Here is a 72089-nt window from a genome sequence, read left to right as displayed (position 1 = left end):
CTACAAATCCTAAAGATGGTGTGTATGTGTCTTTGTGTGTGTACACCTTTGTGTGTTTGTGTATAGTGTGTATGCCCACACGTGAGAATGTATATGTGAGGATTAAAATTCCAGAATGATCGTGGGACATGGGTATATAGTTATTTCCTCCAAAGCTGTTTGCCATTTTCAGGAGTAATGGAGAAGCTCTTTTTTATGAAAAGGAATATAAAGGCACTGAGCTGATGCAGTATTTGTAATATTAAATTGATCGAACATGGTATTTGCATGACATGGTTGCCAAGTTTTGAGCAGTTTTGTAATTTGACATGTAGGAAAGCATCATATTTATTCTCATGCTTTGTATTCATGCATACCAGCTTTAATCTGTCTGTCATTTAAAGCAATATGAAAAGGGTATTCAATAATTGGATGCCCTAAATTTCTGGATGAGAAAAGTGTTCAATTCTGGCCATGAGAGAAAAACTAACCAGCATCCCCCCACCCCTTTGCTTTAAAACTGGTCTTAAAAAGCAATAATGAAGCCAGACCTCACTAAAATTCATTTTTCTTTTCATATTGCTATGTCATGAGTGCTAATATGTTATTCTGACAAGTAGCAGGTCCACAAAATTTGTATCTAGATGCTATACACCTTGTTTTTGCTTCTTTTACTAGAATAGTGTCAACTCGGGGGGAAAGTTTATTCACAGGCAAATGGTGGGCACAAAGTAAAAATGGGTCCTTTAAAACTGCCAAGGGAACCTGTAATTTAGCACATGAGCAGTTTGCCCTATCATTATGTATTTTAGTCTTCTGAATATCTGAAACAGTATTCATCAAATGTGCTAGCCACTGGGGAATCAAAACTAGTAAAAGCCCTGATGGAAAGTATTCATTTTCGAGTAGCCATCCTTGTCCCACACCTGCACTTGGGGTGGCTGGAGAGCAGGGTAGGCTATGGGTTGGACACAAAAATAAAATGTGCTCCATGTTTTCTGGCCTCAGGAATCTGGTAGTGATATTTTTAGAAGGGCAATCTAAAGTGACCAGAGAGATGATGTGGGCTAATAGTTCTCCCATGCCAGTTCGTATATATTATGTCTCCCTGAAAAAGCCATGTTCTTTAATGAAATCCTATAGGGGCAGACCTATTAGTGTTGATTAGGTTGGAATACTTTGATTGTTTCCATGGAGATGTGACTCAATCAACTGTGGGTGAGACCTTTGATTGGATAATTTCCATGGAGGCGTTTCCCCACCCATTCAGGGTAGGTTTTAAATGAATCACTGGAGTCCTATAAAAGTGTCCCCAGACAGAAGGAGGTGCTGCAGCCAAGAGAGACACATTGAAGAGCGCACAGGAGCTGAGAGTGGAGCTGGAACACAATCTGGGATCAGCAGGCGCCAGCCACATGCCTTCCCAGCTAACAGAGGTTTTCCAGATGCCACTGGCCTTTCTCCAGTGGAGGTACCTTATTGTTGATACCTTACCCTGGACACTTTATGGCCTCAAGACTGTAACTTTGTAACCAAATAAAACTCCTTTATAAAAGCAATCCATTTCTGGTGTTTTACGTGACAGCAGCATTAGCAAACCAGAACACCCCCTGACTTACCTTAAGTTTTTTGTTTGGTTTTGAAGGAAACTGTGAACCCACATTAAACCTACGTTGGAGAAGAGAATTTATCAGCAAAGGAAAGCTTAGGAGGCCGCACAATTAATTGAAAAGCTTTCAAGGCAGACAAACTGGCCTTTGAGTACAGTCGATTTACCCAGAATCACTTATCACTTAAGGAATAGCATAGAATTTGAGAGCTGGGGTCCATTGATCCAGCCGACATGTTTCCATGACTCTCTGTCATCACAAAGCTGTTTAACTGTGGCCCCTACATCTCTGACTTTTGCTAGTTCCATTCCCCACCCCCATGCTGCCTTCTGGAAACACCGGGCCCCGGGCTGGGCGCTATGATCCCAAATGAACTCCTGTACCCTTCTGAAGATGGGACAGAGCCTGGAGGAAACACACCCCTGCCTCACCCACTGAGGGAAAGAGGCTTGTGAGAAAACCTGCCTCCAAAGCTCGGGGATGCCTCTGGCCCCACCCCCAAATAGCACACCAGTTTCCTACTACTCTCCACTACAACCAACATTTAGATTCTGTAGAGGTTAAGAGCTGTCCTGAAAGTATTCCTTTCTGCAGTGTTTATAGGTGTTCACTTCCCCCCCGGAGCTGATTAAGTACTGACAAGCCTTGGCTTTCTCATCCAGAAATTAGGGAAACAGGGTCTGTCAGTGGCAGGAGGCTGGGCTGAGTTTTACTTGGAGGACATGATGCAATTTCCCTGTCTCTAACCCCATGCTACCGACCCCAGACAACTGCATGCGAGCAGAATACAGTTCGAGCAGAATACAGTTCAGTGTCCACATATATATCCACACCCGCTTCTCTAAAGTGCAACAAGCAGCACTACATCAGTGTTGACTTGTCTCTGAAGACAAATCATTAAAAATTTTTTTCCAACTAAAGGATGGATTTAATTAAACCACGTATTGAAAAAAATAGCTTAAGTGTTAGAGATGATGACTATATCCAGTTTTAATTACAGGACCAATTTCCTGTATTTTCAGCATTCAGTGAGCTGCCAATTTTGATTTTGTGTTGCTCTTTACCCAAATGACTTTTTTTGTGTTTTTTTTGGTTTGGTTTTTTTTTGTTGTTGTTGTTTGGTTTGGTTTGGAAGAGGAGGAGGGGAAAAAGCAGCTCTACTGTGTGTTCCGGTTTGCTGATGCTGCCGGAATGCAAAACACCAGAAATGAATTGGCTTTTATAAAGGGGGTTTATTTGGTTACAGAGTTACAGTCTTAAGGCCATAAAGTGTCCAAGGTAATGCGTCGACAATCAGGTACCTTCACTGGAGGATGGCCAGTGGTGTCTGGTAAACCTCTGTTAGCTGGGAAGGGACGGGGCTAGTGTCTGCTTGCTCCCGGGTTGCATTTAAAAATGGTGTTCTCCAAAATGTCTGTCTCAGCTACAGCTGCGAGCTCCTTATGTCTGAGCTTAAATAAGGCCCTTGCTGAATGGGTGTGGCCACACCTCCATGGAAGTACTGAACCAAGAGTTTCCAACCTAATTCCACACTAATATGCCTGCCCCCACAAGATTGCATTAAAGAATACGGCTTTTTCTGGGAGACGTAATATATACAAACCAGCACAAACTGTGTTTGAAAATTATCCTCTGTTTCTGACTTTCCTATAAATGTTAACCACCATAAATATGTTATTATCATGCTTTGGTTTTATAGTGATTGTGAGGCATTCAATGCAAGTACACAATTATTTTCTCATTAAAAAAAACATTCCAGTTAATTGAATTTTCCCTCACCTTACTAACTAAAGTAACCAACCTTGTAAGCTAACTATTTAAAGTGTAAAACTCATTGGTGCTTAGTGCATACACATTATTGTGCATCCACCACCTCTCTGTTTCAAAACAATTTCATCACTCCAGAAGAATACCTCTGTCTGTTAAGGATTCACTCCCCATTCCCCACTCACTACAGCGCCTGTCAAACACTAATCCACTTTCTGTCTGTATGGATTTGCCTATTCTGGATACTGCATATAAGAGGAATCAATCATACAATGTGTGACCTTTTGTGTCTGGCTATGTTCACTTACTATAATGTTTTTGAGGCTTATCCAAATTGTAGTATGTATAAATACTTCATTCCTTTTTATGGCTAAATTTTATTCCATTTTGTGTGTGTGTGTGTGTGTGTGTGTGTGTGTGTGTGTGTGTCTGTGTGTGTGTACCACAATTTGTTTATCCGTTCATCCATTGCTTGCTTATTATGAATAAAGCTTCTAAACATTCATGCACAAGTTTCTGTGCGGGTATATATTTTCACTTCTCTTGGGTATGTATCTAGGAATGGAATGCTGGCTCATATGGTAATTCTATGTTTGCCTTTTTGAAGAACTGCCAAACCACTTTCCAAAGTGGCTGCACCATTTTACAATTCCCACCAGCAATGCACAAGGGCTTCTGATTTCTCCACTTCCTTGTCAACACTTGTTATTTTCCACTTATTTTATTATAGCCATCCTAGTGGGTATGAAGTAGTATCTCATTGTGGCTTTGATTTGCATTTCCTTAAGGACCAATGATGTCGAACATATTGTCATGTGTTTATTGGCCAATTATATACCTTCTTGGGAAGAAAGATCTATTCAAGTCCTTCATCATTTGTTTTTAAACTGGGTTGTCTTTTTGTTGCCAAGTTATAAAAAGTTTTTTATATATTCTGGATATTAAACCCCTATCAGATAATTGATTTGCAAGTATTTTCTCCATTCTATAGGCTGTCTTTTAACATCCTTGACAATCTCCTTAGAGGTGCAAAGGTTTTTAAATTTTTATGAAGTCTAATTTCTCTGGTTTTCTCTTATTGCTCTTGCTTTTGGTGTCAGATTTAAGAATCTATTGCTGGAGGTGGGGCAAGATGGCAGACTGGTGAGCTGTAAGTTTTAGTTACTCCTCCAGGAAAGTAGGTAAAAAGCCAGGAACTGCGTGGACTGGACACCACAGAGCAATCTGTCTTTGGGCATACTTCATACAACACTCATGAAAACGTGGAACTGCTGAGATCAGCGAAATCTGTAAGTTTTTGCGGCCAGGGGACCCGCGCCCCTCCCTGCCAGGCTCAGTCCCGGGGGAGGAGGGGCTGTCAGCTCCGGGAAGGAGAAGGGAGAACTGCAGTGGCTGCTCTTATCGGAAACTCATTCTACTGATTCAAACTCCAACCATAGATAGACTGAGACCAGACACCAGAGACTCTGAGAGCAGCCAGCCCAGCAGAGAGGAGACAGGCATAGAAAAAAAACAACACGAAAAACTCCAAAATAAAAGCAGAGGATTTTTGGAGTTCTGGTGAACACAGAAAGGGGAAGGGCGGAGCTCAGGCCTTGAGGCACATATGCAAATCCCGAAGCAAAGCTGATCTCTCTGCCCTGTGGACCTTTCCTTAATGGCCCTGGTTGCTTTGTCTATTAGCATTTCAATAACCCATTAGATCTCCGAGGAGGGCCATTTTTTTTTTTTTTTAAATCCTTTTTTCTTTTTCTAAAACAATTACTCTAAGAAGCCCAATACAGAAAGCTTCAAAGAATTGCAATTTGGGCACGTCAAGTCAAGAGCAGAACTAAGAGAGCTCTGAGACAAAAGGCAATAATCCAGTGGCTGAGAAAATTCACTAAACAACACAACTTCCCAAGAAAAGGGGGGTGTCCGCTCACAGCCACCATCCTGGTGGACAGGAAACACTCCTGCCCATCGCCAGCCCCATAGCCCAGAGCTGCCCCAGACAACCCAGTGTGACGGAAGTGCTTCAAATAACAGGCACACACCACAAAACTGGGCGTGGACATTAGCCTTCCCTGCAACTTCAGCTGAATGTCCCAGAGCTGGGAAGGTGGAGCAGTGTGAATTAACAAAGCCCCATTCAGCCATCATTTGAGCAGACTGGGAGCCTCCCTACACAGCCCAGCAGCCCAGAACTGCCCTGGGGGGACGGCACTCACCTGTGACATAGCACAGTCATCCCTCAACAGAGGACCCGGGGTGCACAGCCTGGAAGAGGGGCCCACTTGCAAGTCTCAGGAGCCATACACCAATACCAAAGACTTGTGGGTCAGTGGCAGAGACAAACTGTGGCAGGACTGAACTGAAGGATTAGACTATTGCAGCAGCTTTAAAACTCAAGGATCATCAGGGAGATTTGATTGTTAGGGCCACCCCCCCTCCCCGACTGCCCAGAAACACACCCCACATACAGGGCAGGCAACACCAACTACACACGCAAGCTTGGTACACCAATTGGGCCCCACAAGACTCACTCCCCCACTCACCAAAAAGGCTAAGCAGGGGAGAACTGGCTTGTGGAGAACAGGTGGCTCGTGGACGCCACCTGCTGGTTAGTTAGAGAAAGTGTACTCCACGAAGCTGTAGATCTGATAAATTAGAGATAAGGACTTCAATAGGTCTACAAACCCTAAAAGAACCCTATCAAGTTCAGCAAATGCCACGAGGCCAAAAACAACAGAAAATTATAAAGCATATGAAAAAACCAGACGATATGGATAACCCAAGCCCAAGCACCCAAATCAAAAGACCAGAAGAGACACAGCACCTAGAGCAGCTACTCAAAGAACTAAAGATGAACAATGAGACCATAGTACGGGATATGAAGGAAATCAAGAAGACCCTAGAAGAGCATAAAGAAGACATTGCAAGACTAAATAAAAAAATGGATGATCTTATGGAAATTAAAGAAACTGTTGACCAAATTAAAAAGATTCTGGACACTCATAGTATAAGACTAGAGGAAGTTGAACAACAAATCAGTGACCTGGAAGATGACAGAATGGAAAATGAAAGCATAAAAGAAAGAATGGGGAAAAAAATTGAAAAACTCGAAATGGACCTCAGGGATATGATAGATAATATGAAGCGTCCGAATATAAGACTCATTGGTGTCCCAGAAGGGGAAGAAAAGGGTAAAGGTCTAGGAAGAGTATTCAAAGAAATTGTTGGGGAAAACTTCCCAAATCTTCTAAACAACATAAATACACAAATCATAAATGCTCAGCGAACTCCAAATAGAATAAATCCAAAAAAACCCACTCCGAGACATATACTGATCACACTGTCAAACATAGAAGAGAAGGAGCAAGTTCTGAAAGCAGCAAGAGAAAAGCAATTCACCACATACAAAGGAAACAGCATAAGACTAAGTAGTGACTACTCAGCAGCCACCATGGAGGCAAGAAGGCAGTGGCACGATATATTTAAAATTCTGAGTGAGAGGAATTTCCAGCCAAGAATACTTTATCCAGCAAAGCTCTCCTTCAAATTTGAGGGAGAGCTTAAATTTTTCACAGACAAACAAATGCTGAGAGAATTTGCTAACAAGAGACCTGCCCTACTGGAGATACTAAAGGGAGCCCTACAGACAGAGAAACAAAGACAGGACAGAGAGACTTGGAGAAAGGTTCAGTACTAAAGAGATTCGGTTTGGGTACAATAAAGGATATTAATAGAGAGAGGGAAAAATATGGCAAACATAAACCAAAGGATAAGATGGCCGATTCAAGAAATGCCTTCACGGTTTTAACGTTGAATGTAAATGGATTAAACTCCCCAATTAAAAGATATAGATTCGCAGAATGGATCAAAAAAAATGAAGCATCAATATGTTGCATACAAGAGACTCATCTTAGACACAGGGACACAAAGAAACTGAAAGTGAAAGGATGGAAAAAAATATTTCATGCAAGCTACAGCCAAAAGAAAGCAGGTGTAGCAATATTAATCTCAGATAAAATAGACTTCAAATGCAGGGATGTTTTGAGAGACAAAGAAGGCCACTACATACTAATAAAAGGGGCAATTCAGCAAGAAGAAATAACAATTGTAAATGTCTATGCACCCAATCAAGGTGCCACAAAATACATGAGAGAAACACTGGCAAAACTAAAGGAAGCAATTGATGTTTCCACAATAATTGTGGGAGACTTCAACACATCACTCTCTCCTATAGATAGATCACCCAGACAGAAGACCAATAAGGAAATTGAAAACCTAAACAATCTGATAAATGAATTAGATTTAACAGATATATACAGGACATTACATCCCAAATCACCAGGATACACATACTTTTCTAGTGCTCACGGAACTTTCTCCAGAATAGATCATATGCTGGGACATAAAACAAGCCTCAATAAATTTAAAAAGATTGAAATTATTCAAAGCACATTCTCTGACCACAATGGAATACAATTAGAAGTCAATAACCATCAGAGACTTAGAAAATTCACAAATACCTGGAGGTTAAACAACACACTCCTAAACAATCAGTGGGTTAAAGAAGAAATAGCAAGAGAAATTGCTAAATATATAGAGACGAATGAAAATGAGAACACAACATACCAAAACCTATGGGATGCAGCAAAAGCAGTGCTAAGGGGGAAATTTATAGCACTAAACGCATATATTAAAAAGGAAGAAAGAGCCAAAATCAAAGAACTAATGGATCAACTGAAGAAGCTAGAAAATGAACAGCAAACCAATCCTAAACCAAGTAGAAGAAAAGAAATAACAAGGATTAAAGCAGAAATAAATGACATAGAGAACAAAAAAACAATAGAGAGGATAAATATCACCAAAAGTTGGTTCTTTGAGAAGATCAACAAGATTGACAAGCCCCTAGCTAGACTGACAAAATCAAAAAGAGAGAAGACCCATATAAACAAAATAATGAATGAAAAAGGAGACATAACTGCAGATCCTGAAGAAATTAAAAAAATTATAAGAGGATATGAACAACTGTATGGCAACAAACTGGATAATGTAGAAGAAATGGACAATTTCCTGGAAACATATGAACAACCTAGACTGAAGAGAGAAGAAATAGAAGACCTCAACCAACCCATCACAAGCAAAGAAAAAAAAAAAAATAATAATCTATTGCTGAATCCAAGGTCATTGTGCCAGTTTGGATGTATTATGTCCCCCAAAACGCCATTATCTTTGATGCAATTTTGTGGGGGCAGACATATTAATGTTGACTAGATTGGAATTCTTTGAGTGTTTCCATGGAGATGTGACTCAATCAACTCTGAGTGAAACATTTGATTGGATAATTTCCATGGAGGTGTTACCCCACCCATTCAGGGTGGGTGTTAATTGGATCACTAGAGTCATATAAAGGAGTTCACAGACAGAAGGATCTCAGAGCAACTGAGAGTGGCATTTTGAAGAGGAACTGCAACCTAGAGAGGAACATCCTGGGAGAAAGCCATTTTGAAACCAGAATTCTGGAGCAGACGCCAGCCACGTGCCTTCCCAGCTAACAGAGGTTTTCCAGACACCATTGGCCATCCTCCAGTGAAGGTACCCGATTGTTGGGGGACATAATACATCCAAACTGGCACAAGGACCTTGGACACTTTATGGCCTTAAGACTGCAACCTGGTAACCAAATAACCCCCCTTTTATAAAAGCCAATTCATCTCTGGTGTTTTGCAAACAGCAGCATTAGCAAACCAGAACAGTCATGAAGATTTTCTCCTATATTTTCTTCAAATATTTTAGTTCTTATATTTAGATCAGTGATCAATTTTGAGTTAATTTCTGTATATGGAATGAGATGGGGATCCTACCCTTTTCCCTCTGTTTGTATGTGGTTTTTCGGTTGTCTCGGCATCATTTATTGAAGAGACTATTCTTTCCCCCACTGAATGGACTTGGCACCCTTGTCAAAATCAGTTAGCCACAGACGTGTGGGTTTATTTCTGGACCCTGAATTCTAATCCATTGCTCTACATGTCTATCCTTATGCCAGTACCACACTGTTTTGATTACTATAGCTTTGCAGTAAATTTTTAAATCAGGAAGTGTGAGTCCTCCAACTTAGTTACTCTTTTTCAATATCATTTTGGCTATTAAGAGCCCCTTGCATTTTCATATGAATTTGAAGATCAGCTTTTCCATTTCTTCAAAAAATTAATTGGAATTTTGATAGGGATTGCATTGAATCTGTAGATGACTTTACAGATCATTGGCATTTTAACAATAATAAATCTTCCAATCAACGAACACAGCATGTCTTTCCTTTTATTTAAATCTTTCATTTATTTCAGCAATGTTTTATAGTTTTCAGTGTCAAGTCTTTCATCTCTTTGGTTAAATTAGTTTTCTTAATTTACTTCTTGGATTGTTCATTGCTGGTGTATAGAAAAACAACTGATGTTTTATGTTGATATTGTGCCCAGTGACTTTGCTGAAGTTGTTTATTAGCTCTAGTAGTTATTCTGCAGATTCTTTGCAATTTTCTATATATAGCACAATGTCATCTGCAAATGGAGATAGTTTTACACCTTCTTTTCTGATTTGGATGCTTTTTAATTTTCTTGCCTGATTGCTCTGGCTAGGATTTCAGTACACTGTTGAATAAAAGTGGTGAAAACAGGCATCCTTGCCTTCTTCCTAACTGTAAGGAAAACTTTTGGTGTTTCCCCACTGTTCCGGTTCGCTAATGCTGTCGTTATGCAAAATTCCCAAAGCATCAGCAAAAATCTGCTTTCAGCGGCCGTCTCCAAAATGTCTCTATCAGCTGCTCTGAGCTCCTTCTGTTTGTCAACTCTTTTATAGGACTCCAGTGATTAAATCAAGACCCACCCTGAATGGGCAGGGTCCATATCTCCATGGAAATAATTGACTCAAATGTTTCACCCACAGTTGATTGAGTCACATCTCCATGGAAACACTCAATCAAAGGATTCCAACCCAATCAACACTAATACAGCTGCCCCCACAACACTGCATCAAAGAATGTGGCATTTTGGGGGACATAGTACATCCAAACTGGTACAACCAATGAGTACGATGTTAGCTGTTAGAAGAACGCTTTGAATACACCAACAATATGAAGGACTCTCACAGACATTAAGTTGAGTAAAAGAAGCCAAACACAAAAGAATACATGTGGTGTGATCCTATTTATAAGAAGTTCAAGAACAGACAAAACTAACTGATGGTGAAAGAGCTTAGAATAGTGGTTACCTCTGGTCAGGGCGGGGGTGGGTGCGGTGCCTGGGAAGGGACACAGGGAACCTTCTGAGAAGCTACAAATTTGGTATCTCTTGAGGTGGGTGATGGTTATAGGGGTTATGCTTATAGAAACCTATCGAGTTGTACACTTAAGATTAGCACATACTTTACTGCATGTATTCATTTCCCATGCTGCTCCAACAAAACAACACAGATTATTATCTTACAGTCAGAAGTGTAAACTGGGGTGGTAGGACTGCATTCTCTGGAGGTTCTAGGGGAAACTATTCCCTTGCCTTTTTTAGCTTCTAGAACCTGCCGGCATTCTTTGTCCACATCCTTCCAACCTCTGCTTCCTTCTCTGACTCCAACCTTCCTGCTCCTTTTTTAAAATATATTTTTTATTTTTTTTTATTTTCAACCTTTATTCATCTCTTTAATAAGCATGTAAGGATGTAAATTTTCCTTGAGGAAACACTTTCATTGTGTACTTTCAGTTTTGGTGCATGGTGTTTTCATTGTCAGTTAGTACTAAGTATTTTTTTAAAATTAAATTAAGTTTTACTGAGATATATTCACATACCATACAATCATCCACAGTGTACAATCAACTGTTCACAGTACCATCATATAGTTGTGCCTTCATCACCACAATCTATTTTTAAACATTTTCCTTACACCAGAAAGAATAAGCATAAGAACAAAAAATAAAAGTAAAAAAGAACTCCCAAATCATCCCCCATCCCACTCTATTTTTCATTCAGTCTTTGTCCCGATTCTTCTACTCACCCATCCATATACTGGATAAAGGGAGTGCGATCTATAAGGTTTTCACAATCACACTGTTACCCCTTGTAAGCTACACTGTTATACAATCGTCTTCAAGAGTCAATGCTACTGGGTTGGAGTTTGACAGTTTCAGGTATTTACTTCTAGCTATTCCAATGTACAGTGGCCCCACCTGGGTAATCCAGGATAATTACTCCATCTCAAGAGCTTTATCTTAATAACATCTATAAAGTATCTTTTATCATATAAGGTAACATATGCAGAAATGTCGAGGAATAGGACATGGACATCTTTGGGAGACCATAATTCTGCCTACCATGTATGAATAATGGCATGTTATATCTCAATTTTAAAAAAAGTAAAAGTAAAAATAAGAATATGGTGATAGATCGTCTATGTTTTGTTGTTTGTTTTTTTTTAACAAATCGTGCAAGGACAATGATAAAGAATTTGAATTTGAATACCTTTTCCAAACACAGAAATAAGAAGACATTGTTCATTATTTTATACTACTGTGGAATTTTTTGTTCAATAAAACCAACATATGGAAATTAAAATATTATGATTATGTGACATATCTTTTCAATATATTTGAAAATTAAATGAGCTCTTTTCTAAACAGCAAGAAAATGAGAATGAGCTTGTTAAAGTGAAGTACATTATCATGGGGTTTATTAGCAAATTTACATTATTTTAAAATAACTTTTTTCTTCAAGATTTTTCCTTTTCTTTCCTTGCAACAAATAGATAGGAACAAGCTTGAAGACACTGATTTGAAAATGTATTGCTGTCATTCAGATACTATTTTAAAAGATATGATAATTAGACTTAAAGATTTTATGAACTTATACTAAATTAGGTGAATAATACATTTGAAATGAATGTGGACCATGTTAGAACTTTGCAGGAATTTTATAACAAAACAGGAAGTTGACAAAACAAAAAGATTTTGAGGCCAAAGAACAATTTAATCAGTTTAATTACAAAGGGTTTTAGATCCAGCTATAATGTTCTTTCTTGGGAAAGAAGCTAAATTACTTACAGTATTTTTATCTAAATAATTAGTTGAAAGGGTGCAGCAGTGTAGTGACTGCAAAAGTAATATCTCTAAACATGTAACGGGAGATTGGAGACTTATATTAATAGATTAACAGCCAATATTATAAAATTAGTTGACATACATACATGCAGGGATTTTACTAAATTTCATTAGCAAGGGCTCTTTTTAAAAATATTATTGTATTATTGCCTTCCTGTACATATTTTTGATTTTTAGTGTTAAGAACATTATTTATTGAAGCTATTTATTCATTTGTGGGTTATTATTTGATCTTGTTCACTCTTAATCTAACGCTATGCCAAAAAAGCCTCTTTTTTAACTTTTTTAAAAAATTATATATATATAAACCATAAAATTTGCCATTTTAACCCTTTTTAAGCATTCAACTAGGAGCATTAATTACATTTACAATGCTGTGCTGCCATTACCACCATCCTTTACCAAAGCTTCTTTATCATCTCAGACAGAAACTATATCCATTAAGCCACAACTCTCCATTTCCCCTTCCCCACCCCCATTCCTGGTAATCTCTAATCTACTTCCTGTCACTATGCATTTTCTTATTTTGGATATTTCGTGTAAGTGGAATCATACAATATTTTTCCTTTTGTTTCTGGCTTATTTCTCTCAACATGATGTCTTCAAGGTTTATCCATGTTGTCGCAAGTATCAAAACTTCATTCCTTTTTATGGCTGAATAACCATACAACTTCTTTACAGTCTTTTATATTAGCTTCTGTTCCAAATTCATACCCTATTCTCTGACAGTTATGAAAGGATATGATCTCCAAGATATTTTTAAGTACTAAGGACCAAACATATGCCTTGAAAAGAGGTGGGATTTTAACGAAGGATATATATTTTCTATTCTTTATCATTTTTCTTTCTCATGTCATGATATACAGAATTGCAATTTTATAATTTAGAAACAAGCCCCAGAACATTTGCAAGAATAGCATATCATTCATTATCTCTACTTTATCAGTTTGTATCCATCTTGGCATCTTATTCCTATTTTAATTAAGGTTATTTTCCTCCTTCTCTTATATAAGTAAGTCAGGTCTGTTTTAACTTATCCCAACACTGATTTTATTTTATGTCGGAAATAAAGTGGTACCTATAAGGGAATAAACGCTCTCTCGGTTCTGGAGGAGAAAAGAATTTATTTACGATCTTGCAAGATGGGGCGTCCAGCCAAACACGCGGAAGGCTGGCGCCCCAGAGGAAGAGAATGGCGATGTTTAAATCTCCTACTCCTAATTCGCAAGTCCCTCCCCTGTTTCCCCATTGACTGGGTACTACAGAGGTTACAGCCTATCCGAGAACACTAACTAATTCATCTTTTGAGATTTTAATTTGTACAGCCAATCCCAGAGAGCCAACTAGCTCATTATTGAGATTTTGAACTGATTAGCCAATGCCCCTCCAAATTTTTATTTTTTTGCTGTGAGTTCCCACCTCTGATACTACCTCATGTCTCTTTACATCAGGCAGATTCTCTCTTCTCTTTGTCTGGGGCTTGTTTAAACTGGTTTTGCCTCCATTTCCCTTATTCCATGCTGTCTCTATGTGAAAACGAAACTTATTCCTTTCTTACAGATTCCCTCCTCTTTTTTTTTAAACACTTTTAGTTTTCACATTTTAGATTCTCAAATTTGCTAAGGGCTTTTTTACATTCCTCATCATAGGGATCTTTCTTATTTTTGATTCTAGTGGTTTTGATGGCTTTTTGAACTAGCCTTTGAGCACACGGGATTATGTAGCACCCAGCTGTTATAAACATTTTGGCTGGAATGATAAGGAAAATTAAAATAGATGTTGCAATTCCTTTCCATTTCTCGAACCAATTTTCCAACCATTCTATGACTGGGTTGTTAATGCTAGAATTCTTTTCTAGTTTCTGAAATAAGGCTGTTAAGCCTTGTAGGGCTTTGATGATAGTTCCATTAGGTGCGGTATTATTGGGGATGAATGTGCGACAATTTCCCCCAACTATAGCACAGACGCCTCCTTTTTCAGCTAGCATCATGTCTAGGGCCATTCTGTTTTCCCATGCCATTCGGCTAGTGGCATCTAACTGTTCTGCTATTTCTTTAATGACATTCCTGGTATAGTTGATAAATTTTAGCTGATGATTGACATTTTTATTGATGGTGACCCACCAGAATAAGGACGATTTAAATTTTGCAGCTAATTGATTTTTAGCTTTAAACTCATTAGGAACTTTCTGGGGAACCCCTATACTATCTACAAACATTTTTTTATTGAAGGAACTAGGTACACTTTGTACATTTTTCTTTTCTCCTTTGCCTTGGGTTGGTACTTTATTACTTTCAAATGCCAGGGTAAACGAGATAGCCAATTGAACCAGAGCACAGGTTCCTCCCCACCTTTCAGGTAGTGTTGGCCAGAGGATGCCCTTCCCACAGTACCACCAGAGGTCTGCTCGGGGTATAGTTAGGCTGGAGAAGTTGCCAGTACTATCCTTGCTCACATTCCACACCTGTGTACACAGAGCCATGGTACCAAGATCCTGGAGCCCTTCTTCCCATCTGGAGAGACAGGCAGAGTGGTTTCCGGGACCGAGGTGAGACGCTGGTATGGCTTTGACACTTCCCTCCTGGACTGGAGGGAAAAGGGAGGACAACGTACTACAGCTTTCACCAGGAGTAGCATTTTGAAAGAGGAGTGTTATACATTTAAACTCCCTTTCATGCTTTTTCATCCCCAAGGGGAAGGGCACAATCTGAGCAGTGGGTTGTTTGGTTGTACAAGCATAACAGTCACTTCTGTTTAGACTCTGGATGGTATGTTTGCCCCATTCTACCCAGGCATTTGTATTTCCATAACCTGTCTCTATTTCTGTGGTTTGCTTTAAGTCTTTGGTCTTAAGTATTCTAATGACCTTGGGGTCAATTTGAACTGGAGAGTTAAATTCCAGCCAAGTTTCCCTTAATGGTTTTTCCTCCAACCTGGGTAAGACCCATCCCTCATACTGTGTGGTCCACCAAGCAGTGTTCGAAGAATAACAAGGGTTAGGTGTCTCATAAGTTATACTCTCAAATGTTCGCCCCCCAACAATCTTGCTTTCTATTTGAACAGTCTGCTTACATAAATGCTTATATTCCTCCCTCAGTTGTTGCTGATGTTTTAGATTTTTACAGCTCATTACTTGACAAACATCAAATTGTACAGTTTGAGACTTTAAGCCTTTGACTACACTTATAACCAGCTTAGCAGAACCTGTTACTCCTTGAATATAGAACATTATGATCAGCATAAGCAATTTCATCATTAAGCTATACACAGAGCACAATGCAAACATAGGGTTTAATCCAGCCCTTTCTCCCTTCTAATATGTTCCTTTAACTGTTGCCTATTTAAAGTGATCCTTAGGGGATCTGAGGTAGGAGTCACTTTCCAGGATTCAGGTTGAGTTGCTGGATACTTATCGTCTGGTTCAGGCACCGGTCCCTTCACTTGTGTGTAATGAGTCCAGCCTCTTTCTGCCATTCGGACTGCCGTCTCAGTTGTCAGCAAGACTTGATAGGGTCCTTCCCAGATCGGTTGAAGTTTGGATTCTTTCCACGACTGGATCAGAACCCAGCTGCCAGGCTGATGTCGATGGGCAGCAAATTCAAGAGGCGGGGTCTGAGCCAGCAGTCCACGGTGCCTGAGAGATGATAAAGTAGAAGACAAGGCCAGTATATAATTCTTAAGAAAAAGATCCTTTGTGTCTAGGGAGGGGAGCTCTCCAGTCCTCCTGGGGAAAGGCAAACCAAAAACCAAAGGCCTACACCTTGTAATTGCCTAAGTACTAAATTACACATGGCTTGCACCCCTCTAATGACTCCCCTAGTGTAAAACTGCTAATACCTGCTTTAGGTACAGACACAACTTACCAACATTTCAGGCTAGAACAATTAGACTAAAGGACAACAATAATTTACAATAACCTAAGATTAATGAACATAAAAAGGCTTACCACTCTTAAATGCTAACTTAAAATTCAGTTTTTAGTACACCTAGTTTAGTGATGCTTGAATATACGTGATTCACATATATGCATACCCTGAACATACACACAAGTTTTGCTGTTAGATGAGTAAAAACCCACTCTCCAGGGAGAGGAGGACAAGCCTTGGTGTGTAGTATTTGACAATATATGTGGTGTCTTTATTCCTATTAGACTTAATGTTAAGATAGCAACCTGGCATTACCAAATGGAGACCTGGGAAGAGATATGAACCATTCACTGTTCTAAGTTTGTTTAATTCAGCTTTAGTGAACCTTAAACCCTTTTATAGGAACATTTACTTGCACTTTGAGTATGGACCTTTTGCTTTTGCCCAAAATATATCAGAAAAATTATTCTGCTTTTTACAAGAATACACAGTCTCATATATCTGGAATACAGACACATATAACTTATATACACACTCATAACCATACGAAACAGACATACATTCCCATTTACAAGCATGTATAGCCAATACACTACTGTTACACATACATAGAAAACTTTTACACAGTTTTTCTCACTTTTTTTCATTTTTCACACTATTGTGAAACTGCACACAATTGCCCAGCTTTAGAGTACACACAAACTAGTATACGCTATAAAGACACAAAGAAATAGCTTCAGTTTACTATAGATGAGTAAAAAAAAAAAAAAAAAAAAAAAAAAATTTTTGCCAAGTTTTAAATTACACACTGACAAACTTTAACAGTTTGAAAGACTCCTACGTAATTATATTACATGCTTTTATTACATACAAATACAACTATCCCACATTCCTGTGTAAACATACAACTTAAACTCCCATTAGATCCATGAAGTTTTAACTCTCAGAATGCATCCAAATACAGTCCTAAAAAATGTGTATTTAACTTTCTATATACCCTGATACACACATTAAGGGACTTTAAATGTAGCTTCCACATGCCTTAGACTTAATTACACAGCACACTAAAATATGTAAATGTATTTATTAATACCTGTTTAGCCCCACATAAGTATATGAATAGAGAATCACACAAACCCCATGCTACAAATTTCCTTCCTCCTTTTTTTTTTTTTTTTTAAACTGCTCCAATTACTTCTCTATCTCACTTTTGTCTGTTTCCTCCCTGGCTTGTTGACTCTCTGAATATTTCCTCTAATGGCTTATTCAGCCATTCATCGATTTTTGGATCTTCTCTGAATATTAGGCTAAAATTCCTTTATATAGCTGACCTTTTAAAGTCTGAGTTATTAACAGAATGACATTGTATTCTTGGGGCTTGAGGGAGTGGGAGTCCAACCCTTTTCAGAGGCTTTTGTGGCAGCCCTTTTCTTTTCAAAGTCTGGGGTGATGTTGGGGAGATTACCTTTTTGGCCCCACCCTTCTTAAACATCGGGGTGCCACCCAGACTCTGCCTCTTCGGGGTAAAGGCTCTACCTAACAGTGGGGTGGCAGCCAGGCTTTTCCCATTCCCCTGGGAATGTGCTCCACCCTCTGGGTCCTGAGGCGGCAAAACTTTTCTAGAGCATTGAGGCGGAAGGCCCACCCTCAACCCCCAGGGCAAACTCACCCTTTTCATGCATGTGGGCCACTCCACTCTCCCAGCCTGAGACCACTTGACTTCAAACATCAACTTTCATCGTTCTTTGGGGATATGGGTACAGCCAATTTTATTTTAGGTGGATGCAGTCTCTCTCTTTCTCTCATAGCCGCCCTCTTTCCCATTTCCCTTTCTTCTCCCAAGAAAGGGATATTTACATAAACCAGATTTTAAGAATCAAGTTAATTGTTATTCAGCTAGCCTTGCTAGGCTTTTTATTAATGATTCTTACCTTCCTTTCTTTAAGAGCCTTTAGAAACAGAAACTTTTGGAAATCTCTCCATTTTTTTTTTTTCTTAACTTTTGGTGGGTTGTAATTACTGGAGCAGTCAGCATTAACTGGCTCTCCAATTGCCTGGGGGCATAGACTGCTTCCACCAAAACCTCAGGCTTTAATGGTTCCCGCCCCAGTGGGGGAGGGGAAACCATAAGGTGGGGGATGCTTATCCCAGGTTTTAGTTTCTTTTTTCCCTGCAGCCAGCACATGGCACAGTTCAATTCTGCCTTGGAAAAAGGTTTATTTTTATTAACATGACACACGAGGTCAGCACAAAGCCAACTCTTATCTGCCTTATATTTTGGCCAGAATATATTTGGCAGCAAAATGCTTTTTTTTTTTGTCTAAACATAACAATAATATTTGATCATTTTCTTTTACCCTTTCCCTTGGTCCAATTACTTTTAGCCCAATGTTTTAACATGTTTCCCAATGGATTATTTAGAGGAATGTTCCCCGGGGACCCTAAAGGTACCCCCTTCCCTTTATTCCCAGCCAGCTGACTGCCTCTATTCCCCATTCTGAGTCTTGCCTGAGCATCTTTCCCTTAGGATCAGCTCTAGGCTCATCAGAATGTCCCCATTCTGAGTCTTGTTTGGGCATCTTTCCCTCAGGATCAGCCCCAGACTTTCAGAATGCTTTAACCACCAAGGTAATATAATATTTCTTTCCTTACCTTGGTCCGTGCACGGAGTTGCCTGGTTAACCAGAGGCAGGCCTTTTCATTTCCCCCTTTTCTCATCCACAACCGGCAGATCCAAGCATCTGGTCTCGGGCCCTTTAGCTGCCGGAGATGGGCCCCCAATGGCGGAGTCCGAGACCGCTCAATCAGCGGGGCGCGCCTTCCCTTTGTCCACCTCGGGGGTCCCCCTCCGAAGCTTTGGATCCCGGACGAGCCCCCAAGTTGTCGGAAATAAAGTGGTACCTGTAAGGGAATAAATGCTCTCTCGGTTCTGGAGGAGAAAAGAATTTATTTACGATCTTGCAAGATGGGGCGTCCAGCCAAACACGCGGAAGGCTGGCGCGCCAGAGGAAGAGAATGGCGATGTTTAAATCTCCTACTCCTAATTCGCAAGTCCCTCCCCTGTTTCCCCATTGACTGGGTACTACAGAGGTTACAGCCTATCCGAGAACACTAACTAATTCATCTTTTGAGATTTTAATTTGTACAGCCAATCCCAGAGAGCCAACTAGCTCATTATTGAGATTTTGAACTGATTAGCCAATGCCCCCCCAAATTTTTATTTTTTTGCTGTGAGTTCCCACCTCTGATACTACCTCATGTCTCTTTACATCAGGCAGATTCTCTCTTCTCTTTGTCTGGGGCTTGTTTAAACTGGTTTTGCCTCCATTTCCCTTATTCCATGCTGTCTCTATGTGAAAACGAAACTTATTCCTTTCTTACATTTTAGTATCCATACGTACTTCTGTTTTTCCATTGTTCTGTACTCCTATGGAAGGGTTCTGGTCTTATTTCTTTAAATACAAGCATATTCATTATAAAGAGATACAATTATTTGATCACTTTAATGAGTCTCCCAGGGTAGCCATTCCTAAGCATTACATATTGAAATACATATTATTTATTATAAATTACCTCTCTTTTATTTCTCCTTTGCTTCATAATAAGGGCAGTATATTTATTTCTTTGAAATTTTCTATGTAGGTCCATTACATTATCTATGACTTGCTTTTCAGAAGAGTAAAGGGGGCATTACAGAATATTGGTTTCATAAAAGAGGCCCACTGGCAATCTGATGTTCTGTTGTCCTGTAAGTACACTTGCCTAAACTTAACCTGAATTTGATTGAGACTCTAGACCTTACTTCCAGTGTACAGAAAATACAAGGAGTAGAGAAACAGTTAAATAAAACCATAACAAAACGATAAGACAAATAAAGAATGACTGAAATTCTAAAATTAACTGGCTAAATTCTTCCAAAAGTCAATATCACAGAGAACAAAGCATGTGGGTAGAAGCTCTCCAGGTTTAAAAAGTCTGAAAAAGACAACTATAAAATGCAATGCATAAATCTTGATTGGATCCTGCTTTGGAGAAATTTTTTTTTTAGAACCACAAAAGATATTTGGAGGCTAATTCAGGAGATTTGAATATGGCCTATATATTGGATAATATTACGGAATTATTAAGTTTTTTAGGTGTGACAATGGCATTGTGGTTATACAGGCGAACATCTTTATTCTCACGTGAGGTATATTGAGTGTATAACAGTATAGGTATAACGAATGATGTTTGCAACTCATCTGCAAATAGGTCAGAGAAAAGGACATATAAAAATATGTATAAATTGCAAAATTTATACACAAATATACAAGATTACGCATAAATATATAATACTGAATAAATATATGACATACAAATATTTAGAGATTTCTAATATAATTTGTGTATCTTTAAATACACATATATCCGTATAGAGAGACAAAAAAATGCATACAAAGTGAGAGAAAGTTAAAACACATACAAAGTGTTCACAAATGATAAATCTAGGTTAAGAGCATACAAGTATTCATTGTACTATTTCACCTTTTCTCAGATTTGAAAATTTCAAAGTCATGGAATGGGGAACATAAAGACTGGTTCACTTGAGGCCTGCCTGGAGGTTCAGTGAGGGAATATGGTTTTGTTATCCATTTCTGCAAAAGTAACTATGAAATGAAGAGTCAATACAAAAAGTCCCAGTAATATTTACAACCAGAAAGCACACAATGCAGGTATTTTCAAAACCTTGCCCTCTGCTTTCTGACTACCCATATTTATAAAAATTAAACCAAGCATGAGTGTTCTTCATACTCAAAATCTTTGTTAATCTGAGTTATAAAATGTCTTGTATAATTTTGGACAATGGTACCATGACAGTTTGAAGAGGAAAATGTCTTTTTTTTTTTTAATGTAATTTCATTGAAATATATTCACATACCATACAATCATCCAAGGTGTAACACAACTGTTCACAGTATCATCATACAGTTGTGCATTCATCACCACAATTTTTGAACATTTTCATCACTTCAAAAAATAAAAAAAAATAAAAATAAAAAGAATACAAAAGAAGTAAAAGAGAACACTCAAAGCATCCCATACCCCTCCTACCCCCATCATTTACTTTTTTAAAAAATTTAATTCAGTTTTATTGAGATATATTCACATACCAGATAATCATCTATGGTGTACAATCAACTGTTCACAGTACCATCATATAGTTTTGCCTTCATCACCCCAACCTATTTTTGACCCCTTTCCTTACACTGGAAAGAATCAAAATCAGAATAAGAAATAAAAGTAAAAAAGAACACCCAAATCATCCCCCCATCCCACCCTATTTTTCATTCAGTCTTTGTCCCCATTCTTCTACTCATCCGTCCATACACTGGATAAAGGTTTTCACAATCACACTGTCACCCCTTGTAAGCTACACTTTTACACAATCATCTTCAAGAGTCAAGGCTATTGGTTAGAGTTTGATAATTTCAGGTATTTGCTTCTAGCTATTTATCTATGTTGTGTGTAAGAGTGCCCACCAGAGTGACCTCTCGACTCCATCTGAAATCTCTCAGCCACTGAAGCTTTATTTCGTTTTATTTCACATCCCTCTTTTGGTCAAGAAGATGTTCTCAATCCCACGATGCCAGGTCCAGATTCATCCCTGAGAGTCATATCCTGCATTGCCAGGGAGATTTACACCCCTGGGAGTCGGGTCCCATGTAGGGGGGAGGGCAGCGAGATCACCTACCGAGATGGCTTAGCTAGAGAGAGCCACAAAGAGGCACTCGGGGGAGACTCTTAGGTAAAACTATAAGCATTTCCCTGTTAGGCTGTGCTGTAGGATTCAATTCTGATTTTACACATCGTAGTTAGTCCATATTGGTGAGGCATTCTAGTGTTTGCCTTGGTTTCTGGTGTACTTCACTCAAAATGCTGCCTACAGGATCCATTCACCTCGTGGCGTGTTTCACAGCTTCACTCCGGCTCGTAGTTGCCCAATATTCCACTGTATGCACACACCACAGTTCACCATTCTGTTCCTCAGTCAGTGTACACTTAGGCCACCTCCTCCCATTGCAAATCATGAGTACTGCCTCCATGAACACCAGAGTGCAAATGTCCATTCAAGTCTCTGCTCTCAGATCTTCCAAGTACATACCCCATAATGAGGTTGCAGGACCTTATGGCCCCCACATACTTAGCAAAAGAAGTCTTTTTAACAAATGGTTCAGGCACAACTGGATATCCACATGTAAAAGAAGGAAGTTGGGCCCCTACCTCACACCACATAGAAAAATTAATTCAAAATTGATCAGAGACGTAAATGTGAAAGCTAAAACTATACAACTCTTGGAAGATAACATAGGAGTAAATCTTCCTGGCCTTGGATTATTCTTATTTTTCTATGTCTCTTTCAAATTTCTTTATTTTCTTAAAATTTTTTCCCACCTTCCCTTTTCTTCCTAATGACACATCTCTGTATTTTCCAAGTCTTCAACTTGCTTAATTGTCTTGGCAATCAAAGGTACCAAATATCCTTTGCTTCGGGGCATTTTGAGACATGCTGTGAAGAACATTCTTGTAAAATGTTCTACAGTGCTGCTAACAGAGCAGAGCTGGAAAACTAGTGATAGTAGTCTGGTGCAGTGGCAGTTCTCAGTTTTTGGTTGTTAAGTGTAGATAATTTTATCAGTCAGAGTTCTCCAGAGGAAGGAGAACCAATAGGATGTATGTGTATATGTGTGCATGCATACAGAGATTTTTTTTTAAAGGAATTGCCTCATATGTTCGTGTGGGCTGCCAAATCTGAAATCTGGTGGGCAGGCTGGCAGGTTGGAAATTCAGGCAAGAGTTGATGAGGTTGGTAGTCTTTAGGCAGAATTTCTTCTTCTCTGGGAAACCTTTTTTCCTCTTAAGGCATTCAGCAGATAGGATGAGGCCCATCCATTTTGAAGAGGGTCATCTCCATTACTTAGTCAATTGACTGTCGATGCTAATCCCATCTACAAAATACCTTTGCAGCAACATTTAGACCAAGGGTGTGACCAACAATCGGACATATAGCCTAGCTAACTTGACACATATAATCACACAGTAATATACTTTATAACTCGGTAAGTCCAAGGTAATTGAGTGCAATAAAATGTCAACTTCTAAGGTAAGGGGAGAGCAGGAAACAAATAAATATTAGGAAGTTACTGTTAAATACAGCACTCTAGGGAGGCCGTTTGAATAGTGATTAATAGCCCAGACCCTAGAGCCAGGTTGCCTGGGTTTGAATTCAGCTTCATCCTTTAATTGACCATGTGACTTTGGGCATTTTTCTTATCCTTTCTTTGCCTCAGCTTCTTCACCTGTAAAGTGGAGGATATTTTCACCTCCTAGGGTTGTTACCAGGATTAAATCAATTTATAAAAAGCACTTAGAGCAATGCCTGGCAATAATAAGGTCTACATAAATGTCAGCCACTTTTATTCAAAATTATAACCATGAATAAGTAGATCAAGTCCCTCCCAAAACATTTTAGTTGTTAAGAGTATGAAGTTTTTTAATGTTTCTGATTTTTAAAAGATCATAAATGTGGCTTGGATTATGCAAAAAAAAAAAAATACGTTTGGCTTAATCACTGATTAATGAGGTTTTAAGAAAGAACACATTTTATATAACCTGGTACAGAGAGTAAAGTTAACAAACAGGAGATGTCTGGCATAAAAAAACATTAGAGAAAATGTTAAACCTAACTCTGAAACACATGCTTTCCATTACTGCCCTATCAGTTCTCAAGTTCCTGGCGTATGTCACCAAAGCAGACAGACTCATTTTTTTCAAGTAGTCATTCTCTGTTATTACTTCTGCCTTAGATAAACGACCTTCCAACTAACTATGGGGGAACTTTTCATAGGCTTTATCTGTAATTTCAAGTGATAGCTGTGAAAGACTGTCAAAATACTTTTAATTTTATGCTTTTCAAAAAGAAAGGATAATTCCATGGCTGATAATAAGGAGAGGATAATGGAATCCCAGCCATAAGGAGGAATAGGTCTGAGTTCATGGACAGCTTTTGTCTGCCAAGACAGGGAAAGTCTGTCTTCCAGGCGAACTGGTCTTGCTTGTTTCACACTAAGTGCACTTGAGTCCCTACGGCTTGCGGGGGGTGGGGTGGTAGTGGGGCAAACTGCACAGGGCAGTAACCCAGAAAATTACTTTTCCAGCCAGGAAAACTGTGACACTCTGCCACTCTACAATAGCAGTCAATCAGTCCACAGCCATCTAGGGAGTCAAGCTTTTCACTGAAAATGTGACTGACTTGAATGGCCTAAATGTTTACCACCTATTTACTACCTGTACTACTTTTAATTGCATTTTATATTGCACACTGTAACAACCAATTTTATTTTACGGTATAGACACGGAGTCATGGCCGTCTATATACAATATGAAAATTAATGAAACTAATGCAAAAATAAAGTGCAAATCTGCATTTTGAACTGAGAGCATTTTTTAGAGGACTGGACCATCAATTACAAAAACTAGGTCTTCAGAATTTGAAAGGAAGCATCCGTGATCGACCCGGCAAATAGACTTTGTAGTCAGAATGGTGGGCTTTGAATCCTGGCTTATTGCCCACTCATCTGAGACTGCCCAAGTTATCTAATCTCTTTAGACTGTTTCTGCATCTATAAAATAGGGACAATATCCACCCTGGTATCTTTCAAGAATTCGATTAGAAGAAAATAAAAAAAGAATTTAACTAGATACGTATGTGGAAAAGTGCCCTCCTAGAAGGCAGAAATATTTTCTCTCTCAAACTTTCTATTCATCTGCACCTTCTCCCCTAGTGGGGGGTGGAAGGGGCGTGGAACATTGACTGAATTCCCAGAACAATCATCAAGGTTTTCAGTAAAAGAAAATTCCGCACGTAAAATGATTACCAGGAATACATTTTATAGGCAGTGGGAGGATCTACCCTCAATCAGTTTAGAGAAGGTAGTTTCGTTAATTTTATTACTCTATAGTAACTAAATCACAAAGTACAAAAACGTGGCTTTTCATAAGTATTTTAATGGAAACACCATTTGCACGGCCAGTAAAGAGATCCAGGAACCTGAAAGTTTCTCTATCCTGTGGACAAAATCCCCCATGAAGTGTTTTGTATTCGGGTCTCCTAAAGCTCTGTACAGGAACCCGGCACACATTAAGGGGGCCTCCCAGGGCCGGGCGGACCCCGGCAGCCCTCAGGACGGGAACCTGGTTTGGGAGCCGAGCTCCGAGGCCGGCCCAGGCCATCTGCAGGCGCCGAGTGGAACGTGACGCTGTGAGACGGGGCGCGGGTGCAGCACCCACCCGGGAAGGACGCGGGAGCGGGCGGCGCGGGCGGCAGGACCGCAGGGCCTCGCGCGGGGCCCCGGCTGCTCCCCGCTTCCTCCGGGGCGCCCTTCCCCCTCCCCTGCAACCCAAGGTCCAGGCAGTGAGCCCGGAGGACAGGCCCGTCCCAGCGCCCTCCCGCCGCGCCAAGCGCCCGCGCACCCGCGTCTCCGAACCCAGAACGCAGCCGCGCAGGCGCGGAGCCGCGGGCCTTGCGCGTCCATTTAGGCTCTGAGGAAATTCCTGCGACGCCAGCCACGGTCAGGGGACCGGGCTCTCCCGGGACCCCAGGCCCGCTCGGATCAGGGCGCGCGGAAGGAGCGGCGGGGTCAATGTGCCGGCGCCCCTCCTCCAGGATGATCTTCCTCTGTGTCAATCCTCACCTTAAAAATCCTAAGTGCGGGTCAGTTTTGGAAACACAGAACCCCAGGGCCCCTGGGGCTAAGGAAGGCCGGGGGCACCGCGCACCCGCCAGGCCCTGGAGCACGGCCGCGCGCCCCGCCCCGAGCCCCGCCCCCACCTCTGCGCGCGCCCCGCCCCGAGCCCCGCCCCCACCTCTGCGCGCGCCCCGCCCCGAGCCCCGCCCCCACCTCTGCGCGCGCCTTGCCCCGATTGACCCGCCCCGGCCCCTGCGCGTCGCGCCGAGCCCCGCCCCCACCTCTGCGCGCGCCCCGCCCCGAGCCCCGCCCCCACCTCTGCGCGCGCCTTGCCCCGATTGACCCGCCCCGGCCCCTGCGCGTCGCGCCCCCGACCCTCCCGCTCCACCCGCCGACTCCCGGGCTTCTGCGCCCGCCCGGGCCTTGCTGCGCCCCTATCGTTTCTCTGCGCGCGCAACACACCTCACTTGCCCCGCCCTGGCCCGTGCGCGCCGGGCCGCCGAACTCCCGGCTCCACCCGCCAACTCCCGGGCTTCTCCGCCCGGCCGGGCCTTGCTCCGCCTGCGCTGCACCCTCCCGGCCTCGGGCGTCGCTGTACCGGCCGCGGAGCTCCGCACGGACGCCTCCTGCGCTCGGGGTTGCGGAGCGGGGGCCGGTGTGGCCGCAGTTTCGGGGCGGCGGCGGCGGCCGAGTCGTGTCGGCGGGCCGGGCGCCATGGCCGCCTCGGTGTTGTGCTGCCTGCGGTGCTGCCGGGACGGCGGGAGCGGCCACATCCCGCTGAAGGAGATGCCGGACGTGCAGCTGGACACGCAGCACATGGGTGAGGCGCCCCTGCCGGCACCCAGCGGCCCCACCGCGGCACAAGCCCGGGCCGGTCCCCGAGATCCTCGGCCGCGGGGCTGCCTGGACCCCTCGGACCTGGGCCCCGGGGACTCCCGGACGCCTCCCGGCTGCCGCTCGGCCTTGGCACTGCGCTGCCCGGCTTCAGCCCCGTGCTGGACGGGCCGACTTGTTTGGTTGGGAGTGATCGCCCTCGTCTCCTGAACGAAAACCGGTCGCACCTCGGGTCGGGAGGTGCCGCCCGTCGCCTGCGCCCTCCGGGGTCCGGCGCCGCGCTCGTTTGCCGCTGGGTTTTCCTTCCACCCCAAGGGGTCGTGTGGCTTCTCATCTCACCTTCTCTTCTCTCCGTGGCCTCTTTCTGCGCCTTATTATTCCGTCAGTAGGCTTTTCCCATATACTTCCACATTTCTGGAATATGGTCTAGAAGGAGACATTTCCCAATCTTAATTTTTTCAGAGTACTGCCTTTGTGTGGATTTTTCTGTTTTGAACATAGTTATGCACCTTTGACTTTTCCCTCATCTCTCGTTGTCTGAAGGACAGGGCGTTGTTATTATTTCTAGCAAAACCCTCTCTTGCCCCAGATATTTTATAATTCTGGAAACATTGCCCGTTATATTTCTAGATTATATTCCTGTAGCATGTACTAAAACCACAAATGTGATGATTGTCTACTACTGGTATGTGAGCGTTTGCTCTTTAATTCTTTGGTCTCCCAAGTGTAGAACAGAACTTTATGCTTTAGTAAATATATGTTGAAATCATTTCTTATCCATCTCCATTTATAGACTTTCAAATCCTACAGTTTATCCCCAAAAGGTTTCCGTTTCATTTATTCATTCACTCACCTGATATTTATTGAGCAACTGTTAGGTGACAGGCTTTGTTTTAGGTGCTGAGAGTGTCAGTAAAGGACAAACACACACAGTCCCTAGAGCTTATGGTCAGCTTCAGCTCTTCTTTCTCTCTTGCCAAACTCCTGAATTACTGTTTCCTTTCACCTCTGCCTTCTCCATGAGGAGCTCCTCAGTTGCACTCACTCCACTGTTGTTCTTTCTGCAAAGCTGTCCAGCAACTTTCAGCTGCTAATTGGGTGAAGTAGTGCAAAGTCATCCCCCAATTTTCTACCTGCGTGGAGGTTTTTTTTAACCTGTCGTCCAGTAGGCTCAAGAGCGTGGCTCACATAAGAAGCCTGATGTTAAGAAGCTGAAAAAAGTGAAAGAGAGAAAAAGCTTGTTGAGTTAGAAGAGGGGATACCTTTCAAGCATGAGTTGATCTTTAGTTGAAAATCTGAGAAGCATGTGGAGCAACTATGCATGCATTTGGATATGTGCTAGGTTATATTAGATAATCTAAAGAATATGATTGCTTTTTTTAAAAAGAAAATAATATATGAATTTCATTTCCAAATGACTGTCTCTTTTAGAGTTGTCACTTATTTTGGTGATGTTGCATTGCTTAAAACAATTTTTGAACTCCTCTTCTGAAATTTTCTGTGGCATAGTTTTTGAACTATGAATCTTCATACGTGTCATGTCTTCTGCTTTTAACTGTGAATTGACGTTTTAGAAATGAATGCTTTCCATTTGTTCTAGTTTGCTAATGCTACCGGAATGCAAAACACCAGAGATGGATTGGCTTTTATAAAAGGGGGTTTATTTGGTTACACAGTTACAGTCTTAAGGCCATGAAGTGTCCAAGGTAACACATCGGCAATCGAGCACATTCACTGGAGGATGGCCAATGGTGTCCGGAAAACCTCTGTTAGCTGAGAAGGCTCGTGGCTGGCATCTGCTCCAAGGTTCTGGTTTCAAAATGGCTTTCTCCCAGGATGTTCCTCTCTAGGCTGCAGTTTCTCAAAAATGTCACTCTTAGTTGCACTTGGGATATTTGCCCTCTCTTAGCTTCTCCAGAGCAAGAGTCTGCTTTCAATGGCTATCTTCAAACTGTCTCTTGTCTGCAGCTCCTGTGCTTTCTTCAAAGTGTCCCTCTTGGCTGTAGCTCCTCTTCAAAAGTTTCCTCTCAGCTGCACTGCACTGAGTTCCCTCTGCCCCTCAGCTCATTTAAATGGCTCCACTGATCAAGGCCCACCCTGAATGGGTGGGGCCACGCCTCCATGGAAGTATTTCATCAGAGTTATCACCTACAGTTGGGTGGGGTACATCTCCATGGAAACACTCCAGGAATTCCAATCTAATAAGCACTAAAATGTCTGCCCCACAAGATTGCATCAAAGAATATGGCTTTTTCTGGGGGACATAATACATTCAAACTAGCACATTCCACCCCTGGGACCCCAGAAAAACATATTCTTTCCAAATACAAAATATATTCATCCCATCACAATATCACAAAAACTTAAATCATTTCAGTAACAATAGTTAAGAACAAGATCCCATCAAAATCAGTTATAGGCGTGGTCAGTCCTAAGGCATAATTCTCCTTTAGCTGTGGGCATAATTCTCCTTTAGCTGTGGATCTGTGAACTTAGAGCAAGTTATGTGCTTCCAGTATACAAAGGTGGGACATTCATAGGATAAATATTCCCATTGCCATAAGGAGAAAGAGTAAGGAAAACAGGGTTAACAGGATCAAAACAGTTCCTAAAACCCGCAGGGCAAACTCCATTAGATTTCAAAGTCTGAGAGTCATTTACAGAACAATGTTGCATCCTTGGGGCTTGAGAGAGCAGGAGTCTAACCCTTCCTAAGGGCCTTTTTGGCACCCTTTTCCTCTCCAAATGCTTGGGTGAGTGCTTCAACATATCCACACATTGGGGAGACCAGCTTCTCAGCCCCACCCTCCTCAAACATCGGGGCAGCACCCGGATTCCCTTCCATCTCCGGGGCACACGCTCAACCCCTTCAGAACAGTGAGGTGGCAGCCAGGCTCTCCCCAATTCCCTGAGAATGTGCTCCACCCTCTTTGGGACCTGGTGTGGCAAAACTCTTCCAGAGCATTGAGGCAGAATGCCCACCCTCAACCTCCAGGGCAAACTCACCCTTTTCATGCGTGTGGGCCACTCCACTCTCCCAGCCCAATGCCTCTTGACTCCAGACCTCAAACTCCATGGCTTTGTCTTTGGAGAAATCTTTCCTTCAATGTGTTCCTTGTTTGTCTCCTCCGGTCCAGACCAGCAATGGCTCTGTCTATAAAGATCTTGCAAAAATTCTGTTGGCTTTGCTTGAAGCACACAGCCGTCAAAGCTGTCAGACGATAGGACTTTCCACAAATCCTTTCTGGATAACTCCATCTCCAATCTTTGCTTGTACTGAAACGGCGGCTGGGTTCTGTGTTTAGTTAAATCCTCATGTTGGGCTGTAGCTTCTGGGGATCCACCCCCTGGAAGCCTGGAATTTTCCAAACCATCAGTGTCTTGTTTCTTTGAATCCAAGAGTTCAGTTCTAAGTTTCTCTCTCTCTGCTTGCATTTTACTATAAGCTACAAGGAGAAGCCAGGGTACATCCTCCATGTGTAGTCTGGAGATCACCTCAGCTTAGTATTCTCATCTGCAGCTACTCTCTCAGCTTCTGTGCGTTCCTCAAAGTGTCCCTCTTGGCTGTAGCTCCTCTTTCAAAAGTTCACTCTCAGCTGCACTGCACTGAGTTCCCTCTGCCCCTCAGCTCATTTATATGGCTCCATTGATGAAAGCCCACCCTGAATGGGTGGGGCCACGCCTCCATGGAAGTATCTCATCAGAATTATCACCTACAGTTGAGTGGGGCACATTTCCATGGAAACACTCAAAGAATTCCAATCTAATCAGCACTAAAATGTCTGCCCCACTAGATTGCATCGAAGAATGTGGCTTTTTCTGGGGGACATAATACGTTCAAACCAGCACACCATCTAATACTTTGAAAGGGATGGTACTCATTTGGAAATGTCTGATGTTTCTTAAAACATACTCTTTGACTACAGTTATATGTGTTCTGGCCATTCCGAAATTTGCCTGGGCTTTTTAAGTAGTACTTGTGACTAATGAGACTACCCAAATCACATAGATCTTTGTACTTAAATAAAGAGAAATGGAATAAGCTTAAAATAATTCCCTAATTACAAACACCCAGCATGTTCTTTGAATATATTCATCTTTCTATATAAAACATCTAGCAGAATGCCTTGCAGATAAGAAATGATAATGAAGTAAGAGGAAATACTGCCATGCTCCAAGTTGGACTGCAGCTCCAGTTGATAGAGTGGACTGTATTGTATTGAGGGTCATCTGATACTTCCATAAACTTAGCACCATAAGATGACATCCAAGATGATGAGTTATTTACTAGAGAAGCTTGTTAGAAGGTTTTAGCATATTTGGGGGCCTGCAGAACATTGCCAGGAAAGACAGAATACCATTTATTTGCATAATTTTTGAAACATGTTTCAGTTAGGATGCTTTTGGTTGCAAATTGTAAAATAAATAAAAAATAAAAATACAATGCAGAGTTGTTTTAACAATGAGGGAAATGTATGGGTTCACATAACTGAGAAGTATGGAGGCAGTACTAACTCTAGGAAAGATTCAGTGCTGCCAAGGGCTGGGTGTCTTTCAATCTATAAGCTCTGCTTCCTGCAGCTTACTCTTGAAAGCTGGCCACCATGGTAACTTGTAGCAGCTCCCTGGGCTGCAGGCTTCCTCATTCAGATCCAGCAAGAGGGAAAGAGTATCTGTCGTTCCCTGCAAATGTCCTGAGACTATCTGTGGTCGCAGTGGCTTAGGTCATATGACTGTTCTTGATTCAATCACTGTGGCCCACGGATGTGGGATGCACTCATTGGCCTAACTAGGTCAGATGCTGTACCCCTGAATCCAGAGATGGAGTCAGCTCCCTTGGAACTGTTTTGATCTGCAGAGGGAAGTCTGTTGCGAAAGGGAGAACAGGTGCTACACATCCACTGCAAAGTGCTTTGTGCAACAGATTCATTCATTCATTTCTCTATCAGTTATCTGTTGAGCATCTGCTGGGTGCCAGGTGTATATGGTCTTTGCCACCAACAAGGAGCTGGGCCGTGAAATGCTCTCCAGTTGGAACTACTAGAGATCTGTGGGGTAGCCAGATGTAAATTATTTATAAAGTACTGTTCCAGAACTTTGAGTTTAACATATGAAATTAAAAAGCAGTAGATATGAATACATTTTTCCATAGTCATAATTAGGATCTTACCTTGATCTTTAAGAGAGTGTGTGCATGGGGACAAGATGGCGGCATAGAGAGGTGTTTAATTTAGTTAGTCCTCTAGAGCAACTAGTAAACAGCCAGGAACAACTGGTATATAGTCTGGAACAACTGTTGGGGGACATCTGTGACTGGACACACATCGTACACCAGCATGAAATGGGTGGAACGGCTGAGATTGCAGCATAAAATGTAAGTAAAGCTCCCCAACAGCATCGCAAGCTGAGCTGAAATACTTCCCTCTGGAAAAAAGAAGCTGGTACCTGGAGGGAAAGTAACTCGACCAAGCTTCAATTGCGGTTTTAATTAACAAATTTGGACTACTGAATACAAGCTACAAGCACAGATTAACCCGGAGCAAACAGGAAAGGAATCCAAGTTCCTCCCAGCAGAGAGGAAGCAGGGCTGACGGGGAAAAATAATTAATAGATAAATAAAACCAGAGGCTTTTGGAGATGGCTGAGCACAGAATACTTGAAAACAGCTGTGTCCCAAGAAAAGGGGCACAGAGAACCAGGTACCAACACTGGTCAGCTGGTGAAATTGGGGGCTGGAGACTGGCTCTGAAAAGGGGCTTTTGCTCTTTTTCCTTTTTTTCCTCTCATTCTAAGCAGCTCATTAGAGGAAGCCTCAGGCATTTTCAATTGTCAGCCCTGATCCGGGCAAGAAATAATCACTGAAAATTTCCCAACTCTTATGAAAGACATAAAACTACAGATTCAAGAAATGCAGCGTACCCCAAATAGAAGAGATCCCAGTAGACCTACTCCACACTTATGATCAGATTGTCCAATGTCAGAGACAATGAGAGAGTACTGAAAGCAGCAAGAGAAAAGTGATCTATCACAGACAAAGGAAGGTAAATAAGACAATGTGCGGATTTCTCAGTAGAAACCACGGAGGCAGGAAGGCAGTGGTATGATCTATGAAGATGCTGAAGGAGAAAAACTGCCAACCAAGAATTCTATATCCGGCAAAACTGTTTTTAAAAAATGAAGGAGAATTTAAAATATTCTCAGACAAACAGACACTGAGAGAGTTTGTGAACAAGATACCTGCTCTACAGGAAATACTAAAGGAAGCACTACAGGCAGATAGGAAAAGACGAGAGAGAGGTTTGGAGCACAGTATTGGGTGATGGTAGCACAGCAATGTAAGTACACTGAACAAAGATGACTGTGAGTATGGTTGAAAGAGGAAGCTTATGGGCATGTAGGACACCAGAAGGAAAGATAGAAGATAAAGACTGGGACTATATAACTTAGTGAAACCTACAGTGGTCAATGAGTGTGAGTAAATGTACAAACATCTTTTTACATGAGGGAGAATATATGAATGTCAACTTTGCAAGATGTTAAAATGGGATGATATTGGGGAACAAATACAATCAATGCAAACTAGAGACTGTAGTTAACAGTAATATTGTAAAGTGCTTCCATTAATTGTAACAAAGGCAATATACCAAAGCTAAATGTCTGTAAGAGGGCGATACAAGGGAAGGGTTTGGGATCCTTGGCATTGGTGTTGTCTGACTTTTTTACTGTATTTTATTTTAATTTTATTTTTTCTTTTGTTGCTTTTTAGTTGTCTTTTTTTTTCTTTTCTCTTTTTATTTTTTCTTTTCACTTTTTTTCAACTCTTCCTCTTTGTGGAAGAAATGGAAATATCCTTATATAGATAGTGGTGGTGAAGGCATAACTGTGTGATTATACAGGGAACCATTGATTGTTTACTTAGGATGGAATGTATGGTGTGTGAATAAAACCGTCTAAAACATAAACAAAGGGACACAAGTGTTGGAGAAAATGTGGAGAAAGGGATGGACCTGGTCATCTTTGGTGTGGAAATAGAATGGTGCAGCCCATCTGGAGGGGAGTGTGACATTTGCACAGTGGGGTTTATGGTGTCAGTATTCATGATTTGCAGTGGATGGAGGTGGCCTAAGGGTACACCAACTGATGCACGGAATGTCGAACTGTGGTGTATACATACAATGAAATATTGAGCTTCTACAAGATGGAGTTGTGAGGTGAATGGACATTGAGGACAGAATATTGAGTGAAATAGAAATGACAAGAAAAACATTATAATGCCTCGCTAATGTGGACTAAATATAATCCTCAAACTCTGAGAATTGAATTTGAGAACATAGGTTATCAGGGGAAGGCTTAGTGTAAAGTTTCCTAGATTGTAAGCCCTTAGAGTAGTCACATCTATTCCTGAGTTGTAGTGGCTATTTCTAAATTCTGAGATGCTGAGCTCTTTGTGTATAATCTGGTCAGTCCCTGGAACTTTGGGTATCTGTGTGACACCTGAGATTCAGAGCCAGAGTCCGGCAGCTATGAATGTCAGCCTTACCCCATACAGCAAATGTTAAGGAGTCTGAAAAAAAGAGATCAGACTTCAATTAGAGATATGAACGAAATGGTCTTTGTTAGGACTAAGATAAATCAGACTAAAGGATAAAGGACGATGTTGATGGTGTTTTTAAGCTTCAACTTCTGTGTGAGACCAAAGGAAGAGATGTTTATTAGGTGCAAAATCTATATTTTTTGTAACACAGTATATAATTTAACTTGTATGGTCCGTTTATTCAAACACCATAATTATGTGGAACGTTGAATAGGGAGTGAAATCTGGTTGGTTTGTACAAGCTAGTGTGAAGTCCCAATATATCCCAGAATAACTTGGGCAGAGAATAAAGATGTATTTGCAAAGCCCCCTTGAAGGACTGGGGGAAAATGTGGAAATATTAAATTTCCCCACCTGGGGAACTTATGATATTCTCACAAGCATTGTGGGCTACCAATTTAGAAGGCTGAGACCTTGATCTTGGGGCTTGCCCTTATGAAGCTTGTTACTACTAAGGAGAGGCTAAGCCTACTTATAATTGTTCCTAAGAGTCACCCCCAGAGAACCTCTTTCGTAGCTCAAATGTGGCCTCTCTCTAAGCCAACCCTGCAGGTAAACTGCCTGCCCTTCCTGCTATGTGGGGTGTGACTCCCAAGGGTGTAAACCTCCCTGGCAACAGGGAACATGACTCCTCGGGATGAGCCTGGCCCTGGCATCATGGGATTGAGAAAGACTTTTTGACCAAAAGGGGAAAGAGAAATGAAACAAAATAATGTTTCATTGGCTGAAAGATTTCAAATAGAGTCTGGAGGTTATTCTTATGCATTATATAGATACCCTTTTTTAGTTTTTAGCATATTGGAATAGCTAGAAGGAAATAGCTGAAACTCTTGAACTGCAACCCAGTAGCCTTGATTCTTGAAGATGATTGTATAACTATGTAGCTTACACTGTATGACTGTGTGATTGTGAAAACTTTGGGCTCCCACTCCCTTTATCCAGTTTATGAACAGAGGAATAGAAAAATGAGGACAAAAAGTAAATAAATACTAGGGAGATATGGGGGGGGGGGGGTATGGGATATTTTGGATGTTCTTTTTTACCTTAACTTTTATTCTTATTCTTCTGCTTGGTAATGAAAATGTTCAAAAATTGGTTGTGTGGATGAATGCACGACTATATAACGATTGTACACCGTGGATGATTGTATGATATGTGTATATATCTCAAAAAAGGAAAAAAATGGGAGTGTGTGTGTGATTGTGAAAACCCTGTGACTGACAATCCCTTTACCCATTGTATGGGCAGATGAGAAATAAAATAATGACAAACATGTATATAAATAATAAAGGGGGATAATGGGTATGGGATGGTTTGATAATAGGGAGGATAATGGGTATGGGATGCTTTGGATGTTCTTTTTATTTTTTGCTTTATTCTGGAGTAATGAACATGTTCTAAAATTGATTGTGGCGATGAATGCACAACTATATGATGATCCTGTGAGCCATTGATTGTATTCTTTGGATGGATAATATGTGTGAATATATCTCAAAATTGCATTCAGAAAAAGAGGAGTGTCTCTCTTAAATCAGCCTACTCAGAATGGGAACTGAAAAGGTTGCATTCCTCTCATGTGCTTGTCCCAGTATATTTTTTGTAATACGTGAGTTCCACACTGAGTCAGTGAAAGAACTGCCTCCTGTCAGTACCTTTTCCTCCGTGCCCTCGTCCTGAAGCCCCTCGGGAGGGTCCCGTCAGCTCTAAAACGCCCAGATCCGATTTCCTCGTGACACCTACTGCCAGCAAAGTGGCTGCAGACCGTGGGAATCACAGGCCTCGGGGTTCTGGGCTATTCCTTACTTCATGTTCTCTGACATATCTGGTTGCCTAAGTCAATATTTAGGGAAGAATTGGCACTGCGGTCATGTTATCAAAAGACAGTGTTTTTCTTAAATATGTCATCCATCTGTCAGTGCCATTTGAGCTCAACCATAATTCTCCATGACCATAAAGTATACTTTCTGATGTTAAAAACTTGCCGTTTACATATTTGCAGTATGATTGACAGTGCCTGGCTTAACAAACATTTTTAAGATCTGAAAATTAACATTTTTCAGTGTCACCTCTTTCACAAAATAGATGTCTGCTCCTTTCCATATTCCTTATAGTTTTCAGTTCCCTTGACAGAAGCACAGCATGTAGTACCTTGTACTTAGTAGATATTTAACCAAATTTTAATAGATTGTTTTAATTCATTTAGATTGAAATGAAAATTGTACCAGTTTACCAAAGTTTCTGTAAGTGTCACTGTTTGGGTTTGAACTAAGAGATTTATGAAATCATCAAATTAGTTTATTGGCTAATAAAGTCTAATTCTACCTTAAAAGGATTTGAAATGTTCAATATAATTCAGAGTAATTACAATTTATTTAAAACTGCCTGCTTAAACAAGACTTCTACCCACAAATAGATAGGAAATATAAATTTTCTATCACACATACAGTGCCTCAAATGTTTCAGATAATTTATCAGTACTTTTTATATTTCACAGTACATATAGCATCCCTATGTCTTGTAGACTGAGTTAAAAGTAAAACAGAAATTAACCCTGATTGTTTGATATGAAAATGCAAAACTTTACACAGTGTCTGCATTTTTGTTTAGGAACAGACGTTGTCATTGTGAAAAATGGAAGAAGGATATGTGGAACAGGAGGTTGTTTAGCCAGTGCACCTTTACATCAAAACAAAAGCTACTTTGAATTCAAAATACAGTCTACAGGTTGGTATAATTGTACTTTACTGTGAAAAGTTCTGACTGTTCTAAATATTGAGGATGAAAAAGATTCTTGAGATAATGAAAAAGCACCACACTCTTACTTGGAAGTCCTGGTTCTTTTGTTGCATGATCCTGGTGAAATTACTTAATTTTCTGTGCTTGTGGTTTTTTCCTCTGTGAAATGGGGCTGACAGGAGCTGGCCTCCCTTCCTCACATGAGCTACAGTGTAGGTGAAAGTGTGTGAAAGATAAACGTAGCCCATGAGCACTGCTGGTGGAAGCTGGATGCAGTTTTTCATTCGGTCAAGCATATAAGGTGTAGGCTCTTGCTGTTTTACCTGAGAATGAAACCAATCTCAGGATCCTGAGTTTTTCTTGTTAAGATACCCTGATTCAGTGTCTTAGGAAGCAATCATCACATTTAGAATGTCGATAAAGGCTAAAGTCTGTACTTCTCTCTGTGGAATTTCTTTTGGATCATATGGCAGTTCCACATGATTATTGTAAACTTGTGGCAGTGTCATACATGGGGAAACTATTTTTGAAAAGCTTGAGTATAAAGCAACTTCTGGCGAAGTCCTGCATGTGTCATGTGGGTACAGACTTGGAAAGCTGGAGTGGAGCGAAGGGTTAGCCGGGATGATTTAAGATCCTCCTCTGCCGTTTGTTTTCTAAAGTAGCTATAAATATTGATTTTTCTTAAGTGTGTGGAACACATTTGACTCTGTCCTCCATTCCACTCTTTTATGAATCTTCTCACTAGCTGCAGAATGTCTCTGGTTACTGTAATCTTGTCAAGTATAATGTACTTGTTTCTTGAGAGAAGCAAAAAAAAATTTGAGTCTTAAATCTAAAATAAATTTTTTTTTTTTTATGTGGAGCTTTGATAAAGGATAAGATCCTCAATGATGTGTCTAGAATAAATACTTTGTTGGCATTTGCAGCATTGTTTCCTCAATGAAATTGTGTCAAAGTGTATCATAATTTTTTAAAAATTGTGTGAGTGTGCACAGAGCTTTAGGAGTAAAGAGACCCTGTGACCCTGTCCATCACTGTTGTCTGCAAAATTAGTACTATCACCTCCTATCACTGTCCTAGTTGTCCCACTTCATATGGTCAGTTTCGGAGACAAGACAGTGAAGTCCAGACATGTAACTTTCTGATGGTCTCACTCAATCCAGAGGAATTAATGGATTGACAACATGGTCTTAAAACTTCTTCCATTTATAGAATTTTTCCTGATTTTGATTAAAAAAAAACAAAAACAAAAAACAGAGAAGAAAACAGTGTGAGACAAAACCTGGAGCCCTAGGTATTCTTTTTGGCTAAGAGAGAGCAAGACAGCTGCTTGCTTCAAAAGTCAGTTTAGACCAAAAGGTTTTAAACTCACCAACTTTAAGGTTGTAGGTAAGAAAGTGATTTTATACTTGATCACTAATTTTCTCCTCCACATGATATTGATCCTGGCATATATTATTTGTTACATGTTATCGGTGAAAAAAAATAAAGATGCAGTAATTTCCCACTTCTCAGAGATAAAGCTTGAAATAGAATCCCAGGTCATTTAAACTTAGTGTGTAGCTTTTAAAAAAAAATCGTTCTTAGAAAACAGTGACAGTGATAACAGCCACCTTGTTTTTCCATGCCAGGCACTTGGATTAGCTGTTTCATTTTTTCAAAACCTGTGAAGTGGGCCTATTAGCAGCCACAATTTACAGACAGAGAATAACTACCTGCCCAAGATGCCGTGGCTAAGTCAGGGTTTAAACCAGGCAGTATAGCCAGTTTCTTAGCTCCTGGGCCGGGCTGCACCTGCAGAGACCACGGTATAATTTGCAAACTATTTTTAAAAGAAGGTTTTTTTTTAAAGGTTAAAGCATAGTTTAGTGATAATATGCTACTTCTTTTAAAAGCCATTTGCATGCTCCTTCAAAAGCAACTCCATCTTTCATATTTATCTTCTTCAGATTCTGGGGGCATTTAAACTATTATATTTTTAGGGATCTGGGGTATTGGCGTTGCAACTCAGAAAGTAAACTTGAATCAGATTCCTCTTGGCCGAGATGTGCACAGCCTGGTGATGAGGCACGACGGTGCCCTGTACCACAACAACGAGGAGAAAAACAGGCTGCCTGCAAACAGCCTTCCCCAGGAGGGCGACGTGGTGGTGAGTGTCCCCATGGAGTTGTTTTTCACTGCAGGTTGTTAAAGTTGAATTGCTCTTAATAGATGCAGATTTGCCTGGGGGTTGTGGTATGAATTCCAGAGCACCGGGATTGGACCTGATGATGTCTACGTTTTCCAAAAAGAGCACCTGCCTTGCCCAGCTGCCCGCTGCTTGGTAGTGCTGCTGCTGCCCTGGAGAATTGGCTCAGGACCTCATTTCAGTTCAGGGGAGTTATTGACAGCTGTTATGCTGGCTGTCGATCGGCATTTTCTCCTCCTCTCACATCAGAGAACCCTTGGCCCACAATTTTAAAAGTTTGCTGACACACATATGAGAAAATATTAGGCATTTTTGAGCCTGGAGATATCATAGAGAAAATTTTGACATTCATTACTTAATTTGTTCTGAACTTTTGTTAGAGATTACGGGAGAGTTGGTCCTCATTAAACTTAATTTTATTAAACTTCCTTTCCTTCAAGGATTCTCCAGAGAACGTGATTCAAAGTGCTAACACTTAATTGTAGAAAAATTTTTGAGAAAGCAGGGAGTAGAAAGAGTTATATATTGTTTAGACTTCTCTATTTTTATTCTCACCTAGATGTTTAACTCTCTTTATATCCTTCAGCTCTTTTGCTATATCTTCCTTCATTTCATCAAATTTATTTAGCATTAGTTGCCTCCACTCCTGTGTGTCAGCTGAGCTATTAGTTTGTTCCTTTGGCTGGTCCATGTTTTTGTGTTTCCTGGTATGGCTTGTTATCTTAAGTTGTCTAGGCATCTGATTTTCTTGATGAGTTTATTTTGGAGCTTGTTTTCTGTCTTTTACCTAGTGGTTTTCTTGTTGATTGGCTTTGTTCTCTGGCCTCTGTTATTCAGTTCAACTTATTCTAGACCTCTAACTTAGGTTCTATTTAGTTGATCAGAATTTTTCCCCTCTTGTTTTTTCTGTTTCTTGCTCTGCCTCTATGTAACCTTTTTGTGAGTGGGTCTCCTCAGATATGGTCGACCCTAGTCAGATTTTCCCAGTCTAGTGAGGCCCAGGTCTCATTGGGAGGGTATGGAGTTTTCCTGAGAATGAGACCCTCCTATGAGGCCTTTAGAATTGGTGCTTTTCCTCTCCTGTCCAGCAGGTGGCGCTGGCCAGCCCGCAGCTCCCCCACCAGTGTAAGGAGGTGTGGAGCCTTTAGTTCTCCTGGTGACTCTGATCCTGTCGGGGGCGTGGCTGACTGAAGCGGGAATCTGAATTCCAGCCCCTGGGGTCTGAATTCCCAGAAGGAGGACTGCCAGTTGAGCTGGGCCTCCCTCCACTCTCCCAACCCTCAGAACTCCAGTTGTCTCTCAGGGGCACTATTCCCTTCTCCCGTCTCCTCTTTGGGGCCTCTCCAGGTAGATTCCTTGGTCAGCCTGAGTTGCCAATTAAAGATGGGGCTGGAGGCCTTCAGTAGTGAATAAGGAATTCAAAGACACTGTGGGTACTCTGTCTCCCCCAAGCCCAGCCTAGTCCCTCAACCTGGGCTTTCCGATAGAAAATAACCACATATATTACTTTTAGATTAAAAAAAAAAAAAAGTAGAAAAGATCAAGAAAAAGAAAAAAGGAAAAAAAAAAAAAAAAGAGTCTCTTTTAAAAGTCTTTCCCCAGCCTGGAAGTTTTGTCAGTGTCAGAATAGAGCATTTAAAGATATGCTTTGGGCTGTTGTCTGATAATTACTCTCCAACCGCTTCAGTTCCACCCCTGCCGGGGACTATTGAAATGCAAAAAGATAAGGGATCAGTGAGAAGCCAGAAGGGACAAAATGTAAGGGGAAAAAAAATGGCTTTTTTGGAGTCTGGGAATGGGTGCCCGCTTTTACGTGCCCCTACTTCTCAGAGTCCAGCCCTTCTTTAGCACCCCAGCTCCCAAAGTTAGTTAATTAATTTGTTAATTAATTCTGCAGTTGAGGCTGGGTTGAGCCTCCCTTCTTGCCCTCAGCAGATTGCTGTTTTTTGTTTTTTTTCCCCCCTTTCAGGGAGCCGGCAGCAAGACAGTCTGTGAGGTCTGGGTGGGGAGGGGCGCCAGACCCCCGGTCCGGGGAACTTACAATGTTCGCTGCGATCTCAGCTTTTCCTCCAATTCCAAACTTGTGTCCAATGTGTGACTGGTTACTGGAGACCCCGAAAACGCTGTTTCATATAGTTCTTGGGTAATTGCCAGCTGCTCTAGGGGAGAGACGAAATTCTGCTCCTCACCACTCCGCCATCTTGCCCCGCCTCTGGAGATGTTTAACTCTCTACTAGAGCTACCCTGCTGAAGATGCAAGTCAAAGATATTTTCTCTGGTTCCCTTTCTTTCCTTTCCAGATTCTTCGACTTGCCCTGAGTTACCTGAGAACCTTATCACACTGAGTGCCGGCTATTGGCTATTAATTGAGAGCAGGGTCCTAGAGAATCCTTTAGCAAAGGTGCCCTTATCCACAAAAACTTGGGTTCCCGGCACTGGTATCAAGTTGAAAGGAATCTGTGGATGATAAGGGAAAGTTTATAATAATAAGACGACACAGTAAGATAAATCCAGGTTATTGAATTAAAGAAATGCGCAGTATTTTAGAAAGAATGAAGATGTGGAGACATATTTTAATTATGGGCTGACCTCTCTTTGCAATTTAAAAAATATAAGTGACGGTTAATTTTTAATTCTTTAAAACTTTTTTCTAAATTAATTAAAGAAAAAAAGAAAATGAAAGGCATAAATCATTTTAAAATCTGCTTTTCCCCATTCTTCTTTTTGAGTAATCAGTTCTGTCTCTGTAGATCGTTGCCAGATATTCATAATAGGGAATGTTCTTATTCAAATGGTTATTTCTGAAAGAGAATCTTAAGGTGATGCTGTCAATCTGTTTTTTTACGCTAAAAGCTGAAATTCAGACATAAAGATAATCAGTAACAAATGTGTTTCTTTGTTGAAGCACTGAACTCCCATGTGTTACTCTTGCCTTCCTGTCTCATTCACCGAGATGACCAACTCCACAAATCGACAGACTTAATAACGACATTTTTAGTCTGTCAGCATTGTGAAATTAGAGTTTGTGTTTTCATTCCCATTCTGATATAAGGAGGACTAAATAAGATGAAATACATGCAGAGTTAAGTAAAGTAAAAATATCACCCTTCTGTGTTAACTTTATCTTCTCAGTTCAAACAGTGGAGAACAGATTTTACCAAATTGTTAACAGTGGCATATGAAAAGTAGCATGGATTACAAAATGGGAAAAACATCCTCATGTGTGTAGAACTTCAGTCATTTACCATTCGCTGAGAAGAAATCAAGAAAAATAAGCTTGGAACATCCTGCTAAATGGCTATCATGAACTAATTGTACAGCACCAGCACATCGTACAGCACCAGCGCACAGTGCAGCAGCAGGATGATGTGCAGAGAATCACTTACGCCTAGTTCTTCCTTTTTTTATAGAGCTTGGAAAAGTGCAAATTCCATTCAGTGTAATCTTAGAGAAGTTTTATAAACATTCTATGTAGTAATAATCACAAAAACCTGTCTAGAATTTATTATAGGTCAAAGCCCCATTCTAAGTGCATGGCCGGAAATTAAAATGTTTAATTTTCGTGATGACCCTACCAGATAAGCAGTGTTGTGACCCCATTTTACAGATTAGGGGAAGTGAAGTAACTTCTTGTATGGGGTGGTGCTGGGATTATCATCCAGGCAATCTGATTTCAGGGCCTGTTCCCTAAACCAGCATCCAGTTACTAATAAATGCACAGACCACATAGGATTTTTTGGTATCAGTGTGTAGATCACATATAAAAGGACACTTTAGGTTAGAACATGCTTAACTGAACTCTGCTCTCAGTTCCTTGCTCTCTTCCTTTTTTGGTGGTGGGATTTCACTGTTAGGCTGCAGTTCAGGACTTAAGGCTTGCTTTTTGTAGTAGATTCTGCTGCCACCAGGCGGTGAAGCTTGCCTGAAAGCCACTGTGAGAAAGAGAGTAATACTTTGTTTTAATGGAATATATATATATATATATTTTAAATAAAAACAAATCTCTTCATTAAAAAAGCTAATCTTAGCTATCAGTTAGCTTTATTATTATATTTAAATACATAAATGAAAATGAAACACTGACAATCTATGTACAGTTTTATCTTTTTCATTATTTCATTAACCCTAACCCTGGCTTTGCTAAGATGCAAGGAGAAATTTCTCTAGCTCTAACCAGTCGACTTCTCTGGGCCTGTGCTGTCTAACTGGAAAGTGAAGGAGTGAAGACTGCATGATCTGGAGGAGCTCTTTCTACCTCTAAGATACTTTTGAGGTTAAATAATTTATCCACAGGCAAAAATCCTTGAAGTGGCTTGCTTCTTAGTCTGTGGTCTCTTTGTTGAAAGATCTCTGCTGTCTCTTCTTTCTTCTTTGGATGGAAGATCTCTTTTTGTCATCAGTTGGTGGCCATTGTAAAGTTTGAAAGGGAGGTAGTGTGGCATGGAGGTTCAGAGCTATTATTCTGAAGCCATGATGCATGAGTTTAAATCCCAGATCTGCACATCCTGGCTGTGCAACCTTATGTGAATTACTTAACCTCTCTATGCCTTAGCTATCTTATCTGTAGAGTGGGGATGATGATAAAACCTATCTTGTTGTAAAGCTTAAATGAGTAAATATGAACTGCCCAGGGTAGTGCTTGGTACATAATATGGCTAAGTGTTTCCTGATATTTTAATCACCATAACAATTATGATTATTAATCAACCTGATTGCGATTTTTGTACCATCAATAGTGTTCAAAGTAATACATTTTTATTCCATTGTTGTTGTTTTTTAATCTTTTGCACTGTTAGTTTTCTGTTTTTCAACTGGACCCTAATTTCCAATTATTATATTTGGTTGCAAATCCAGCTTTACCTCTGTAATACACTTGACAGAGTTGAAATCAGGGTTAAGAGAAATGGAAATGTGTGATTTCTTTTTTGAAATAAGTCGTATAAGGACATTTCTTCACAACTTGAAACCAGTGAGAGGACAGGCAGTGAGCCCAGTGGTGAAGACTTCATGGTTGTCCCTCAAGTTCAAGTTCTGTGCTAAGAGTGTGGTGTTTTCTGTCTGAGTTAAAAAGGTCTCTCTGTCCATGCCGGGTAGTACTTACATCCTCTTAATATTCAAAATATAACATCTGGTGATCTGGGTGTAACACGTATGGGTATGAATACAAAGAGGAATATAGCAGTAATACTTGTTTTACTGTCATTGTGGACTCCTGGGATCTTACCTCCCCCAACCCCACACCCCACCCCATAATCACCATTAGAGTTTCCACTCAGTTCCAGTAGAACTCTACCAAATTGTGAACCATTAATGAAAGCTGTTGTGACCTTTGGCTTAGTCAGTTTTTTTGCATTCTCGTACTTCCCAACCAGTATTTGCTCACTATTCAGACTTAAAAATTTTTTTTCTTCATAGGGTATTACATATGACCATGTAGAACTAAATGTATATTTGAATGGAAAAAATATGCATTGTCCAGCGTCAGGTATACGAGGGACAGTGTATCCGGTTGTTTATGGTAAGCTGAAATACTCCTAATATATTATGAGATATATGTTAATTTTTGCTTGGTGTTTTGCTTAACTTGATAATTGTCATTCAGAAGTCTGGACAAGTCATTACTCAGGCCCTTTTACAGGAGTGAACTGAGTAGGCTGCTACAACCCCACTTTGCAGGACTAAGGATTGTTTCTCTTTCTGTGTATTGAAAAACAACTTTTCAAATACAGTGATAGCACTTAAGTGTGCAGTAACCATATTCTCTTTTTATCATCTAGCATTTTATTCTAGAAGGCTCCAAAAGGCTTTTCCTGAGTTTAAAAGCATCTTTCTTCCAGTTATAAGGGAGGCTTAGCTGACTGGGAATTGTAATTGTGATGATGACTTTGGCACTAGGGATGGGAATTTTATATAGATTGAGCATGAATTACCTTCATAAAGTTACCTAAATGTTAAAGCTCTTCAAGAGCAGTCAGGGCTTCCAGCAGTGCCATTTTGATTGTTTGCTTTTGATAGCCATGTGTGTGTAATAAGTACTGTAATTTCCATATGAGTGTGTCCCTCCAAGAATGTTCAAACCCAAGAACTGGGCTACTTAGGAGATGGCTCTATACCACCTGATTATTTTAATTCTTAACTATAGAAAATTATGAACATGTACAGAAGTAAAGAGAATAGTATGATGGACCCTCGTGTCCCCATTACCCAACTTCAAACACCGACCACCTTGGAGCCCCCCAGGCTTCATCTTGCTCTCCAGCGCTTCTCCCATTCTTCTCCTCTCTTCTGTGGGTTATTCTGAAACAAATGCCAGACTTCATGTGATTTTATCCATACATATTTTATGGATCTCTAAAAAGATAAATCTGTCTCTTCTTAAAAAGATATAACCACAAGGCTTTAACATTCTATTTCACTGTTTTATGTTATCAACTTTAAGTCAGCAGGTGTATGATTTTTCTACCTGTGGTTTTAGACCTAAAAATAATTACTTTATTTAACTTTCTTACATTTGGGCCATAATAAAAACCAGTTATTAACTTTTCTGTAGTAATTTACTATAAAAGTAGTATTGTTAGTGATGACAGATTGTTTGGAACATCAAGAAAAGTATACATTAGCAAATACAAATATTCAATAATATGATAATAGCAATAAAAGCTTGAACTTTACTTTTTAGTTAAGGTTTTCGTTGGTATACTTTTCTCCTAAAAATTGTTTTCCGGTGATTTTTTTTTACTTCTGTGTCTTTGCAATGTAAAAATGTAGTTTTAAACTAGATTTATGTTTGTTTTCTTGCATATTAAATAAGCCTAGAAGTACTTTATTTACTTAAGTGAATGGAAATGTACCTTGATAACTGAAATACTTTATCCTGAGAAATACAATAAACATCAGTAGAATGAGTTATACAGGTGATTATATCAAACAAAATTATCATTCTAAGTTGTTTCTTTGATGCAGCATCATTTTTACTATAGTAAAGTTACATGTAGTAAATTATTTGTAGTAAAGTTATGTTTCATAAACTTAAATCTATAAATTCATCCAGCTAATCCAGATATTATAATGGCTGGATACTAGCGTATGTAAAAATGAAACTTAAAGCCTTAATTCCCTTCCTCTTTGTCCTCCATTCCATCCGTAATCCTAGATCACTCCAGTCATTCATTTTGTCTGTGCTTCAACACAACCTATGGAGAGAAAAAAACTGCATGATTTTAAAGAAAGCGCCACTGCAATGTTATGACTCAGCCACATGTAAACTCTCAGTATCTTTTGGCAGTTCTTTTACGTTGCTGTACTTTTGTCCCATTCCACATTCCCACCCTTGACTGTTCTTCTGAATTCCCTCCACGTGTCCCACGGATCATCTCACCTTCTGCTTTATAAAGAAGCAGGCTGTCAGGGGTGCACGCCCAGCACCCATTCCTTACCGTCCTGAAGCGTTTCTGGATTCACTCCCATCTCGTCTCCTTTCCACCCCTCTTAGAGGAGATGGTACCCCTCACGGTCAAAACTAACTCCTCTGTCTATAGTCTGGATGTCAGACTAGTCAAATGTCGACCCTGAGACTTCACTTTGTGGGTTATTTCATCTGTATCTGCAATCATCAACCACTCTCTTGTCAGGGTGCCCGTAAACATTCGGAGTCTGTCCGATCCCAAAACCCTCCCTAGAACTTGTTTGCTCTTCTCCATGTGGCCACATTTCCTAATAGAGTAGCCTGTGCCCACTGTCTTCATTGAATCGTTCATTTGTTCTTTCAGCCCGGTCTGGCTGCCATTACCCGCACTTCTTTAAAACCACCCTAGCCACAAGTGGCTTCATAAATGTCATATCCGGTACTTACCCCCCCCCCCAATTTATTATGAAATACACATACAGAAATGTGCATTGGATGCATCTGTACAGATTAACAAGTGAACACTCTTGTGTTCGCTTAGGTCAATGAAGATCCTATTCCGTCCCCGTCACGGCTCCATCACCCTCCCTGCTCTCCTCTCCCCACCTGCCCCAGCCAGGCAGCCGCTGGTCTGCTTTCTGTCTCTACGGATTCGTTTGCATTTTGTGGAGTATTACATAAACAGAATCATACAGCTTGTACTCTTTTTTTTGGTCTGGCTTCTTTCATTCAGCCATAAATATTTTAAGATTCATCCACATTGTGGCATGTCCAATAATTCATTCCTTTTTATTGCTGAGAAGTATTTTCATTGTGTGGACATATTATAATTGGTTTATCGATTCACCTGTTGATGGACATTTGGTTGTTTCTAGTTTTCTACTATTACAAATAAAGCCACTGTAAAATTAATGTACAAGTCTTTTTAAGGATATATGCATTTCATTTCTCTTGGGTAAATAACCTAGGAGTGGATTGGCTGCATTATATGGTGGGTGTATGCTTAACCTAACCTTTTAGGAAACTATCAAACCGTTTTCCCGAGTTATTGCTCCATGTTACATGCCCATTAGGAGTGTGTGAAGGTTCCATTCCTTCCGCATCCTTGGCAGCACTTGAGCTTGTTTGCTGTCCATATTATCTGTCTTTGTGTGGTATCTGTTGAGATGTTTTGCTCATTTTTTATTGAGTTTTTTGTTTGCTTATCATTGAGTTTTGAGGGTTCCTTACATAATCTGGATTCAAGTCCCTTTATCAGATACATATGATTTGCAAATATTTTTTCCCGATTTATAGCCTGTCTTTTCATTTTCTTAACTGTGTCTTTGGAAGAGCACTTTTAAATGTTTACCATTTTTTCTTTGTCTTTTTTTGATCTTGCTTTTTGTGCCATATCTAAGAAATCATAGCCTAACCCAAGATCAGAAGACTTCTCTGCTGTTTTCTTCCAGAAGTTTTATAGCTTGGGGTTTTATATTTAAGTCCATATTCCACTTTGATTTCATTTTTGTATGTTAGTATGAGGTATGTACTAAGTTTACTTCTTTGCATATTAATGTCCAGTTGCCTCAGTTCCATTTGCTGAAAAGATAAGCTTTCTCCACTGAGCTGCCTTTGTACCTCTGTTGAATGGCAGTTGTGCATATTTTTGTGGGCCTATTCAGGACTGTCTTTTCTGTTCCATTGATCTGTCTATTTTGATGCTAGTTCCACACTATTTTGTTTACTGTGGCTTTATGAAAAGTCTTGAAATCAGGTAGTATTTGCTCTCCTATTTCTTGTTTCTCAAAGTTGTTTTGGCTTTTCTGGGTCTGTTGCATTTCCGTATGAATAGAATCAGTTTGTCAATTTCTACAAAAACATATGCTGGGCTTTTGATTGGAATTACGTTGACTCTAGAGACCAAATTATGGCAGTGGTTACTTTTTAAAAATAGCCTTATCAAAATATATTTTTCATATCATAAAATTCACCCAGTGGAAATATACAATTCAATGATTTTTACAATCATCACCGTAAATGAATGAGCTTTAGAACATTTTCACCCCCTAGTAAGATCCCTTGTGCCTATTTGCAGTTAATCACAGTTCATACTCCAAGCTCCAAGAAACCACCAATCTACTTTCTATCTCTCTGAATTTGCCTTTTCTGAACATTACATATAAATGGAATCATATGTGGTCTCTTGTGTCTGGCTTCTTTCACGTAGCAGAATGTTTTCAAGGTTCATCCATGTGGTAGCATGGCTCAGAAGTTTGTTCCTTTTTATTAATGAGTAATACTCCATTGGTGGTTATGCCACATTTTTTTTTTCTATCCATTCACCAGTTGATGGACATTTAGATTATTTCCAGTTTTTGGCTACTGTGAATAATGTTGCTATGAAATGCATCTGTAAGTCTGTGTGGATATAAGTTTTCATTTCTTTTGGACCAACAGTGGAATTGCTGGGTCATATGATAGTTTTATGTTTAACTTTTTGAGAAACTGTATGGCAGTAGTTAACTTTTTAACCCCTAAACTTCTAATTTTGAAGTAATTTCAGACTTATAGGACAGTTGCAAAAAATAATACAAAACCCATTCAGGGAACTCCAACATCCCCCCCTCCACAGGCTACCCCGATCCACTAATTTTAACATTTTGCCACATTGGTCTATCATCCTTTGTAGCCATCTGTTAGTTCATCAATCTGTTTATCTATCTATCTATCTGTTTTCTAAACATTTGAGAATAGTCACTTCCATGTACATTTCCTGAGAACAAGCTATTCACTTATGTAACCACCTTGAGTACAGTTATCAAGTTCAAGAAACTTAACAGTGATGTGAAGCTTCCAGCCTATATTCCAGTTTTTTCATATGTCCCAGTAATGTCCTTTTGGTCCTCTTCTCTGCCATTGTTAGATCCAGTCCAGGCTTATGTATTGCATGTGTTTACTTGTCATTGTTTCTTTAGTTGCTGTTCTTTTTAAAACTGGAATCATATATATACCATAAACTGCCATCTCAGCCACTCCCGAGGAAAGAAAACAGTAGAGAAGGTCTTCAGGACTCAGGACTTGGCAAGGAGTCCATGAATGAAAAAAATCGATAGATTGAACTTAATGAAAGTCAAAATGTTTGTTCTGTGAAAGACCCTGCTAATAGAAGCTTCAGACTGGGAGAAAGTAATTTGCAAATCACGTATCAGACAAAGGATTTATGTGTAGAACACTCAAAATTCAACAGTAAAAACAAACAAACAACAAACAGAAACAATCCATCAGAAACAATCTACTAGAAAATAGGCAAAAGACAGAAATGGCCATTCCACTAAAGTGGATGTACACATGACAGATAAGCACATGAAAAGATATTCAATATCATTAGCCATTAGGAAAAAAGAAATTAAAGCCATAATCAGATACCACTACATATCTATCAGAGTAACTCAAATAAAAAATAGTGGTAATACCAAATGCTGGCACGAAGGCAGAGAAACTGGATCACTCATACAGTGCTGGTGGGGATGTAAAACAGACAGCCGCTCTAGAGAACAGTTGGGCAGTTTCTCGTAAAACTAAACGTGCACCTAAATAAGACCCAGGAGTCACACTCTTGGGCATTGATCCCAGAGAAATGAAAGCTTACGTTTGCATATAAGCCTGTGCGTGATTTTCATAGCAGCTTTATCTGTAATAGCCCCAAACTGGAAATTACCCAGATGTCCTTTGGTGGGTGAATGGTTGACCAGACTGTGGTATCTGTAGATCACGGAGTGCTGCACAGCAAGAGAAAGGCACAAACAGCGGATAGAAGCAGCAACCTGGGTAGATCTCAAGGGCCTGTGCTGAGTGGAAAAAGCTAGTCTCAAAAGGATATATGCCCTTTTCACATCCTCAAAAAACAGAGTTACGGAGATGGAGACCTAATTAGTGGACAAATTAGGGACAGGGTGGGGAAGATGAGGTGGTGCCACTATGGAGAGCAGCGTCACAGAGCTCTCGGTGGGGATCGGATCCCGTAGTTCTGTGTCCCTGTTGTGCTGGTGGCTTCCCGAATCTGTACAGGGGATAAAAGTACAGAGAACTGTACACACACTTACACACACACGCACACGAGTGCACGTAAAAGCTGGTGACCTCTGAAAAAGGCCTGCAGCCGTTACCAGTGTCGTTCCACCGTCGGTTTCCTGGTTTCTGTGTTGTCCTGTAGTTCTGTGAGCTGTTACCATTGGGGCAGCTAGGAGAAGGGTATACAAGCTGTCGGTACAATTTTTGCAACTCCTATGAAACTGTAATTTTTTTCAAAACAAAACACTTCTTTTCCCTTTTTAAAAAAATTGATTAGAGAAGTTGTGGGTTTACAGAACAATCATGCATAAGATACAGGGTTCCCATACACCACCTTGCTACCAACACCTTTTTTACAATTCAAAATAAAACATTTTTTTAAGTAGAAAATTAATTATAAAAGTAGTAAAGTTAATTGTAGAAAATTGAGAAAATGCAGGCCCACAAATAAGGAAATTTAAATTATCCATATTCACAGCATTTAGAGATAACTGTTAATAATATTTTGATGTCTATCTTTCCAGTGTTTTTACAGATATATTTTGTTTGTTTTTTTTTTTTTTTTGTGCCTCTTTTTACCCAATAGGATCATGTTTTTAACCTGGAAAGCAGATGTTTTTATTCTTTTTGCCTATTAATATTATGGTATTATGGCAAAAGTTTGTTTTATAATTACATATTTATTCAAACGAAGGTATTTGCTTCTAATTGCTTTTCTTTCTTTTTCTCTCCTTTAGTTGATGACAGTGCAATTTTGGATTGTCAGTTCAATGAATTTTATCACACTCCTCCACCTGGTTTTGAAAAAATATTATTTGAACAGCAGATCTTCTGAATGTATTTGTTTCTTGAAACTTGTCTTTCTGTACTGTTAAAAGTGTTTACCATTTAATAAAGCTTTACCTGACCTATAGATGAAAAATATATTCTTAAAAATATGCTTGATAGTGTGGTTTAAGGAACCAGTGTATCCAGGATACCACCAGGAAGTTGTGATTTAAAATACTTGTGTTTTGTGATGTGAAAATCATATTGGATAGTTTATTTAATTCTTATTTAAATAAGTTTAACATTATGCATTGGTTAACAATGTTGAGTGGAAATATATAGAGAGAGATATTTAAAAGGGAATCTTTCTATGTACAATGTTTTAATAGAGCTGTGCTGTGGGGGAAGGGGACTTCATATCTCTAAATCTGCAGTCCAATAATCTGGTGTCTGCCTCAGTGTCCTTTTTTGTATTCAATATAACTGAGGGTGCCAGAAGTTTATACTGCTGGCCACTTCAGTTGGCAGTCTGCTGTAGAATGGACCGCTTTTCTTAAACTTTAAATTGTCTGTTTTATTTGTATAATGTCATTGCTTTGGATGTGCCTTGTGAGGAGAGAGACACATTTTGGAAATCGTCAGAGCACTGTGGGAAAGACCATCATGCTGTTGCTTCACTGGCAGAGCCAGTACGGATCAGTGTGGGACGCTGAACACACTGGCAGACATGTACAAGGATGGCGGCCCATCACACTTAGATTTACACGACTTTGTTTTATGGACTGTTTATTTAAATGTATGTTTTTCTGTAATGCATAATAAAATAAAAAGTACTTAAGGAGCATTCAGTGCCATACTAAACATACACTCTTCATTTTTTGTTGATTACACATTAAATCCACTCCACCCTTGGCTATTTCAGAAATTCAGAAAGAAGGGCATCTTCTCCCTGAGCCCTCATTGCCCAGCTTTGAGGAACAATCACTGTCCTTTAGCTGGCACCCCACCAAACCAAAGTCATCAGTCTCCATCTTTCTGTACAGTCTCCTTCGAATGAGCCGCCACGGACACACGTGTTTCCTTCCTTCATTAATAAAAGGCAGTGCAGTGGGCCAGACCCGGAGGGACGTCGGAATTGTCGATTTGCTGCCTAATCCCACTGTCTCCTCAGGTGGGTTCCTTGGTCTCTGTGAGTTCTAGCTTCTCCATTTGTAAAAGGGACCCTCTTACTTACCTGATAGGCTTCTACAACTACTTAAATAAGGTAATGGACATAAAACACTTAATCCCAGTTGTAGCATGTAATAAGTGTAGCTTCTTGTGGGCTCTGAAGCAGGGGTTTGTCACAGGTTCGTCTCTTTACACCTCAAACCTGTGATCTCCCTTAGAAAAGGCCTGAGCCTAATCAGGTCGTGATTCAGTCGGTTTGGGCTTCATTCAAGCAACCCCCCCACTCAAATAATAAGAGTATAGGGACAGACAATAATTTAAAAGGCAAAAATTCAACTTCAACACTGAAGAAGCACATAAGGATAAAGGAACAAGTTCACAATGTAAAAATAAATTGATACGTCACCAAGGGTGGGGGCTCCTGTGTATTCCAGATGCAGTTGGATATGAGATCAGAAGACCCCTCCAGTCTGAGTTAGAGAGTATTTATAGAGCTTTTGACTTAGGATACATTTAATTAAATCACATTCTATTTTTGTGTTTGAACTACCAGTGGTGAACCATGGATGGTGACCTGTGGGTGAGTAAAAAACAAAGGCAGTTTTCACAGCATTATTAGAGATGTAAACTTGAATGTTTGTCAAACTTTACTGAAAATATTTCTACTAATTAAACTATGACTAGTGTGAGGGCAGTATAACACACCTTTTAAAAATTAGATGAGAGATTACTATTATATCTAAATTTAGTTTCCTTTTTTCATTCTATAATTCCTCTAGCCATTACATCATGCCTCTCGTTCTCCTTTTCTGCTTGGGCCTGTTTAGCTTCTCCCTCAGTACAATCTTCTAATCTAGGACTTGAAGGATATGAATCATCTGTCCCAGTTATGATACTAAGGCCTTTCTACTTTCTATCATTTGGAAATTGTACTTGAGTATTTTGGGGTAAAAGCTTTGTTAAATGTGCTTCTATATCAGAAAGAGTAACTGGTTCTTCACTATCAAAACAGAAGGCGTCAGGTGGTGAGTGAGAGCAGCAAGGCTCCTCAGCTCTCTGATCCTTACATGGAAGGAAGGAGTCAGTGTCCTCATTTTCAGATTCCTCAGTAGAGACACTATCCTGCAACAGGTTTTTATAGTGTGGGCCTCAGGGCAGCAGCATCAGCCACGCCTGGGAACTCGTTAGAAATGGAAAGTCTCCCATCCCACCCCAGACCTCCTGAATCAGAAACCGCTGGAGACGGGCTCCACAGTGTGAACCAGCCCTCCAGTGGATCCTGATGTGTGAACCAGCCCTCCAGTGGATCCTGATGTGTGAACAAGCCCTCCAGTGGATCCTGATGTGTGAGCAAGACCTCAGTCAATTCTGATGCACGCTCAAGTCTGTTTGAGAACCTCTGCTCAGGAGAGAACTCTTTACCCATTTATGCCCAGGATACATGTTCTAAGGATTTAAGACAGGCTAGTTTTGACTCACAGGCTAGGGGGAATCCAGCACAATTATCTGTTGTTTATTGGGTAGACAAGCAAGTGATGTGCTTTGAAAACACAGATATCCTTGAGGAATATATTTATTTGCATGTCCCAAATTTTACCTCTGAAAATATATGGAGTTGAACTAGCTATGTATTATATGTGCATTTTTGTCCGACTGGCTATTTTAGTAATTTTAATTCATAAACAACATGTTTACTCGGGAAAATAAAATGACTGTTGTTTGCTGTCTTTACAGTGTTATATACCTCTTAGTTACTTTCTTTTAAATGCAGTTTTATCAAGAGATATTCACGTCTTATAGTCCATCCAAAGTACATAATTAGTGGCTCATGGTATCATCATATAGTTGTGCATTCATTGCCACAATTTTAGAACATTTTCACTACTACAAAATGAAGGAAAAATATATATACATAAAAGAACACCAAAAACATCCCATACTCTTTATCCTCCCCTGTTATTTGTATATTTTTTTCTTTATTTTTCTTATATACTGTGCTGGTTTGGGTGTATTATGTCCCCCAAAACACCATTATCTTTGGTGCAGTCTTGTGTGGGCAGGAAATGTATTGGTGTTGATTGGGTTGGAGACTTGATTGGATGTTTCCTTGGAGATGTGGTCACTCAACTGTGGGCGAGATCTTTCATTTGATAATTTCCATGGAGGTGTGGCCCCACGCATTCAGCGTGGGCCTTGATTAGTTCACTGGAGCACTATATAAGCTCAGAGAGAAGGAGCGAGCTTGCTACATCCAAGAGGGACACTTTGAAGAATGCACAGGAGCTGAGAAGAGAGTAGCTGCAGATGAGAGACAGTTTGAAGATGGCTGTTGAAAGCAGACTTTTCCTCCAGAGAAGCTAAGAGAGGACAAATCCCATATACCTGTGGGTTAGGCAGGTGGAAGCTAGGGCCTGGCTCAGAGCCCATATATATGTGCCTGATTTTGCACACCTTGTAGGTACCTAAGAATGGCATTTACAATTTTAAGTGGTTGGGGGAGGATAAAAAGGAGAATGTTATTCTGTTGATGTGAAATTTATACGAAATTCCCATTTGTGTCCATAAATAACTTTTTTACTGGAACAGAGACCTGTTTGTTCCCCGGGGGATTGTCTCTGGCTGCTTTCCTGCTAGAACATCAGAGCTGATAAATTGCAACAGAGACTGACTTACTGCTCTCAATGCCTAAAATATTTACTGCCTGGCTCTTTGTAGGGAAAGTTTACAGGTCATGGGTTTACTTGTACTTTTTCTTCTTTAATTTATTGACCAGTTCTGCCAGTTTATTTATCTTAATAATCTTGTGAAAGAACCAGCTCTTTAGTTTGTTAATCTTCTATAAAGCTATTTTCTTCTATATTTCATTTATATTTTCCCCATTTTTAAATAATTTCTTCCTTCTTGACCCTTGTGGGCTTGCTCTGTTGCTACTCTTTGCAACTTTTTAGCAAGAAGCTGAGCTCATTGTTTATAACATCTCTCCACATATTTAATGCTGTAAATTTCCCTTTACTCATTTAGGTTTGTCTCACAAACTTTAACTGTAATATGTTCATTTTCATTCAATTCCATATATTTCCTAATTTCCCTAGTGATTCTCTTTTACCATAACAGTTATGTGGCAATATTTTATTCATTTTCCAAAAACATAGGATTTTTTTTACAAGCTATTCCTTTATCAATTTCTAAATTTGTGGTATTATAGTCAGATTCAAACGGAAGAACTTTTAACATTTTGCTTCCTCAAGGTCAAGCCCTAAAAAATATACTTTATCCCCAACAGTTGCAAAGAGTTTGTTCTTTCACCTTGAAAAAAAAAAGTGCTAAAAATGGTTAACTTCATGTAATATGTTTTAAATTGTGTAAGAAATGTTTAGACAATAGTATAAAAATTAATTTCCTAACCTTCTTTTGATTACTGATTTGCATAATATTAAACAACAATATATTACTGCCAGTTATGGTTTTATTTATTTTTAAAATGTTGTATGTCACAGAAACAGCCAAATTCCCTTGTTGGTTACTTTGTTTTACTCTGATGCTTCTCTGAAAGTGCTTGCAGTTAGCTACAAGTCAGAGCTTCATCAACAACGAAGACTTTTAAAAAGAGGCCAGGCACGTGTGTAAATTATGTTCTACCCATTATCTCGTATATCCTTAGTAAAAATGTAAAGAAAAAAAATTAGACCTCTGTTTTGATTGAAATGCTTGCATGTTTAACCCATGCTGCCAGTATTGTGCCTGCATGCTCTCTCCCCATCGGCGTTATTGGCGAGACCCGTTTCTCTGGTCCCTAGAACTATAAAGGTGTCAACCACATCACATGGACACGCTCCAGAAGTAGATGGGAACATGCTGTTACTGAAAACACCCTTTACCATGGACATCTTTGGCTCTGCCTGCCAGAAAAGATTCAGTCGCTTTGGCTCTTCAGCGGACGCTGCCTCCAGACTGGCTCTGCTGCATGGCTCCTGGGGGCACTGTGAGACAGTTCAGTGGAACCCTGAAACCCACCGTCCTGCCTTCCAGAGGACCAACGAGGCTGCGCTACAACAACTGTACAAAGAAGATATGTCCTGAATCTGTAATTGCCACCATGATGTGGTTGAAACCTAAAAACATAATTAACACTAAGGCCGGCTCCCATGGGAGACAGCATGTATAGTTTTGTAAGCTTAATACCCAATGCAGCTCAGGAAAAAACTTTTGCATTCATTAGCATTAAGTGCTTCACATATATACCAGAGGAATATAACAATATCTCTTCATTATTAAATCAAATGCAGGGTGATATTGATTGTGTTAAAGATTATAGTAAACTGGATTCATTTTCTGGGTGGTTAATGACTTTACTTATGAAATGGAGAATAGCCATTATTAGCATGGATTTTATTCTGCTTGCCATATGTTTGCCTTATTGTTGCCTGTATTGTATCTGTGAGTTTCTGTCCAGAGCATCTTCCAGATTCATGTAAGAAACCTCTTTGCCCTTGCACAGCAGGAAGCAGTTATAAGAAGGGAGAATTCCACCCACTTTCTCTTTCATAAGAAATGCTCACAAGATACTGTTTCTTAAGAATAAGAAAATATCATAAAAAGTGGGAGGGGGTGATAGCTGGATAAGTAGAAAATACTCAGTATAATTCTTTATACTGAATTGTTTGGTATAGTCTTCAATAGACAATAGAGGAAAAAAAACTGTTTATTAAGATCACTTCACTCAAGCATCCTTGAGTTAGTCTCAGCATAAAAAGCACTTGTTAAAATAACTTGCTCTTGCTCCAATCTCAACAACAAAACCAACTTACTCTTTGTTCCCAGGAACTTTCCCAGCATTGCCTGCAGGGAAATGCAAGGGGTATCACCAGCTAGTCTGATGGTCTCTACCTTCTTCTTGAAAAACAAGCCTGAATGAGGGGAGGACTTCAAGATAACAGGAGGGATGACTAAACAGATTTCTCTCTTCTAGGTTTTTTTTCCCTTCTGCTTTCTACTGGCTTCTGGCCATTTCCTTGTCTTTTTGGGTTTTAAAAGCCAAACAACTCTTCTCACTCTGAACTGGTCTTGGAAAGATTTTTTTTCCCCTCCAGTTCCTTGCTGATGCATCGTCAATAAACTCACCTTCTCATCAAAGCAAAGAGACTAGTTTCTCCATTTGATGTGGGATCAGGCAGGCCTGAATATTTACAACCATGTTTTCTAATGGTATCAAGATCACACAATCTAAATATGATTGATAACTTGTGCTTAAAGATTTCTGTTCATAGTCCAAATTAAGATGTCATAGATTTAAAGACATTTGCAAGGTCTAAAATTTATATGTGTGAAATGCCATCCCTGGGCCTAACAGTAACTGCAGTGTTTGTATTTTACTGCTAACTAAACTCTAGTCTTTATGTGGATTTCACCAGTTTTTCCCTTGATGTCCTCTGCCTGTTCCAGAATTCCATCCAGGATATCACAACACATTTAGGCATCACATCCCTTAGCTTACTCTGGTCTGTGACAGTTTCTCAGAGTCTCCTTGTTTTTCATGACCTTGGCAATTTTAAGGAATAACTCATGGTCAGGTATTTTGTAGACGTTCCTCAATTTGGGTTTGTCTGCTGTTTTTCTCACCACCTCAATGGGGTTATGGGTTTTTAGGAATAGCACAGAGGTGATGAGCCCTTCTCATCCCTTCACAGCAGGGATACCTGCTCTCGACCTGAGCAACTGGCCAAGGATTGTGTCACAAGTTTCTCCACTCTAAAGCTATTTTCTCCTTTCCATACACTGTTCTTGGAAGCAAGTTACTAAATCCAAACTACACTGCAGCTTAGTCCTCTTGCTTGCCTCACCCTTTCCCCAGATCCATTTAAAAAATGTATCGCGAATTATTATCCAAGAAACACTGATGCTGGGTAGATCTATTAGTGGGTCATAAAATTTATTTAGTGGTTTGGAATGAGCATTTTAAAAAATGAGTGAGGAGAGGCGGGGCAAGATGGCAGACTGGTGAGCTGTATGTTTTAGTTACTCCTCCAGGAAAGTAGGTAAAAAGCCAGGAACTGCGTGGACTGGACACCACAGAGCAATCTGTCTTTGGGCATACTTCATACAACACTCATGAAAACGTGGAACTGCTGAGATCAGCGAAATCTGTAAGTTTTTGCGGCCAGGGGACCCGCGCCCCTCCCTGCCAGGCTCAGTCCCGGGGGAGGAGGGGCTGTCAGCTCCAGGAAGGAGAAGGGAGAATTGCAGTGGCTGCTCTCATCGGAAACTCATTCTACTGATTCAAACTCCAACCATAGATAGACTGAGGCCAGACACCAGAGACTCTGAGAGCAGCCAGCCCAGCAGAGAGGAGACGGGCATAGAAGGAAAACAACACGAGAAGCTCCAAAGTAAAAGCAGAGGATTTTTGGAGTTCTGGTGAACACAGAAAGGGGAAGGGCGGAGATCAGGCCTTGAGGCGCATATGCAAATCCCGAAGCAAGGCTGATCTCTCTGCCCAGGGCACCTTTCCTTAATGGCCCTGGTTGCTTTGTCTATTAGCATTTCAAAAACCCATTAGATCTCTGAGGAGGGCCGTTTTTTTTTTTTTTTGTTTTGTTTTTTTTTTTTTTTTTTAAATCCTTTTTGCTTTTTCTAAAACAATTACTCTAAGAAGCTCAATACAGAAAGCTTCAAAGAATTGAAATTTGGGCACGTCAAGTCAAGAGCAGAAATAAGAGAGCTCTGAGACAAAAGGCAATAATCCAGTGGCTGAGAAAATTCACTAAACAACACAACTTCCCAAGAAAAGGGGGGTGTCCGCTCACAGCCACCATCCTGGTGGACAGGAAACACTCCTGCCCATCGCCAGCCCCATAGCCCAGAGCTGCCCCAGACAACCCAGTGTGACGGAAGTGCTTCAAATAACAGGCACACACCACAAAACTGGGCGTGGACATTAGCCTTCCCTGCAACCTCAGCTGAATGTCCCAGAGCTAGGAAGGGGGAGCAGTGTGAATTAACAGAGCCCCATTCAGCCATCATTTGAGCAGACTGGGAGCCTCCCAACACAGCCCAGCAGCCCAGAACTGCCCTGGGGGGACGGCACTCACCTGTGACATAGCACAGTCATCCCTCAACAGAGGACCCGGGGTGCACAGCCTGGAAGAGGGGCCCACTTGCAAGTCTCAGGAGCCATACGCCAATACCAAAGACTTGTGGGTCAGTGGCAGAGACAAACTGTGGCAGGACTGAACTGAAGGATTAGACTATTGCAGTAGCTTTAAAACTCTAGGATCATCAGGGAGATTTGATTGTTAGGGCCACCCCCCCTCCCCGACTGCCCAGAAACACGCCCTACATACAGGGCAGGCAACACCAACTACACACGCAAGCTTGGGACACCAATTGGGCCCCACAAGACTCACTCCCCCACTCACCAAAAAGGCTAAGCAGGGGAGATCTGGCTTGTGGAGAACAGGTGGCTCGTGGACGCCACCTGCTGGTTAGTTAGAGAAAGTGTACTCCACGAAGCTGTAGATCTGATAAATTAGAGATAAGGACTTCAACTGGTCTACAAACCCTAAAAGAACCCTATCAAGGACAGCAAATGCCACGAGGCCAAAAACAACAGAAAATTATAAAGCATATGAAAAAACCAGACGATATGGATAACCCAAGCCCAAGCACCCAAATCAAAAGACCAGAAGAGACACACCTAGAGCAGCTACTCAAAGAACTAAAGATGAACAATGAGACCCTAGTACGGGATATGAAGGAAATCAAGAAGACCCTAGAAGAGCATAAAGAAGACATTGCAAGACTAAATAAAAAAATGGATGATCTTATGGAAATTAAAGAAACTGTTGACCAAATTAAAAAGATTCTGGACACTCATAGTACAAGACTAGAGGAAGTTGAACAACGAATCAGTGACCTGGAAGATGACAGAATGGAAAATGAAAGCATAAAAGAAAGAATGGGGAAAAAAATTGAAAAACTCGAAATGGACCTCAGGGTTATGATAGATAATATGAAGCGTCCGAATATAAGACTCATTGGTGTCCCAGAAGGGGAAGAAAAGGGTAAAGGTCTAGGAAGAGTATTCAAAGAAATTGTTGGGGAAAACTTCCCAAATCTTCTAAACAACATAAATACACAAATCATAAATGCTCAGCGAACTCCAAATAGAATAAATCCAAAAAAACCCACTCCGAGACATATACTGATCACACTGTCAAACATAGAAGAGAAGGAGCAAGTTCTGAAAGCAGCAAGAGAAAAGCAATTCACCACATACAAAGGAAACAGCATAAGACTAAGTAGTGACTACTCAGCAGCCACCATGGAGGCGAGAAGGCAATGGCACGATATATTTAAAATTCTGAGAGAGAGGAATTTCCAGCCAAGAATACTTTATCCAGCAAAGCTCTCCTTCAAATTTGAGGGAGAGCTTAAATTTTTCACAGACAAAGAAATGCTGAGAGAATTTGCTAACAAGAGACCTGCCCTACTGGAGATACTAAAGGGAGCCCTACAGACAGAGAAACAAAGACAGGACAGAGAGACTTGGAGAAAGGTTCAGTACTAAAGAGATTCGGTATGGGTACAATAAAGGATATTAATAGAGAGAGGGAAAAATATGGCAAACATAATCCAAAGGTTAAGATGGCCGATTCAAGAAATGCCTTCACGGTTTTAACGTTGAATGTAAATGGATTAAACTCCCCAATTAAAAGATATAGATTCGCAGAATGGATCAAAAAAAATGAACCATCAATATGTTGCATACAAGAGACTCATCTTAGACACAGGGACACAAAGAAATTGAAAGTGAAAGGATGGAAAAAAATATTTCATGCAAGCTACAGCCAAAAGAAAGCAGGTGTAGCAATATTAATCTCAGATAAAATAGACTTCAAATGCAGGGATGTTTTGAGAGACAAAGAAGGCCACTACATACTAATAAAAGGGGCAATTCAGCAAGAAGAAATAACAATCGTAAATGTCTATGCACCCAATCAAGGTGCCACAAAATACATGAGAGAAACATTGGCAAAACTAAAGGAAGCAATTGATGTTTCCACAATAATTGTGGGAGACTTCAACACATCACTCTCTCCTATAGATAGATCAACCAGACAGAAGACCAATAAGGAAATTGAAAACCTAAACAATCTGATAAATGAATTAGATTTAACAGACATCTACAGGACATTACATCCCAAATCACCAGGATACACATACTTTTCTAGTGCTCACGGAACTTTCTCCAGAATAGATCATATGCTGGGACATAAAACAAGCCTCAATAAATTTAAAAAGATTGAAATTATTCAAAGCACATTCTCTGACCACAATGGAATACAATTAGAAGTCAATAACCATCAGAGACTTAGAAAATTCACAAATACCTGGAGGTTAAACAACACACTCCTAAACAATCAGTGGGTTAAAGAAGAAATAGCAAGAGAAATTGCTAAATATATAGAGACGAATGAAAATGAGAACACAACATACCAAAACCTATGGGATGCAGCAAAAGCAGTGCTAAGGGGGAAATTTATAGCACTAAACGCATATATTAAAAAGGAAGAAAGAGCCAAAATCAAAGAACTAATGGATCAACTGAAGAAGCTAGAAAATGAACAGCAAACCAATCCTAAACCAAGTACAAGAAAAGAAATAACAAGGATTAAAGCAGAAATAAATGACATAGAGAACAAAAAAACAATAGAAAGGATAAATATCACCAAAAGTTGGTTCTTTGAGAAGATCAACAAGATTGACAAGCCCCTAGCTAGACTGACAAAATCAAAAAGAGAGAAGACCCATATAAACAAAATAATGAATGAAAAAGGTGACATAACTGCAGATCCTGAAGAAATTAAAAAAATTATAAGAGGATATTATGAACAACTGTATGGCAACAAACTGGATAATGTAGAAGAAATGGACAATTTCCTGGAAACATATGAACAACCTAGACTGACCAGAGAAGAAATAGAAGACCTCAACCAACCCATCACAAGCAAAGAGATCCAATCAGTCATCAAAAATCTTCCCACAAATAAATGCCCAGGGCCAGATGGCTTCACAGGGGAATTCTACCAAACTTTCCAGAAAGAACTGACACCAATCTTACTCAAACTCTTTCAAAACATTGAAAAAATGGAACACTACCTAACTCATTTTATGAAGCTAACATCAATCTAATACCAAAACCAGGCAAAGATGCTACAAAAAAGGAAAACTACCGGCCAATCTCCCTAATGAATATAGATGCAAAAATCCTCAACAAAATACTTGCAAATCGAATCCAAAGACACATTAAAAAAATCATACACCATGACCAAGTGGGGTTCATTCCAGGCATGCAAGGATGGTTCAACATAAGAAAAACAATCAATGTATTACAACACATTAAAAACTCGAAAGGGAAAAATCAATTGATCATCTCAATAGATGCTGAAAAAGCATTTGACAAAATCCAACATCCCTTTTTGATAAAAACACTTCAAAAGGTAGGAATTGAAGGAAACTTCCTCAACATGATAAAGAGCATATATGAAAAACCCACAGCCAGCATAGTACTCAATGGTGAGAGACTGAAAGCCTTCCCTCTAAGATCAGGAACAAGACAAGGATGCCCGCTGTCACCACTGTTATTCAACATTGTGCTGGAAGTGCTAGCCAGGGCAATCCGGCAAGACAAAGAAATAAAAGGCATCCAAATTGGAAAAGAAGAAGTAAAACTGTCATTGTTTGCAGATGATATGATCTTATATCTAGAAAACCCTGAGAAATCGACGATACACCTACTAGAGCTAATAAACAAATTTAGCAAAGTAGCGGGATACAAGATTAATGCACATAAGTCAGTAATGTTTCTATATGCTAGAAATGAACAAACTGAAGAGACACTCAAGAAAAAGATACCATTTTCAATAGCAACTAAAAAAATCAAGTACCTAGGAATAAACTTAACCAAAGATGTAAAAGACCTATACAAAGAAAACTACATAACTCTACTAAAAGAAATAGAAGGGGACCTTAAAAGATGGAAAAATATTCCATGTTCATGGATAGGAAGGCTAATGTCATTAAGATGTCAATTCTACCCAAACTCATCTACAGATTCAATGCAATCCCAATCAAAATTCCAACAACCTACTTTGCAGACTTGGAAAAGCTAAGTTATCAAATTTATTTGGAAAGGGAAGATGCCTCGAATTGCTAAAGACACTCTAAAAAAGAAAAACGAAGTGGGAGGACTTACACTCCCTGACTTTGAAGCTTATTATAAAGCCACAGTTGCCAAGACAGCATGGTACTGGCACAAAGATAGACATATAGATCAATGGAATCGAATTGAGAATTCAGAGATAGACCCTCAGATCTATGGCCGACTGATCTTTGATAAGGCCCCCAAAGTCACCGAACTGAGCCATAATGGTCTTTTCAACAAATGGGGCTGGGAGAGTTGGATATCCATATCCAAAAGAATGAAAGAGGACCCCCTACCTCACCCCCTACACAAAAATTAACTCAAAATGGACCAAAGATCTCAATATAAAAGAAAGTACCATAAAACTCCTAGAAGATAATGTAGGAAAACATCTTCAAGACCTTGTATTAGGAGGCCACTTCCTAGACTTTACACCCAAAGCACAAGCAACAAAAGAGAAAATAGATAAATGGGAACTCCTCAAGCTTAGAAGTTTTTGCACCTCAAAGGAATTTCTCAAAAAGGTAAAGAGGCAGCCAACTCAATGGGAAAAAATTTTTGGAAACCATGTATCTGACAAAAGACTGATATCTTGCATATACAAAGAAATCCTACAACTCAATGACAATAGTACAGACAGCCCAATTATAAAATGGGCAAAAGATATGAAAAGACAGTTCTCTGAAGAGGAAATACAAATGGCCAAGAAACACATGAAAAAATGTTCAGCTTCACTAGCTATTAGAGAGATGCAAATTAAGACCACAATGAGATACCATCTAACACCGGTTAGAATGGCTGCCATTAAACAAACAGGAAACTACAAATGCTGGAGGGGATGTGGAGAAATTGGAACTCTTATTCATTGTTGGTGGGACTGTATAATGGTTCAGCCACTCTGGAAGTCAGTCTGGCAGTTCCTTAGAAAACTAGATATAGAGCTACCATTCGATCCAGCGATTGCACTTCTCGGTATATACCCGGAAGATCGGAAAGCAGTGACACGAACAGATATCTGCACGCCAATGTTCATAGCAGCACTATTCACAATTGCCAAGAGATGGAAACAACCCAAATGTCCTTCAACAGATGAGTGGATAAATAAAATGTGGTATATACACACGATGGAATACTACGCGGCAGTAAGAAGGAACGATCTGGTGAAACATATGACAACATGGATGAACCTTGAAGACATAATGCTGAGCGAAATAATCCAGGCACAAAAAGAGAAATATTATATGCTACCACTAATGTGAACTTTGAAAAATGTAAAACAAATGGTTTATAATGTAGAATGTAGGGGAACTAGCAGTAGAGAGCAATTAAGGAAGGGGGAACAATAATCCAAGAAGAACAGATAAGCTATTTAACGTTCTGGGGAAGCCCAGAAATGACTATGGTCTGTTAATTTCTGATGGATGTAGTAGGAACAAGTTCACTAAAATGTTGCTATATTATGTAACTTTCTTGGGGTAAAGTAGGAACATGTTGGAAGTTAAGCAGTTATCTTAGGTTAGTTGTCTTTTTCTTACTCCCTTGCTATGGTCTCTTTGAAATGTTCTTTTATTGTATCTTTGTTTTCTTTTTAACTTTTTTTTCATACAGTTGATTTGAAAAAAGAAGGGAAAGTTAAAAAAAAAAAAAAAGAAAAAAAAGAAAAAAGACAAACAAGGAAAAAAAAAAAAAAGATGTAGTGCCCCCTTGAGGAGCCTGTGGAGAATGCAGGGGTATTCGCCTACCCCACCTCCATGGTTGCTAACATGACCACAGACATAGGGGACTGGTGGTTTGATGGGTTGAGCCCTCTACCATAAGTTTTACCCTTGGGAAGACGGTTGCTGCAAAGGAGAGGCTAGGCCTCCCTGTATTTGTGCCTAAGAGTCTCCTCCTGAATGCCTCTTTGTTGCTCAGATGTGGCCCTCGTCTCTCTGGCTAAGCCAACTTGAAAGGTGAAATCACTGCCCTCCCCCCTACGTGGGATCAGACACCCAGGGAAGTGAATCTCCCTGGCAACGTGGAATATGACTCCGGGGAGGCATGTAGACCCGGCATCGTGGGATGGAGAACATCTTCTTGACCAAAAGGGGGATGTGAAAGGAAATGAAATAAGCTTCAGTGGCAGAGAGATTCCAAAACGAGCCGAGAGATCACTCTGGTGGGCACTCTTACGCACACTTTAGACAACCTTTTTTTAGGTTCTAAAGAATTGGGGTAGCTGGTGGTGGATACCTGAAACTATTAAACTACAACCCAGAACCCATGAATCTCGAAGACAGTTGTATAAAAATGTAGCTTATGAGGGGTGACAGTGGGATTGGGAATGCCATAAGGACCAAACTCCACTTTGTCTAGTTTATGGATGGATGTGTAGAAAAGTAGGGGAAGCAAACAAACAGACAAATGTACCTAGTGTTCTTTTTTACTTCAATTGCTCTTTTTCACTCTAATTATTATTCTTGTTATTTTTGTGTGTGTGCTAATGAAGGTGTCAGGGATTGATTTAGGTGATGAATGTACAACTATGTAATGGTACTGTAAACAATCGAAAGTACAATTTGTTTTGTATGACTGCGTGGTATGTGAATATATCTCAGTAAAATGATGATTAAAAAAAAAAAGTTAATATCAGGGTAAGGTAAGCACACAGCTCTTTGAAAGAGGAAAAAATGACAAATAAGAAATGCTAATATTGTGAGATGATAACTTTGAGGATAAATATACAGAAAGAGGAAATCCATGAAGGAGTCTAAAAGTGAAGCCAAAGCGGGTTAATCTGTTGTGGGATACTAGGGAGAACTTTCCAGGACATTTGGGCAAGGAGATGATTTGGTAAAGTTCTTTGTAGATAAAATATGACATGGCTGCATGCGTTGACCAAAGGTGAAAGAAAGGAAAGTGCGGTGATCACAGATCATGATTCTGAAACATAATAATGAATTTTAGAGAATTTGAAGAGGTCCCATGATTCAGATGTCAGCCTGACCATGGAGAGGAGCCAGGTGCAGGGGGTTAGAGCAGAAGGAAGCATGAAGCCATGGTCAGGTCTGAGTTCTGGGAGGGTTGATGACGGCACAATTGACAGATCAGGTATGGCTGGAAAGAACAGCCAATGGGAGGGGTTAAGGGAGAGGAGGGATTAATTTCATTCCTGATCAATAGGATACAGCTTTACAGAGTAACAGCATAGCTGTGAAATGTGTAAGAGAACACTTCACTCAGTCTGTGCAATGTGACAGGGCTACAGACCTTGGAGGAAGTCTATGGCACGGAGCCCAAGTCCTTAGTCAACCACCACTGAGCCAGGTGCTTCATTTGTTTGGTTCGTTTTGTGGCTGCGAAGTGTGTAAGATTCGATTCCAATCCTTCAGATGGATGACTTTTTAAAAGAAGGAATAAATAGTATTTTTAAAGCAAAAAAAAAAAAAAAAAAAAAGAAGACCCTAGAAGAGCATAAAGAAGACATTGCAAGACTAAATAAAAAAATGGACGATCTTATGGAAATTAAAGAAACTGTTGACCAAATTAAAAAGATTCTGGACACTCATAGTACAAGAATAGAGGAAGTTGAACAACGAATCAGTGACCTCGAAGATGACAGAATGGAAAATGAAAGCATAAAAGAAAGAATGGGGAAAAAAATTGAAAAAATCGAAATGGACCTCAGGGATATGATAGATAATATGAAACGTCTAAATATAAGACTCATTGGTGTCCCAGAAGGGGAAGAAAAGGGTAAAGGTCTAGGAAGAGTATTCAAAGAAATTGTTGGGGAAAACTTCCCAAATCTTCTAAACAACATAAATACACAAATCATAAATGCTCAGCGAACCCCAAATAGAATAAATCCAAAAAAACCCACTCCGAGACATATACTGATCACACTGTCAAACACAGAAGAGAAGGAGCAAGTTCTGAAAGCAGCAAGAGAAAAGCAATTCACCACATACAAAGGAAACAGCATAAGACTAAGTAGTGACTACTCAGCAGCCACCATGGAGGCGAGAAGGCAGTGGCACGATATATTTAAAATTCTGAGTGAGAGGAATTTCCAGCCAAGAATACTTTATCCAGCAAAGCTCTCCTTCAAATTTGAGGGAGATCTTAAATTTTTCACAGACAAACAAATGCTGAGAGAATTTGCTAACAAGAGACCTGCCCTACTGGAGATACAAAAGGGAGCCCTACAGACAGAGAAACAAAGAAAGGACAGAGAGACTTGGAGAAAGGTTCAGTACTAAAGAGATTTGGTATGGGTACAATAAAGGATATTAATAGACAGAGGGGAAAAATATGACAAACATAAACCAAAGGATAAGATGGCTGATTCAAGAAATGCCTTCACGGTTATAACATTGAATGTAAATGGATTAAACTCCCCAATTAAAAGATATAGATTCGCAGAATGGATCAAAAAAAATGAACCATCAATATGTTGCATACAAGAGACTCATCTTAGACACAGGGACTCAAAGAAACTGAAAGTGAAAGGATGGAAAAAAATATTTCATGCAAGCTACAGCCAAAAGAAAGCAGGTGTAGCAATATTAATCTCAGATAAAATAGACTTCAAATGCAGGGATGTTTTGAGAGACAAAGAAGGCCACTACATACTAATAAAAGGGGCAATTCAACAAGAAGAAATAACAATCGTAAATGTCTATGCACCCAATCAAGGTGCCACAAAATACATGAGAGAAACACTGGCAAAACTAAAAGAAGCAATTGATGTTTCCACAATAATTGTGGGAGACTTCAACACATCACTCTCTCCTATAGATAGATCAACCAGACAGAAGACCAATAAGGAAATTGAAAACCTAAACAATCTGATAAATGAATTAGATTTAACAGACATATACAGGACATTACATCCCAAATCACCAGGATACACATACTTTTCTAGTGCTCACGGAACTTTCTCCAGAATAGATCATATGCTGGGACATAAAACAAGCCTCAATAAATTTAAAAAGATTGAAATTATTCAAAGCACATTCTCTGACCACAATGGAATACAATTAGAAGTCAATAACCATCAGAGACTTAGAAAATTCACAAATACCTGGAGGTTAAACAACACACTCCTAAACAATCAGTGGGTTAAAGAAGAAATAGCAAGAGAAATTGCTAAATATATAGAGACGAATGAAAATGAGAACACAACATACCAAAACCTATGGGATGCAGCAAAAGCAGTGCTAAGGGGGAAATTTATAGCACTAAACGCATATATTAAAAAGGAAGAAAGAGCCAAAATCAAAGAACTAATGGATCAACTGAAGAAGCTAGAAAATGAACAGCAAACCAATCCTAAACCAAGTAGAAGAAAAGAAATAACAAGGATTAAAGCAGAAATAAATGACATAGAGAACAAAAAAACAATAGAGAGGATAAATATCACCAAAAGTTGGTTCTTTGAGAAGATCAACAAGATTGACAAGCCCCTAGCTACACTGACAAAATCAAAAAGAGAGAAGACCCATATAAACAAAATAATGAATGAAAAAGGTGACATAACTGCAGATCCTGAAGAAATTAACAAAATTATAAGAGGATATTATGAACAACTGTATGGCAACAAACTGGATAATGTAGAGGAAACGGACAATTTCCTGGAAACATATGAACAACCTAGACTGACCAGAGAAGAAATAGAAGACCTCAACCAACCCATCACAAGCAAAGAGATCCAATCAGTCATCAAAAATCTTCCCACAAATATATGCCCAGGGCCAGATGGCTTCACAGCGGAATTCTACCAAACTTTCCAGAAAGAACTGACACCAATCTTACTCAAACTCTTTCAAAACATTGAAGAAAATGGAACACTACCTAACTCATTTTATGAAGCTAACATCAATCTAATACCAAGACCAGGCAAAGATGCTACAAAAAAGGAAAACTACCGGCCAATCTCCCTAATGAATATAGATGCAAAAATCCTCAACAAAATACTTGCAAATCGAATCCAAGGACACATTAAAAAAATCATACACCATGACCAAGTGGGGTACATTCCCACCATGCAAGGATGGTTCAACATAAGAAAATCAATCAATGTATTACAACACATTAACAAGTCAAAAGGGAAAAATCAATTGATCATCTCAATAGATGCTGAAAAAGCATTTGACAAAATCCAACATCCCTTTTTGATAAAAACACTTCAAAAGGTAGGAATTGGGGAGGCGGGGCAAGAGGGCAGACTGGTGAGCTGTAAGTTTTAGTTACTCCTCCAGGAAAGTAGGTAAAAAGCCAGGAACTGCGTGGACTGGACACCACAGAGAAATCTGTCTTTGGGCATACTTCATACAACACTCATGAAAACGTGGAACTGCTGAGATCAGCGAAATCTGTAAGTTTTTGCGGCCAGGGGACCCGCGCCCCTCCCTGCCAGGCTCAGTCCCGGGGGAGGAGGGGCTGTCAGCTCTGGGAAGGAGAAGGGAGAACTGCAGTGGCTGCTCTTATCGGAAACTCATTCTACTGATTCAAACTCCAACCATAGATAGACTGAGACCAGACACCAGAGACTCTGAGAGCAGCCAGCCCAGCAGAGAGGAGACAGGCATAGAAAAAAAACAACACGAAAAACTCCAAAATAAAAGCAGAGGATTATTGGAGTTCTGGTGAACACAGAAAGGGGAAGGGCGGAGCTCAGGCCTTGAGGCGCATATGCAAATCCCGAAGCAAAGCTGATCTCTCTGCCCTGTGGACCTTTCCTTAATGGCCCTGGTTGCTTTGTCTATTAGCATTTCAATAACCCATTAGATCTCTGAGGATGGCTGTTTTTTGTTTTTTTTTTAAAATCCTTTTTTCTTTTTCTAAAACAATTACTCTAAGAAGCCCAATACAGAAAGCTTCAAAAAATTGCAATTTGGGCACGTCAAGTCAAGAGCAGAACTAAGAGAGCTCTGAGACAAAAGGCAATAATCCAGTAGCTGAGAAAATTCACTAAACAACACAACTTCCCAAGAAAAGGGGGGTGTCCGCTCACAGCCACCATCCTGGTGGACAGGAAACACTCCTGCCCATCGCCAGCCCCATAGCCCAGAGCTGCCCCAGACAACCCAGTGTGATGGAAGTGCTTCAAATAACAGGCACACACCACAAAACTGGGCGTGGACATTAGCCTTCCCTGCAATCTCAGCTGAATGTCCCAGAGCTGGGAAGGTGGAGCAGTGTGAATTAACAAAGCCCCATTCAGCCATCATTTGAGCAGACTGGGAGCCTCCCTACACAGCCCAGCAGCCCAGAACTGCCCTGGGGGGACGGCACTCACCTGTGACATAGCACAGTCATCCCTCAACAGAGGACCCGGCGTGCACAGCCTGGAAGAGGGGCCCACTTGCAAGTCTCAGGAGCCATACGCCAATACCAAAGACTTGTGGGTCAGTGGCAGAGACAAACTGTGGCAGGACTGAACTGAAGGATTAGACTATTGCAGCAGCTTTAAAACTCTAGGATCATCAGGGAGATTTGATTGTTAGGGCCACCCCCCCTCCCCGACTGCCCAGAAACATGCCCCACATACAGGGCAGGCAACACCAACTACACACGCAAGCTTGGTACACCAATTGGGCCCCACAAGACTCACTCCCCCACTCACCAAAAAGGCTAAGCAGGGGAGAACTGGCTTGTGGAGAACAGGTGGCTCGTGGATGCCACCTGCTGGTTAGTTAGAGAAAGTGTACTCCACGAAGCTGTAGATCTGATAAATTAGAGATAAGGACTTCAGTAGGTCTACAAACCCTAAAAGAACCCTATCAAGTTCAGCAAATGCCACGAGGCCAAAAACAACAGAAAATTATAAAGCATATGAAAAAACCAGACGATATGGATAACCCAAGCCCAAGCACCCAAATCAAAAGCTCATAGGAGACACAGCACCTAGAGCAGCTACTCAAAGAACTAAAGATGAACAATGAGACCATAGTACGGGATATGAAGGAAATCAAGAAGACCCTAGAAGAGCATAAAGAAGACATTGCAAGACTAAATAAAAAAATGGATGATCTTATGGAAATTAAAGAAACTGTTGACCAAATTAAAAAGATT

The 72089-nt window shown here is 40.2% G+C and overlaps 1 protein-coding gene across 1 annotated transcript; it reads left to right on the top strand.

The window, feature by feature from the left end:
• Positions 1-26453: 26453 nt before the first annotated feature.
• SPRYD7 (SPRY domain containing 7) lies at positions 26454-52519 on the top strand. Its single transcript, XM_037800348.1, has 5 exons — positions 26454-26897; positions 37113-37229; positions 39227-39393; positions 44848-44950; positions 51628-52519. The coding sequence occupies exons 1-5, from the start codon at positions 26792-26794 to the stop codon at positions 51723-51725; spliced, it is 591 nt and encodes a 196-aa protein (XP_037656276.1). The 5' UTR covers positions 26454-26791; the 3' UTR covers positions 51726-52519.
• The last annotated feature ends 19570 nt before the right edge of the window (positions 52520-72089 follow it).

This window comes from Choloepus didactylus, chromosome 12 (assembly GCF_015220235.1).
Source record: "Choloepus didactylus isolate mChoDid1 chromosome 12, mChoDid1.pri, whole genome shotgun sequence".
NCBI lineage: Eukaryota > Metazoa > Chordata > Mammalia > Pilosa > Megalonychidae > Choloepus > Choloepus didactylus.
The sequence above is the reverse complement of the archived record's forward strand: the minus strand, read 5'-3'. Positions and strand labels throughout refer to the sequence as shown.

Coding starts and splice junctions, on each gene's coding strand:
- SPRYD7 (XM_037800348.1), top strand. CDS start 26,792: ATGGCCGCCTCGGTGTTGTGCTGCCTGCGGTGCTGCCGGGACGGCGGG. Junction 26,898..37,112: donor GCTGGACACGCAGCACATGG/GTGAGGCGCCCC, acceptor ATTTTTGTTTAG/GAACAGACGTTGTCATTGTG. Junction 37,230..39,226: donor ATTCAAAATACAGTCTACAG/GTTGGTATAATT, acceptor TTATATTTTTAG/GGATCTGGGGTATTGGCGTT.